This window comes from Pollicipes pollicipes, unplaced genomic scaffold (assembly GCF_011947565.3).
Source record: "Pollicipes pollicipes isolate AB1234 unplaced genomic scaffold, Ppol_2.1 Scaffold_4295;HRSCAF=5057_pilon_pilon_pilon, whole genome shotgun sequence".
Taxonomy (NCBI): domain Eukaryota; kingdom Metazoa; phylum Arthropoda; class Thecostraca; order Pollicipedomorpha; family Pollicipedidae; genus Pollicipes; species Pollicipes pollicipes.
Window position 1 is genome coordinate 30503143 of NW_023596461.1, and position 69697 is coordinate 30572839.

Genomic DNA, 69697 nt, shown 5'->3' on the forward strand with positions numbered 1-69697 from the left:
TTGGCACGGCCAGTTTATAAGTCATTTTTGAGTTGCACAAACGTCCCATGCCGCGATTGAATGATGTGTTGAGGGGTGTGTTTACTAAATAGTAAAATTGTGTTCCCCGAGGCAGTCTTTTGCATTTAAGAGGACACCAACAGTTACAAGTGAGCTCATTACATTATGTCTTCAGCAATCTATCGTTACCTCTTTTATCATGTAGATCTGCTGTCTTTTTGCTGCACACATATGTGTTTTGCAAACGTGGAACGTTTAAATGTGGAACGTTTTGTGTTTTTTCGCATTTCTTTATTCAGTTTTATTATACGTTTTCTGAAATTTTGAAATTTTCAGGTAAATGTTTTAGGAAAATCTGGCTAAATTGGCATGACTCAATTTCATCATCTGGGGTTTCTCGCACGAAAACAAACCTTTTCTAATGTTACAGGCTACGTGTCCATGGAAGAAAACTTTCTATCCATCGTGGCCATTTTTATACAGCATGTTGGTATCAATGTTTGTTTTTTTCGAAGTTCTCATCGATCGCCGTCTTGACGTCCTTCGTGACGTTTGATCTGTCCGGAGCAGGCTGCATGTGCCAGCCATGAGTGGGTCGAAGTGCTCTCTGGTGGGTGCCTTCGTCCGAGTGCCGAGCACAGATGCTGTAGAGGGGTCCCTGTGCGGGTTAGCCGCGGCGGATAGGCCCCAGGTGCATGCATTCATGTTCCACCGTTATCCCTTCTTCGTCACCCATAGCCCTGATGTAGTCATGACTGGCCGAAAGGGCTCTAACACAAACAACCAAACCGATCAGCTAGTTCGGGGAGACCGGGGATGGCGGATCGGGACCGTTCGGTCGCTCGCATTGGTGGATGGGCCGAACCACGTGTGATCCACTCATCTTCTTCACACATCGATCTAACGACGACCGAGATCCTCGCCAGTGCGGCCTGGACCAGCACCAATGCGGTATGCAAAGCGCCCCTCTGAAACCTCTGACTGGCAGCACCGGGGGTGACGGTTGCGGCCGAATTTCTATCGTTGTTCCGCATAACATGAAACACGGGGACGGCACGTTGCCAAGGCGACGCATTTTTTCAGTTCAGCGCCGACTTCTTTCGTTTTGAGGTCGTGCATGCTCACAGCGGACATAAATAGTTCATCGCTACACGGATTGACGTTGTACTACATGGTACGCCTTCACTTTTCGTAAATAATGTCCGCATACGCGTTGAAAATCGTGAGTCATTCACGTTTGGCAAATCCAAGTTACTGTTCTGTTTACTACTATTCATGACGTCTTTGAAGAAGCTGGCTTCCGTTCAGTGCCGTTACGCAACCAGGCTTCTCTCGGCGGCATGCATTTTGGCAGACACCATAAATTTCAAACCAATGTTTCGGCTATTATCATCAGTGTATCCTATTCTTGCAAAACCGTAATTTTTTCCAGGAGTGTAGATTTTTCAGATAACTTGGTGGGCTCATACCCTTAAAATTGAGCTCCCAATGCCCTATCAATCTCCCCACCACCACCACCACCACCACCACCATCACCCATGCTGACGTTGGCCTCCGACGTCTGGCTGAAATATTGCAAACACATAGGAAAACGCTGACTGCTACACAAAGGCCATACTCTTTGAATATTGTTTGCTAGCCACAAATATTATGCTGCTCAATTCAGGGGCTGCTTGATAAATGATACAAAGTTTGCCACTAGAAACTGCCGTCCGTCCAAAAAATGAGTAAAATCTACCCAGAAGCACAAATTTTTGAGGAGTTTGGCTGTCTGGCCTTCGGCTTGCCTCCCCTGTATCATTTAAACAAAACTGATACCCTTGATGTTTTCAAGTTTGACATTTTGCATCCTAATGCATTTTGCATTTTGTAACATTCTGATTTGACCTGCGTCCTTTCGTGCGTAATAATGAGTTTATCTTGTGGCACTGAAGTTATGGCGATCAGTTTTCAGCGTTATGAAATGGGAATTAGTATTTGGGCAATACGCAGCCATACATGCTTACATATATACAAGCATTTAGTTACGCATAATTTATCTCGAAAGGTGTTAGTAGGCGTAACAAAACGTTAGATCTATGAATACTAATGCACTTGTCATGTATGTGTGATTCTTATCTTATTTTGAACATAGGAAATATTCTACTCGAACACTCACTGATCGAACTGCGATAGCCCATTACGTTGGATGCATCACGCCGTCGTCAAGACTGCCGCGAGGCAGTATTATGTAAGCGATGTGCGTATGGACTCTATCGTGAACCGGAGTCAGGTGCCAACTCGACGGACGTTTATTCGGTGTGTGCTTTGAAATAGTTGCCGAACGCAAGAGCCCAGAAAGCTTGTAACAGCGTTGATAAGCTCACATAAACACACAAAAATAAGAAATGTGGCAATGGCAGTGGCCTGGGAAATAGCGGCTTGATTGGTGTGGCGAGTGGCGTGGCCAAAGGGGGCCATGCGTGGCGTTGCTCTTGAGGCCATGCCTTGCCCCTGGAGGTGGCCCGGTTGGCCGAAGGCGCCTGCACTTTTTGACAGATTGAAACGCCTGTAAGAATTCTAGAACATAACAGACGGACTCCGAGTCACCAAACTAGTCTTCCGAGCCTACAAATGTCCCGCGCATTTAAACACAGGGCTCCAGGTGACTAAGCCCTTTACTGGTAGAACGCGCCATGACACGATTTGACCTGCTCTAGGGCAAAATTCTTGCTGTGTTGCTAACCGCACCTCTTAAGTATTGTGGGCTGTAATGGAGCCAGAATCTCAAAACTTCTTCTCGGCTTGCTGGGTCACGGTTCCTGGATTTAACTAGTTTAAAAGCGAAGATGGGCCGAACAAGTCGGGATCCCATGACAGATTTTCTTCCGCGATCGCACCCGAGGTGCAATATTTCACGAAGTCGAATTTAGCGCCCACACCGCTCTAGTCAAATTTTGATTCCGCCCGCTGAAGTTGAGAATGATTTACTCTTAATTTGGCCATAGCCCACACTTAATCAGGGGCGGTAAATAAGAGCAGAGGGGGTGGGGTTAGCTATCATCGCATTGCTCACCCCCCCCCCCCTTCCCCCTTCCCCCTCAATGCCAGGCAACGTATAACACATTATTTCCATGGCTGTGCATGGAAAGACACGAGGTAATAATCATGTTTCCCACCAGCTCATCAGACCTTTGGTCACCACCGATCCAAGTGCATTAGTTGAAAACGATCAGGCCCAGGCAGACCAGTTTAACCAACAGCCCAATAAAAGCTCAAGGGATTTGCGCTGGACTACTAGCGTAAGTTGTTGAATGGAGAGTTAGATATCCAGTCATCACCCGACCACACAGCTCATGTAGACATGCCTTTAGCACCTATAGTTAAACGTCGGCCAGAAACACAGAAATATGTCTCCAGTCATCCGGAAACCCGCTGCAGCTTGCCGACGCTGTGCTTCTATAACTCTCATCATGCTCTTTTGGCAATCCATTGACCGTTACCATATGGGTAGCCGTGGGTTTACCCCGGCCACGGATTCCCATAACATAAGTGCGCATGGTGCTCTCAACCAAAGTTCCTTAAGGCACTGTGTGAGTCCAGTTTTATTGGGTACATTTTACCGGCTTCTGTGCGGTGTAGTCAGCCGGCCCACATGGCGCTCTTTTCGGAAGTTTGATCTGTAAGACGGCGCCGTTGCTGTGTCCACACACGTATCAGACAAGCGCGATAAGGATAGCGCCGCATGCCTCCGTGCCGCCCCTACCCCTACCCGCGTCGCGATGTGTCCAGCGCTGGCGGCCGTCGGGCCTGACCTGACCGTGGTCGCGGTCGGTCCAGATGACCTGTGACCTCGGCTCCGGCGTGGCGGACGGTGTGGTGGCCGTCCGCGGGGCGGCGGCGGCGGCGGCCGTTCGCGAGTCGACCGCGAGTATTATCGCTCCGCCGCAGCTAATCCGCGCTGTATCAACAGCCGCGTATCGGCCCGAAGCGATAACTGCCCGCGTGATTCGCCATTTTGCGCGCTCAGCGTGGGACGGACCGGCGCGCCTTCATTGTGGTGAGCGGGCACCCGAGGAGCTTCGGCCGGTGGGAGTGTTACCGGTGAGGCGCCTTTGACCAGCTCTGGGAACACGCCTCCTGCCGACGCCGAGAACGCCACCATGGTGCTGCGCTGGAGAGCGTCGCTGGCAGGTGGGTCCAATGCCGTCATTAGTGCAGCACGCGTCCTCTGGTGCCCAGCGACAGGCCGTGACGTGCCGTTAGAAGGCGGGCGCCTAAAGAACTCTGCCTGTGATTTGTTTTACAGTGCAACGACCTCATGACACGATTTCGTTTCAGCCTGCTATTCCAGAAGTGTTGCGACTTGCAAGGAGCAATACGTTCGGGCAAACGGTGACGCCACATGCAGGGCCATGACGTGACCGGTGGTGGCGAACGATTCCGCTCCTTGCCGGGGGAGCACGACGCCATAGGTAGCAAGCGAACCTATGTGATTGTGCGCATCAAATCAGCTGTATCTGCCGCTCGCCGAGAGATGGGACAGGCGTGCTTAAATTTGGCTTTAATTTAGTTTACTTGCCTGGATTCAGATCCAGACCGGGACAACCACTCAGAGAACAGGCTTGTTCTACACCTTGCTGTGAACAGTTATAAAGGGCTCGGAATATAGAAAGGTGTAGCTATACGAACCCAGTTAACTGCAGATTGATTATTAATTATTTGCGTTGCAAATTAGTTATTGATGTGTGGTGAGCGGTGTGACGCTGTCTTCCGTTCCGAACATTCGTACGTTAATTAAAGTTACGGGTAACATGCAGCATTGAAATCAGGCAATGCAACAGTTAAATAAATGTGCGATTTGTATCCATAAGGGGATTGGCTGATGCAGAAAGGCATGATTGTTAAAACCTGCGAGATGAGCGGGGAAGGCGCCGAATAATCATATTTCTTGTGCGTAGCCACCGGCACCGATGCTCCCTCGTAGTATATATATATATATATATATATATATATATATATATATATATATATATATAATGCATGGGCTTGCTTGCACGTAGCAGCGTACACCTTCAAGTGCTATCGGGCTGAGCAAAGTTAGACAGCAAAGTTAGATTTAACAGGAACATATACCAAATTACAGAGCCGCGAATCATCACAGCTCAGTGGAGGACATCGAACTAAACCGAAACCTAAGGTTGAGATGGTTCATGACCTAGATTATCCTGAAAGTTCTTGCATTGTTAAACCCGTGTGCCTGCAGTAGTACATTTAACCTTATTCCGTGCCGATAGGTACCATTTACTGCTGGTGGGCAGCAAAGACTGGCAATTTTCGAACAACTGTTCTGCAAGCTTTCAGAAATCACTTCATATATATGTGATCTGACTTAACCTGGATGGAATTTTTGCTGCGAAGCATGCGCAATGAATGTGCTATTATCTATGCCGAGTTGATGCCACCAGATATCGTTTTTTTCATGATCTCAGGTCGGTCGTTTGAAGGACGCCACCCGTCCCTCACCCGCGAGACCGAAGGTTCTAGTCGTGGAGGGTTTCTGCCCCAATGCACAGGGGCGCTGTCATGCTGAAGCCAGCGGCCATCGAACCTTCCCCTAATCAGTACCACTCTGGTCTCATTACTGCAAGGCCCGTCACCGGCTTGGCCGTGTTCTTCTGCTCGGGTTAGATCGCTCGTTCGGGGCGATCTCGTGCGGAGGCGCGCGCCTTTGTCCCGCGGGCGCACGGCTTAGGCGACAGCTCTGCTCTATCTGGCGCCGAGTCGGTGACTCACAGATAATATGGCTATCTAACCGGTGTTGTGTCACCTTGGCATGCGTCGAAGGGGGGGGGGGGCAGAGTCTGCCCACTCAGATGCACAAAGGCACGCCAACCCGGATGGTTCAAAAGACGATGGGCACAGTTCATTTTGCATAACTTTTTTCATGTCAAGGATGTAGGGGCGCTCCCAAAAATGGGGGACGGTAAATTCCTCTTTGTGGTCGATTGTTTTCGTACACCGCAATTGCGCCAATTTTTAGCAGTCTCGAAACAAGGTATGGAGCGTGGCCAGTCTATCATCCCCTTCCCTAGGCTTTTGTTTGTAGGTTTTGTATTTAACGGTTAGGTTCTTTGTTTAAAATACCTTGATTTTGACCGTACGTCCAAGAATTGGGAGAGTAAATGGCCAGCGGGTCGAAATCAAGAGAGAAGTTTTTCGCGTGCTCATTGGGGCGACATTTGTTCCCATTATTTTGTTGGAACATTGGTTCCTGGGCACCATCGATCCACCTGACGTTCTAAGCTTTGCATATTAGCATTCATACACATATAACTGTGCTTTAAGAAGTAATCCAACTTATTTCATAAGGCTCCTCGGTAATCTATTAATGAGCTGGCAACGTTTGACGCCCCGTAGATTAGCTATTTGTACGTGATGGGTTTTACATCCGCCCTATGTGATGTAGCTGTGGACACTAAACATGGATGACAGTATGATCAGAGTAATATTTCCGGGTGAGTTGAACCAGGTAGACAGATGAAGGTAGCCCAAGCAGCATTTTCTGTAATACTTGTCATATTCCCCGGTCGCACAGGCTTCTCAGCAGCCGACTTCGCCCGGTGACGCCAGGGCTGCCCTGCTTGTAACCCGCCTTTCACGGTCCGGCTGAGGGAGCTTGAGGATAATCGACAGACTATTGGAATGCCACTTGAATGCAGAAATGCAAAGGCAAGAGCCAGACCCCAGGAAGCTTTGAAGCTTGCATGTCTGGGGACCAGACATGACATTTCGATTCTTTACTTATCGCTTCACAAATCGACTAACGCGAAGTTAACTGTGCGCTGGGTACGTCTGCTTAACAGTTGCTTTTGAAAACGAGACAACGTGGTAACCGACACACGGGCATCTACGACCCGTTTTCGAGACTGATTTAGTTCAAAAGGCAATTATTGTAGCCAGTTTGTCCCTGCCGTTTGTGATGAATATTTCGCTCCTCCGTCTCAGAATCTAGGAGTGGTCACAGCTGCCCGAACGAAGTCCTGCTAACCAAGCCGACAAAAGTTGCCGTGGTTGAGCCATACACGTGTCCCGAGTAGTGGGAGCTTTGAAATACGTGGTTTGTGATACTAATTTTCCAGACAAGCGTGCAAAACGGATGATAACCATGAAATATTGTTTGTGCCGTCGGTTCCTTTTGTAAAGACATTGAGTTGCCTACAGCTTGGACCGGATCGTTTGTTATTCATTCGACCCTATAGGACATGAAAGAATAAATGCATACGTATTTTACCCGCAGGCTTTCGTAAAATGCCTAGTCTGTGGTGCACTTTACAGACACATGCTGTTTGGTTTATCACCTGGAACGTAGCTGCATCGTTTTAAAAGCTGTGATGTCCACACAAGCCCACGCTCTGGAGGCTAAGTTTTCAGCAACAATTCTTGTGCGACGTCAAATGGAAAATTGGGATTTCTGAAGTTGTTGACACTAGACCATTATCATGTCGATATCAGGGCTCAATGCGGGCTGTCGGGTGAAGCCCTCCTCCCTGCTGGTTGTCCTGGTCTTGAAAAGGAATCACGCGGCTAAGATACCATGCGGTCACAGCCCGGTAGGTTCGGGGATTGGTAGACTTCAAGGGAACTGTGACGAACGACATGAAGTTATGTTGGTAACAATGACCGAACATGTGAACGTATGAATGTGGGCAGGAGGCTTTGGGTCTCCGTCTTTTCTTATGACGAATTTCTACACTGTCTAAATACAAAGGCATTTGCTGATCGAAATTCAAAAGTCCCACTGCAATAAACTTTGATCTTGCTCAACCACGGTGGAAGTTCTAGATTTTGTTGAGAAGTTCGCGCGGCAGGTTGAGGACCTTTCGAATCAACGGGATGAAGGTAGCAAGTGGGACGTGAGGTGTCGTAAACGACAGTGGAAATTTGGTCTCATGGGTACCTTTTGCTATAAAGGTCTCGGATACGGGTCAGGATACTCGGTCTGCTGCTGGTCAGTTCTAACTCATTCGGAATGTTAACGGTTTCAATAGGAAGGTTATCAATATAGCCGATAAACATGACAATAATTACAGAAAACCACTAGCAATTTTTTCCAGGCAATTCCAGTCAAAAAATAGCAATTCCACAACAATTTCGGTCTCTGTTTGGTCCAACTTGCAAATACAATTACGACGACGCGGTCAAGCATGATACAAGTCGGTAACTATGAGACAGGACGTATGCAATACCTGCAGGACGCAAGCTGATCATCGAGCGGACGCCAATCGCTGTCAGCACACATAAAGATCGTGGTGCAACCCAATGATACCACTCTGAGTGGTGAGTCGCTGCACCTTTTTAGGTGTGCGATTAGTGATCTGAAACATTTTTAATCAGAATTTCAAGGCTTTTAAGCGATCTCAATGTTTATGCCTTGGCAAGAACAATGCCGTGTTTGAACTCGGTAGGAATGCCTGGATGATATGCATGTTACTGGGAAGAGGAAGTTCCTGACTGGGGAAAGCAGTCATCTTACTGCGCAGGCGGAAACAGACCATTATTACAGAGAACCAGTGGCATGATTTGCGTGTGACTACCTGGCCTGCGCCTATTGCAGATATCGTGTTGATGGCAACGCCATGTATGATAATGATCAGGAACTTTATGACGGGCGGGCGTAGAACCCGCCACCAAGCACAAACGGTTCGTATGAGGAACATTGAACGTTGTCAGGACATGAATAAAACATGAAGGAGTCTGATGAGTTTATTTACTTTAATGGGTTAGGTGATATTTTAGCTGGACCTATGACAACATGCAGGAAAATAATTTCTTAAGAAGTTAGGGTCTCGCTCTTGCACTTTCGATTTCTGGTAACAAGCAATGCGTGAGGTCAGCATGTAAAAACGCGCCAAATGTTATCCGGAAATCGATGCTTTAGGAAAAATGAGGAAAAAGGTCATCATAAATGTACGTGTCATTTTTCAGACGATTAGTTTCTTATTGTTTCCACGTTTGCTTGGCAAATCATGACAGACTGCCCAAGACGCTTGTTTTCCCATGCTAACAGGGATGCACAAAATGTCGTGGCAGCAGTCTGAAGGATGTGAACGTAATTTTGATCGGCAGAATGCCCTTAGTTGGTTCAACACTGAGCAGTTCAGTGATCCGATTGTGTAAGTCTATGAAGTGGCGGGACGAATATGTCCGCGCTGCTTGCAATGAGTGTGCAGGAACATAGATGTATAGAGATATAAACATATTTTGCAAACGGTGCAGGCAGTGAAATTACTCGCACTTCGGGCAAATACTAATCCCCAAAACGTGAACTGATGTCAGCATTGTGTGGAAAATGGGAACGAACTTCAACGGGGAATAAAATGGCAGAATCCCGATATATTAAGCTATATCTTTAATTCTGTATTTAAAGTTTTATCTGATTTACGGTTACTAGTCTCACATTAGCCTGCTAAATTGTTCATAGCCGTTAAGCGAATCATTCGTCCAAAGCAGTCGATTATTGACATGCTTGCTACATTCCACTTTTCATTACCTGAGCTTAGGGGTGCGAGGTAAGTGTTACAGGCACAACTTTCTGAGGGTGCTGAGAAAGTCGCCAGCTACTTGCAAGTCGAAAAGAGGAACGAGCCTCTAAGGCCGCTACAGGCCGCTAAGAGGACAATTAGGAGAGAAATTGCGCTATCAGTCAGCATAACATCAAGGCACATGTTAGCATAAGCTCAATTGTCGTAATCCATGTGCGCACGTCCGCGTACACGGGAGTGGAGCACACCCCACGAGTGTCATTGGCGGAAGATTCCTGTGAGTCTGCTAATGCTGCGTAATTAACACCGCGCAGGCATTTACATCATACAATGATGCGAGCATTTAGGAAAGCCTTCGAGGCGTACAAAATAACGTTATCGAAATTTTACGGGTTCAGTTGTGAAAATTTTAGGCACAACCACGTTCCACTTTTTCACACAAAAAACGCATCTGGCACACGCGCTCGACGTAATGTCCTGCCATTACACATGCGTTATGCTACGATAATGCAATTTTCAACAGAAGTGCGTAGGGAAGAAGTGGAGATTCTCTGACATTTGCAATTATTTCCTACAAAGTGGGTCTTAAGCTAGTCTCGTGAAGCGGGGTTAGTTTTGCAGGGAGCATTCGGCATGTGCTGTTAAACAACGCTGTGTGGTTTCGCCCTGCTCAGCGTGTAATCCCAGCATATTTTTATATGGATCGATACCTTCAGATAGTGCAGCAAACGACCAATACCTGTGGGCGTACATGTGATCAGCGGCGGGAGACCGGAGCGCGTAAACAAATAGCCTGAAAATGACGGCGGTGCAGGGCAGTAAGGGATCTAAAATTACACACACACACACACACACTCAACTCTCAGCTCCACCCCGAACCATCAGCCAGTGAGTGTGTGTGTGTGTGTGTGTGTGTGTGTGTGTGTGTGTGTGTGTGTGTGTGTGTGTGTGTGTGTGTGTGTGTGTGTGTGTGTGTGTGTGTGTGTGTGTGTGTGTGTGTGTGTGTGTGTGTGTGTGCGCGTGTGTGTGTGTGTGTGTGTGTGTGTGTGTGTGTGTGTTTGCCTGTCCGTGAATGTTGGCAGCGAGTTTTCTCTAATACATACCCCCCCCCCCCCTCCCACATAAGCACACAGCTGTCAGGCTCGCCGCTGCGGTGCTCAGACTTGGCAGCGGCCGGGCGAGTCACCAGGATTATCGCGGTCCCCTCCCGATAGGCCGGGGCGGCCGAACTGCGCGGCCGCGCGATAAGCCGTTCCTGATTTTGAACAAGCGTTCTGAGGCAGCGGCCATAGCGTGACGCCACCAGCCAGGCTTCTGAGAAGCATAGTAACACAACTGAGCCTTTTCAGCCTTGTAAACAACTCTGGGTATCGCAGAACCAATCAAATATGGTGCAAAAGGCTAAGTTTTAGAAGCGGTGGCTTTTCACGCAAGGCGCACTGAAGCAAAGATGAAAGAGTCTTTCATGTCATGAGTCGACTGGTGTTGCGACCGTTTGAGAGGTTGCCTCTCCACACGCCTGCGACAGCAAAGGCCGTGTGGCAGATGTGTCGACACCTGGAGGCCGTTCACTATTGAAGCGCTGCACACTCTGCCGCAGCGATCCCGGTTGTGACGACCGGTCCACCCCCGTGACGTGGTGCACTGTGCCGCAGTGATCCCGGTTGTGACGGCCGGTCCACCCCTTTGACGCTGTACGCTGTGCCGCAGTGATCCCGGTTGTGACGGCCGGTCCACCTCTGTGACGCTGCACACTGTGCCGCAGTGATCCGGGTTGTGACGACCGGTCCACCCCCGTGACGTGGTGCACTGTGCCGCAGTGATCCCGGTTGTGACGGCCGGTCCACCCCTGTGACGTGGTACACTGTGCCGCAGTGATGCTGTGCGTGATGCCCGGCGGGCCGTTCGCTCTGATTCCGGAAGAGATTTACAAGTGCTACCGGGCCGACAACTACGCCCTCTTCAACCGACACAACCGACAGGTGGGTCATCACTGGGCTCTCCATACAGTCCAAAATGGCAGTGCCGTTGTCGTCATCAACCTCAAAACTACACTGCTGATCGCACCTAACAATATGATAGCTCAAAAGCGCCCAAAATTGTGGGATATCTGATAGACACGATTCATAAGCCATGACATAAAATGCATCACGAGTTCAGAGCTCATATGCTGGGTTATCGCACCTCACTTTACCAGGAGGTGTGGGTTAAACGGCGTGTTAGGGCAAACGTTGGTTATATTGACAATACTTGACGTTTCAAGTTATGCTTATGATCCACAAATGAAAAGGTGGAGTGACAAAATATTGCGCTTCAAACCAAGACAAATGAAACCTGAAAATGCTTCGAATCTGTGCAGACACTGCCACTCAAAGATGACAAAAGTAATCAACCATCTGAGCTCCAACATAACACCCGATGAGCGGCTTATTGGAAAATTAATTTCCACGAGCGTCAAGCGCCACGAACAACAGGCGTGTGAACACAGCAAAGGTCACGAAAAAGCTGCTCTGTGATCTTCTATGAAAAAATTCCGGAAGTTTAGGCCACTTTTTACCTAGAGTCACATGGAAGTGACAGTGACGGTGACAGTGACAGGAAAGTGTCAGTGGCAGTGACAGTGGCAAGGGAATGACAGTGACGGTGAAAGTGGCAGATGTGGCAGAAACAGGCGGTGGGTTCAGGGCACGAACAGTCATTCCGTTTACACGTATGCACTCTGTATCAATGTGCGCTCCGAAAGCATTCGAGAAAACACATGAAAAACAAAAAGCAGTATTCAGTCATCGCCCATGCTCTCGCCATATTTGGCGCTGCTCAAGGGAGGCATTCCGCTGGCAAGGCTGCTAACAAAGCCGGCAACTTCCTCCTTCACACAAACTGACGAGCTTTGCTCCCAAGTTTTGTAATATGCGCGAATCGATCGATTAATTGTGGCCATCATCAAAGCACGTGCCGACACCGGAACTTCGAAGAGTTATTATCGTCTCTGAAGCAGCGATTTAGAGGCCTCGCACGGTTACCTGCTGTGCTGTTGGCAGCAGACGGCGTCTGTCTGTGTCGGCTGCCAGGCGCGAGCCGCGCACTTTAGCGTCCGGCGCGAGCCCGCTCCGCCTCCGGCGTCAGGGGCAAGCCCGCCCGCCGCCAGAGTCCAACGCGGACCAGCTTCGCCCCTGGCGTCCGGTGCGAGCCCGAACCGCTCCCGGCGTTCGACGCGAGCCCGCCCTCCCCCCCCCCCCCCCCCCCTGTCCGGCGCGAGCCCGCTCCGCCCTCGGCGTCCGGCGCGAGCCTGCGTCGCTCCTTGCGTCCGCCGCGAGCTCGCCCCCCCCCCCCCCCCGCCGCCCCGTCCGGCACGAGCTCGCACCGCTCCCGGCAATCCATGGCGGCTGACAGCCCACTGGTGGCAGGCTGTTTCCATGGACCAGCTGATCGGCCTGGTGGAGCGGCTGGAACACGCCCAGGGAGCCCAATTCATGTCGCCGCAGCGCATCACGGCCACGCTGCTCAGGCGCTTCCGCTACGACGGCATCATTGACCAGGTGAGGTGACCGGCGGCGCTGGAAGGGGGCGAGTCGTGCGCCCTCCGTGGTGGCGCCGGCCAAGCTCAGTCATTCCGGCTTCGGCAGCTTTCTGTCCCCCCACGCCTGCTGATTGCCTTCCAAAAATGTACGTGGAAATAATGTCAGAAAGGCTCAACTTCAAAGTGACTGTCAAGGTGTCGGCTAGAGGACTACCCTATAAGCATTAGGCAGAGCGGCAAGAGAAAACACCTCCAAAAGACTTGGGAGTTATAGGAGGCTGTCGACAGTAAACACCATGGAATAGGCATCAATGGCGATAGCGGTGTTCACTGCCGATCAAAATTGTTAGTCATGTAGGATAATGTCACAGATAATTTAAGCATTCGCACTGCACTGACTGATGCGATTCTGAGCACATGCCATGTTGTGCATCATTAACCAAAATAACGATAAACGGCAAATCTTCCACGGTAAAGCTTTTGGACGCAAAGACTACCGTTAGGTGGCATTATCGTTGGCCCTAACCACAATGAGAACGAATAACTCAGCTGGTTGTCAGTTATGTTGTCACAACGAATCGTTTCACTTATATTTTTCCCGTAATAGGTTGACTGTTGATAATTGCATACGGCTATGATGCCCATTGCACTAGGTCTTTACGTACACCCGATGTCTCAGTGATAACATGACTTTCTTTGCTTTTTCTTAGAACGTCAACCAGGAGATCTCAACTTACCTGGAACCTTTCACCTTCATCCAGCCTGAGAACGCCAAGTTCCAGATGCTTCAGAGACTCATCAACCTAGACAATACCAACTTCCCTGAGGACGACTTCACGTTGGAAGAGAAGGTAAATCAGCATGCTGCTTGGTTCCACCGCAGGCAGTGTACTCCGACACCGTCCGTGACCGTGCTTGAAATATCGGCTGAAATAACGGGCACATGGCTCGGCAGGTGAAGGTCAAATTCGTTGCATTCATCATCTTGAATCACATTTGCTCTGCGTTTATTTGTCTCCATCACCATTCCACGCGCGTGCATTTCGCTGCCCCACTCCTTGCACCAAGTTGTCAGTGTTCCACCTCTGTGGCCAACTTCCATTGCTCCACTCCTTCTGCATAAGTTTAAGTCCACTAGTTCCTGCACCTAGAACTTCCGTCGGCCTGCAGCTTGTGCCTCTTCCAGTGCCTCCTCCCTGAACCCTGGTTTCCGTAGCACCGGTCTATACCTAGGGCTCAATGCACCGCTGCCCACGCCAGCGTGTCGGAGCCCCACTGGTTGTGCGCGTGCACGTGTTTCGATGCACTACCACCTGCGGCTGTGTTTCAGTGCACTATGCATTGGCTGCTGTCGCACTCTGTGAACGAGACAGAGCGTGACGACGAGAACGATTTCTGCGGCCGCGCCAGTCGCCGCCGCCGGGCTCCGCGGCGCTACGGCTCCCGCTCGCGCTCCCGCTCCGGCTCCTCCAGCTCGGGCTCCGGTGGCCAGGTGTCCGGAGGCTTTGTGTGAGTATCCACTGGCACCGGCCGACAGCATAGAAGCGTTACCGGCACTGGTAAGATGCGGGCTGTAACGCCATGTGGATTTATTTCGCGTTTTGCCGAGCTCGGACGCTAGCTTTTGTGCAGTGCGCTCCGACGACGAGAAGCTCTCATCAGAATCCGCACCTCGTCGATAATTGTCTCGCAGAATCGCACCTATCCAGGTTTACTACCTGACGCTGCTGTCCTGGCCTGGAGCTGCGTCAGCGCAGTGCTGCGGTGTCAGAGGCTGCCCCTCCTCCTGACCCTGGAGTCCTGAGGCGGACTGGCGGTGACCTTTTGTCCGCCCCCCCCCCCCCCCCCACAGCGGCAACGTACCCGACGAGCAGGCCAGCAACTGCCCGCTTGAGATGGGCGTCGTCTACTCGCCGTACGGACCGGTGGCGGCCGGCACGCTCATTGCGGGTGAGTTCGGCGCGCGTCGCGGGTGAGTTCGGGTCCGCGCCGCGGGTGAGTTCGGTGGCGCGCCGCGGGTGAGTTCGGGGTCGAGCTGCGGGTGAGTTCGGGGCCGCGCTGCGAGTGAGTTCTGTGTCACGCTTCAGGTGAGCTCGGGATCACGCCGCGGGCGAGTTCGGGGTCACGCTGCGGGTGAGTTCTGAGTCACGCTGCAGGTGAGGTCGAGTTCACGCGGCGGCCGACCACCCACCTCAATCCTCGCCGTGTTTCGGCCGTTAGCTGAGACGTGACGAAATTGAAACTTGTTGAGTAAATGCATAAACAGTTGGCCGATCATGGAAAAAGAGACAGATGTACATGCAAAGGCGTACATAATGCGCGCACTAAGCCCAACAATGAACTGACACAAATACCGAGCAGCTTATTTTTAGGAAATGCACACACAAGAGGCGGTAATTTTACACAAGCGGTATGCGTAACGAAATGCGTTTGGCCATGGTGTTCAGAAGCGTATAATACCTCAGGAAGTGAGCTAGGGACAAGCCCATGCAGAGGCTGATAACGATGAAAGATTGAACTGGGGATAAACCCACGTTGAGGTTGGTAACGATGAAAGCTTGAACTAGGGATAAACCCACGTAGAGGCTGGTAACGATGAAAGCTTGAACTAGGGATAAACCCATGTAGAGGCTGGTAACGATGAAAGCTTGAGCTAGGGATAAGCCCACGTAGAGGCTGGTAACGATGAAAGCTTGAACTGGGAATAAGCCCATGTAGAGGCTGGTAACGATGAAAGCTTGAACTGGTCGAGTCTATTTCGAAACAGTATTCCCTTCACACAAGGGGTCATTTTAAATGAGAGACTTCAGAACTCCAGAAGGGAGCTTATTACAATGCCCAAAAATCTTGACCCTGAGTGATTTTTACCCTACTTTTGTCATATACCTTGTGAGATCTACGAAGTATTGGGATCGTCGCACAGATATGGGGATATTCGTTTCATGTAAATTACATTGAGCTCCTGAATCATCGACTTGTTTGCTGCTGAATACCTGTAGGCAGGTAGGTGAGCAAAAATCACAAAAGGAATTGGAGGCATGAATTTTCAGCGTTTGTAACCATTAAATGAGTCAAAATGAGAAAGGAAAAAAGGAGACAATACACCTATCCTACTCCGCCACTGCCGGCACTGCACCGGCGCTGTAATGTTTCACTCCTGTACAGCACCGGCGCTGTGATACCTCCCTCCTGAACAGCGCCGGCGCTGTGATGCCTCCCTCCTGAACAGCACCGGCGCTGTGATACCTTCCTCCTGAACAGCGCCGGCGCTGTGATGCCTCCCTCCTGAACAGCACCGGCGCTGTGATACCTCCCTCCTGAACAGCACGGGCGCCGTGATACTTTCCTCCTGAACAGCACCGGCGCTGTGATACCTTCCTCCTGAACAGCACCGGCGCTGTGATACCTCCCTCCTGAACAGCACCGGCGCTGTGATACTTCCCTCCTGCACAGCACCGGCGCTGTGACACCTTCCTCCTGAACAGCACCGGCGCTGTGATACCTTCCTCCTGAACAGCACCGGCGCTGTGATACCTCCCTCCTGAACAGCACTTGCGCTGTGATGCTTCCCTCCTGAACAGCACCGGCGCTGTGACACCTTCCTCCTGAACAGCACCGGCGCTGTGATACCTCCCTCCTGAACAGCACCGGCGCTATGATACCTTCCTCCTGAACAACACCGGCGCTGTGATGCTTCCCTCCTGAACAGCGTCGGCGCCAAATCGGTGGGAAGGTCCGATCCCCAGCTCAACACCGGCAGCGGTGGGCATGAAATTGGAGTGTTGACTTCTTTTTCCCTGTTTCTCTTTCCCTCGCCACCTACCTGATGGCGACGGTAACCGAATTTTGGTCCCCAAACTCGTGACGATTTTTGCTCATATGAAATCTTACAAGCTGTCAACAGCAAGCAAGTCAGTGCTATTAAGGACAAACGTCGTTTATCTTTGTTCCATGCTCCACTGAATTCATATTATTTTGTTTGCTATCTGAAAATTTTGCAAACGTATTAAGATTTGTTGTATCCAAGCGATGAATCACTTCGTGCACGTATGTCATGCTGCTCAAGCCGTCTATATCGACGTGGCTTGAAATGAAAGGTTCCCAAGGTCGTCTCGCAAGCCCATAATTTCTTATTTTTTTCCAGTTTCGGTGGCTTACCCTTTGACTCTTCCATAGGAATATCAAGCGGATTGTAGATTTTAGTCTTGGGAACAGCATTCTATGGGGGCATTGCAAGTGATCAAGTTGGGAGCGCCATACACTCCTTTCCTTCAAAGCGCGGAGCCTGTTTTTCACACCTTGCATGTATATTGGCTTCCGTAATAACTCATAGATTCCAGATTTTGCTTCTCAAGACTGTCACCCTCCACCCATGTCTCAGTCGGTATGGCTTCCTTGTATATTTAGATATATTTAGATTTCACATCTTGCATTTATGTTGGTTTCTGTAATAATTCATGGATCCCAGATTTCGTCTCTCAAGACTGTCAACCTCCGCCCATGTCTCGGTCGGTATGACTTCCTTGTATATCTAGATAATGTTATGATGCGTGAAATGAGTTACATGGTGAGTCACATTTGCATGTTTTATAACTTTTTGGGTCAAATTATTTCAACTCAGTCCAAATTCCTGAAACCATTCTCACTTCTTGACCATCTTCTTTAGACAAAAAATGCCGACAGTTCATGACCTTGAATGCCTCTAAACACATTCTCGCAACGTTGAAGGCGATTTAGAGCGATACCCGCACTCAAATTTCTCGAACACCTTGGGAAAATAATCATCTCCTGGCCAGACAACCTCGACATTTACCGTGTGAACTGTGCGGCAGCCCTTGGCGTCGGTGTGACGTGCGACTGACGCTGCTCGAGATGTTTAACCGTCTGTCGTCTGGTGTCTGTGGCAACAGGCATGGCCGCCGGCCTGTCGGAGCAGGACGTGTCGGTGGCGGACGTCGTGGGCTCTGACACCTTGACGCTGCAGGAGCTGACGCAGCAGCAGCGCTCGCTCCAGCTCAACAACATCTGGGCCGCCACACTGGCAGGTCAGACGGCCGCTTGGCCCTAGCCTCAGACGGCAGCTTGGCCCTAGCGACAGGCTGTCGATTGGTCCGAACCTCAGGTGGCCAGTTGGCCCTAGCCTTACCCCACGGCTGCAGGGCCGAGTGCTGTCTCGCCCCATCACGCCATGCGACGAGTCCCGGGTTGCGCATCCCCCCCCCCCCCCTGGGCGTGGGAAACGCCGCCAGAGCTCGTCAGATCTCGTCACACTGCCCGCCGTCGTCCACTGTTGGTTACGGCGGGGACAGGCGCGAGATCAGGCTCCTCCCCAAGAGATCGTGAGCTGTTTGCTGCTTCATTGCACCCAAATGTGAGCCTTCTAGGAAATGGTACCTTAAGATTTTAGACAAATTTTCCGTGCACAATGCTCATGAGCAAAGCCAGAGCCGCTAGCGGTACCTGCTCACTCAAGTGCGGGCCGGCAAGCACGACAACGACAACGGTAAGTGCGGCCGATTAGCCTTGCTGTAGCGGTGTGGTGCACTGGCTTCACCTGGCGACTTGCTGCAGCGGTGTGGTGCACTGGCTTCACCTGGCGACTTGCTGTAGCGGTGTGGCGCAGCGGCTTCACCTGGCGACTTGCTGTAGCGGTGTGGTGCACCAGCTTCACCTGGCGACTTGCTGTAGCGGTGTGGCGCAGCGGCTTCACCTGGCGACTTGCTGTAGCGGTGTGGTGCACCAGCTTCACCTGGCGATTTGCTGTAGCGGTGTGGTGCACCAGCTTCACTTGGCGACTTGCTGCAGCGGTGTGGCGCAGCGGCTTCACCTGGCGACTTGCTGCAGCGGTACGGTGCACCAGCTTCACCTGGCGACTTGCTGCAGCGGTGTGGTGCACCAGCTTCACCTGGCGACTTGCTGCAGCGGTGTGGTGCACCAGCTTCACTTGGCGACTTGCTGCAGCGGTGTGGTGCACCAGCTTCACCTGGCGACTTGCTGCAGCGGTGTGGCGCAGCGGCTTCACCTGGCGACTTGCTGCAGCGGTATGGTGCACCAGCTTCACCTGGCGACTTGCTGCAGCGGTGTGGCGCAGCGGCTTCACCTGGCGACTTGCTGCAGCGGTGTGGTGCACCAGCTTCACCTGGCGACTTGCTGCAGCGGTGTGACGCAGCGACTTCACCTGGCGTGCTGTCCGCCAGGTGACGTCGCCCAGACGGCGCTGCACTACGAGGGCCGCGGTGGCAACAACGCCCCGGCCGTGCTGGGCCCGGGCGGCTTCTGGAACAGCACCTACTGCCCGCATGAGTACAGCCTGGCCAGCCGCGCCAGCGTCACGGCCATGACCAACGCTGAGATCTACGGAGGCATCGACGGTACGTGCGACACCCTCGCGCGGTGATGCTGCTGGAGCTTGGTGGATGTGTCGAAGCTCTCTGCAGCATGCGCGGACGTGGAGACGGGAGGGTCGTGGAAATCGCCAAAGGACGCGGATAGGTTGTAGATATCTCACCTCGTGCATAGGTAAACGTTTCTGAATCTTGCCTCGGCTCCCATGCTGGCGCTTGACAATGCCGTTGCGCGATTGTTTGTCGCTTGCGTGTCGTCGTTGGAGGGGTCCTTCTTATGCTGCATGCCGCACTGGGATGGCTGCGTGATTGGGCGGGCGTCCTGCTGGGCCTCCAGGCTACCTGATCGGCTCGCAGCTGAAGGACTGGAGCCACCGTTCCGGCTTCCGGCTTTCGAGCGTGCTGCGCATGTACTACTCGGCCGATGGCGTCAGCTACGACCGCCGCTTCCGCGCCTGCGATCGGCTCACCAATCTCCTCAACGACGACCTCATCAAGCAGGACACGCTACAGACGGAGGTGAGCGATGCGCCGCACGAAGCGCCGGAGTGACGTCATTAGCCACCCGGCGTGTCGGAGGCTTGACCTGGACTGGCGCGGCGGGCAACAGGGTGGGAGCAACCCGACCTGACAGGGCAACAGGGTGTGAGCAACCCGACCTGACAGGGCAACAGGGTGTGAGCAACCCGACCTGACAGGCGTGTGCTGGTGGCCCAGCTGCGAGACTGCTGTTACACAGATAGAGGAAGAGACGGCAGTCTGTGACGGGGAGATGGGCAATAAAGGACGGGCGGAAAGCAAGATTGGAATGGCCTCCCAGCGCTGCTCTTCTTGCCAGGAGGGATGATCGGAGCGCCACGGAGCCACTTACCACTGACGGCATCACACCCCGCACAAACTCAATCACTCATCAGCGCACTTATTACAGCCAACCGTCTCTCTTCAAGATCAAACTAAACTGGATCGCAAGCCACGTTCGGTGAGTGCTGGTTTCCCAACATAACATGACATGAGGCGTTCCCTGCCCGCCGCTGCGCAACAGGCGGTGAACTTCGGGTACGCCTACTACGGCGGCCGACCTGGGACGGATGCCAATGCTGGTACAGGACAGCCTGGACGAGGCCATGACCGCTTTGGTACAGAAGGTCATCGATCAGCTCATGAGATTTGCCGGTGAGTGGTGTACGCTGCCCGCTCTGGTGATAATGTGGTGTTTTGTGTCAAGATGATGTCTCCGTAGGCCATGGCGGCATGCAATTCGTATTGTTTATGCTGTTCCGATTTTGCTGCGTAAGGTTTCCAAGGTGGGTAAGCTTGAAGCTATCTTGCGAACGTATAATTTGTGCGGCTGCTGTGACTCTGCTACTGTTGACTCTGCAGTGCCGCTGTGACTGAAGATATAACCGTCTTGTGCCAGCGATGCTTCTTTCCCTTTCAGAGCTGCGAAAATGAGTCAAGCCCTCAAATGTCATGCACAGTCACCAGCCCCATGTTCTACCCGATGGAGCTTACATATCAACAACAAGCCAATAAACGTGACTTCAAATACTCAGATCGGCGATCGTGCGCACGAATCAAATCCAACAAAATCCGAACGCAGACACAACCTTCCTGACATCAATATCACGGTCAGGGCTTTGTCATGGCTGTTAACGTCGTTCGTATTCCTGCCACTGACGCCATGTCCCTTCTCAAAACCCATCAGGGAACTCGATGACGGACGACGGACCCGGCTGCAAGGCGGTGCCACCTGCGGGCGACACCAACACTGACCCCATCTGCTCCACCAAGGCTGACCTGATGGCCGTCATGGACCCCTCGCAGGGGGACTCCAGCCTGCAGGCGCAGAAGGTCTTCCTATCGTGAGTCATCGGTCAGGCCACTGGGGCGATTCACCTGTGGTCTGCTAATGAACCATATAGCTATTAAATGGGTGCAGCTTAGATAGCCACGCATACGTGCCGGCCTTTGAACGCTGTTTCTCGCGGTTCCCTTGCCTGTTGGCCTCCGCAAGGTTTTTGTTTGTTTCTGGTAGGAAATGAGATACGCCATAAGCAATGTGTAATGGCTTGGAGACTCAGCCCACCTGGGAACTGAAAAAAGATACACTGTTATCTACACTAGCACACCATCGGTAGGTGAATATATCGCAACCGGTGCTCTATAATCCATGCTCAGCGCTTCATTTCAATGAGATGTTGTGTCGTAGACTCGCACCAAATTTGCATTCCAATTAGAACATCCTATCGACAAATTTTACCGGTTATCACAACCCCGTCCCAGGGACTGCTGCTCACCGCGTCAACCAGTTTATCACGCCCTCAATGTCCACAATATGCACGCCCGTTTACGCGCACTGGCGTTGGGCGCGGACGGCCCGTCTCGTCGATGGAGATGAAGATGGTTCGGCGAGTGCATTAGGGCATCTAGAGGGACTCCAGCCAGCTGCTGGGAGTACAGCTCAGGGTGCACACGGATGACCTGGCCTTTTTGTGGAGCGCCGTTTTGCACATCTCGGGCGACAAGGTTCGACTTGGGGAGGCCCAGTGCCGACTTGAAAACGCCCAATTCCGACCCTGCGTTTGCCCCCTCGTCAGAGAGATGGCGCTGGCCATGGACATCGGGTGGAACAAGTCGTACGTGCAGGTGGTGAGCGGGGTAGACGGCCAGGTGCTGCTGGATAAGTGGAACTATACCAACAAGGCTCGCCTGGCCTGCGACGCCCAGCACATCAGTGGTACGGCTCGGGAGTCGCGGGTGTCGAGCTCGGCAGGGATGGCGCTGGATCCGCCAGGCGTCACGTGTTGGCAGGCGTAGGCCGTGTTGGTTGCAATTCTCGCCAGTGACTGTCTAGGCTTGTGTCACTGCGTGCGACTTCGGTAATGGAGGTGGCAAGGTACTGAAGGGTGTAAAGCTCCAGTGGCGCATGAAAGTGCGCTGTTTAAAATGTGCTGTTAGGAATTAGAGTGTGGTTTCAGGCGTCAGTATCCTGCATTTGCAAGCCCGAAGTCTTCGTTGAAACATTTGAGCGCCAAATTTCGAATCTATCTGTGCCAATGTGAGTGGCGTTATCGGTTCGCTGGGTCACGTGCATGGAGAAGCAGACGAGGCTGGTGGCGCGGTGACCGCTCGCGCTCTCGCCAGTGCCGTCCGGCCAGCTGGACCTGATGCAGACGCTCGATGCGCTGATCACCTACTACGGCAACCTCCTGGACCAGGAGCGGTCAGACGTAAGAACGGCGTGAATGTTTCAGGACAGTGCAATTGTTCTCACATCAGAAGCTCAGGGAGAGGCCGGTACAAGCTCTAGGAAGATTGCGTTGGGGTGATTATGTCGTTTGTTTAAAGCTGATCATGAGAGGACGCTGATGTTGCGACCGGTTTGGAGAACGGAAGTTCATTTTTCACAATTGGCGGTTTTCACAGCCCCTCACACTCGATTTCCAGTGGCTATGAGTGTGTGAGGTCTTTCAAAGTTAGTTTCGTATGTCATCGGGAGCTGGGATTAATCCTGACCTGTTTTATCACTAATAGCCGCATTCCCTTATTCCCTACGCCATGCATTTCGCTTCAGTCCTCAAACCGGACGAAGACAGACAGAATTGAACCTTATTTTGCAAGTTAAGGGCTGCGGAGTTAAAGTAAAACTCCAGTGTTCTTTGTACGTGATCGGGGAAGGTTTTAAGTAAGCTTCGTTACATCCGATGACGAGAGTTGCAGTTTGATAGGAAATTGTGGTGTAATGAAATCTAGGCAGTTGGATGACTCATTCCACTAATACAGTACTTTCATCCTCCTGGATCACGCTTGGAAGTGCTACCGACCCTAACGGGGTGTCGCCTCCTTTTGTCGCCAGACGACGGCCCGATCCAACACGCATGCACTGCTGCTGATGCGAGCGAGTGCGCGCATCGATAACGACCCTAACGCGATGTCGCCTCCTTTTGTCGCCAGATGACGGCCCGATCCAACACACAAGTACTGCTGCTCATGCGAGCGAGTACTCGGATCGATAACGAGGATGACGTGGCGTACAAGCTGAACACGCTGTGCGACATGTTCCCAGGTGAGCGAGCGGCACCACATATTCGCGCTGGCATAATGGCTCTACAGAACAGCTTGCGGCTGGTTGTATTTGTCTGCAACGCCGGTTCGCCTGAACTTGGGCACCAGCCTGTTGACCGGACGGCGAGCGCGGCCGTCAGAGGCGCTACAGAGCAGCGCCCATCAGCTGTCGGCCGGGCCTGTCCTGCTGGCTGGGTGGTGAGTGCGGCCGTCAGAGGCGCTGCAGAGCGGCATCCATCAGTCGTTGGCCCAACCTGTCCTGCTGGCCAGGTGGAGAGCTTAGCCGACAGAGGCGTTACAGAGCGGCACCCACCGGTCGTCGGCCCGGCCTGGCATGCTGGCCGGGCGGTGGTGACGGCAAGCAATGAATTTGAGGTCGCTGGGGCCATTTCAAGGAGGTGGAAAAAAAGCATTTACTCACAACTTAGCCACGCATGATGGCTTACGCGGATCCAAATGCAAGAAATCCCATGATTATCGTTGTGGAAAATAGAAATCGTACGTATCATAATTCAGACCCTGCAACCTCCTGTTGCAACTGCGTTTATGGCTTATTTTTACAACTAACGGGCTTGTTTGCCATTACAGACCTGAACATCTTCACGCTCACGGACAACCCAAACGTATTCAGCGGGGTGCAGCAGAAGATGGACCGGCGTCAATTCCTCAGTGATAACATGTTTACCACCGAGTCCAGCCAGCAGGGCATACGCGACACGTTGGTGCCCAAAGTCAATTCGCAAATGTGCCAGAGTAAGTTTTTCTGTCCCCTCTCTCTCTCTCTCTTCTCTCCCCTCTCTCTCTCTCTCCTCTCTCTCTCTCCTCTTCTCTCTCTCTCTTCTCTCTCTCTCTCTCTCTCTCTCTCTCTCTCTCAGAGAGCAGGAGAGAGGAGCGAGAGCGAGAGAGGATGAGAGAGAGAGAGTTAAGGCGAGAGAGCGAGAGGAGAGAGAGAGATAGAGGGGAGAGGAGAGACGCTCGAGGAGGAGAGAGGAAAAGCGAAGAGTAGAGAAGAGAGAGGAGAGCTAGCTGAGAGAGAAAGAGAGGAGAGAGGAGCCGAGCGAGATAGAGGAGGTGAGAGAAATAGAGAGTATAATCTCTCTTCCTCTTGTCTCTCTCTCTCTCTTATTCTCTATCTCTTCTTTTCTCTCTAGAGCGATTCCTCTCGCTCCTCTCTAATCTCTCTCTCTCTCTATCCTCTCTCTAGTCTCTCTCTCCTCTTCTCTCTATCTCTATCTATCTCTTCTCTCTCTCTCTCTCTCTCTCTCTCTCTCTCTCTCTCTGCCGTGCGTTTGTCTTTACCCGTGTTTCGCATAGTCTTCTTGCTCCATTGTTTGCAGGGCGTCACCTCCGTCCTACTGCTTATGCCTCTGCTGTCCAGGACCGCACATGCTGAGTGATTGGCCGATGTTTTGGCCATTTCACCACGCCCATTTCTATCGCCCCAGCTCCGTCGCGATTCGTCTATCCGGCCTGCAACACGGACAACCTGGGATACACGTACAACGAGAACAATCACGAGTACACCCACTTTATCACGCCCGGACGTGTGGCCTACCTGCGCTTGGGGCCGGAGCAGTTTTTCTCCAGCAGCGACCTCAAGCTCCAGGTAAGCGGGCAGCTGTTGGTACCGCTCTGACAGACGATCAGCGCAAGATGTCTGCCGACCGCCGTCACTTTGGTAAGGAGAGGGATGGCATGGCGGTCGATTAAGGTTTGTCACTGAACGACCGACTCAAGAGCCCCCAACCTTGGCCCACGTAATTTTGAGAGGCCCCAGTGTCCTTGGTTCTTTGTTTATCCAGTCATCCTGACGGGTGAGTTCATTGAGGAGTTCGTGGACTGAGCACTAAGGAGACTTCCAACCTTTTTCAGACGGGGGCCGCGTGGGAAGACCCCTTGGTTCGGATTCACGTTCGGAGCCCTAGCTCACGGACCCCGTGGGCCAGGAGACTCGTCTTCCCACGTGCGCAGAGCGTCGAGACCTGTACTAGAACGGCTGAGGGCAGACAAAAACACAGGCCGCTCTTTTCCGTAGCCGTTGTCGTTGATTGTTTCGTCTAAACCTGGCATCTGGGGGTCAGACAAACGCGGGCATGGAGCCCTGGCCCCAAGGCCATGGAGGCTGTAGGCCGCGCCGACGCCTCTCACCGCTCACTGTGTGCCCGGGCCCGGCGTTTCAGTTCGAGTCAACGTTCGGCTCGCTGCAGTTCTGCATCAGCCGTGAGGATCCAATGCCGGCCGACGGAGGCGACGACGTCACCTGCATGTCCACCGGTTCGTGAGCGTCAGCTCAAACTGGTGCCTGACCTGCGGTGGTGCGATGAATGGACCCATTTAAACACATATGATGGTTTATTTCGACATTTCTTAAAGTGGATGCCGTGAGCGTACCGAATGTAGACTGAAATGAACCAGAAGCACCAGCTGCTGAAAGTTGGAACTGTCCGCCTGTTCTTGCAGTCCAGTGGATTGTTTCAGCTGGTCGCGCTAACTGAAGGTTGGTGATTTCAGAATCCGTTTCTACCAGCCAAGTGGAGTTTACCTTCAACGCACCCTGCAACGAAGATCAGATGAACGGTGACTGCCCACCTTTCTATATCTCCATCCAGCAGAACCCGGCCTCGACCAGTACCGACAACGTCAACCTGTGCTCAGGTCGGTTTTCAAGTGTTGATGCTGGGAGGCCAGCTCTCGTAATAGGATCCCACGCCCATCACGATATACAACTGGCATTTATCAAGATGTCTGAGCGACCAGCTGGACTTGGCAGGCACTTCCATCCACTGACAGAAACCGAGCGCTGGGGTTCCCTTTATCCCGAACATAAATCTAGGGGATTGATAGGTGGGACGCGTTCGTGAACGAAGAATGCAGTATGACAGATGGTCATGGAAGCTGTGATTGTTTCCACATGTCGTTCTTGAAAGACTCCCATCCCAGCCGCTTTACTACACCAACGTTTTGATACGCTTTCCGCGTGGATGTCCACCCAGCCAGCGCGGCGCAACACGTCACCTGTTCTGTGCAGCCCTCGCAGCGTAACACGTCACTAGTTCACCCGTTCACCTGTTCTGCACGCGTCCACAGACGACGAGTGCCCGTTCCCGAATAGCATCCGCTACACGCTGAAGCACGAGAACATGCGCTGCAACAGCGTGAGCTCGCTGGCCGTACCGGCGTTTCTGCTGGCCGCTGCGGCCCTCCTCCGTCAGGTGGCGCAGTAGGCGCGGCGCCGAACAGCGCGCCTGCGGCGGAGTGCTGCGATGCTGGCGGCGTCCCAAGCGCGCGCGGGAGGGCAAGCTGACCCAGCCAGTTAAATGTGCGTGTTGAATGGACAAGAGGACGTAGCACTAATGGCCGGCGGGAGCGAATACGGGCGTGCGTGTGTCGAAGGGCGAACATTTTTTGACGCGTCTTCTTAGGGTACTTTTGTTGTCAGTGACTGGTGACTTAGATTGTAGAACCTATCTATGATTCGCATGCCAACAGTGCACACATTGTAACCTGAGGCGCTCCGCGTTTCACATGCCTGTCATGCCTGACATGCATTACATGCTTATCCCACTGACAAAGCTCTGTCAGACGAGCAGGGGCGATCAAGGTGAGGTCCAATTTTTCTTAATCGCAACCGGTTGCGGCATGATAAAAAACTGTCATTCACCAAGTGTTTACGCACACCTACACATATCTGATGATTCCACCTACCTGTGGCTTGTGAGAGACATGTGTAGTCACCTGTTCACCCAGTTCTCGATTTTCACTGTTTAACTTGAAGCCAGTACGAGAACTCTAGATGACCACACCCGTGTTTCAGGCCATGCGATACGATCCCTTTGATGGTGAAAGATGTGTGTTAGTAGGTCCAGTTTGCCGCTGGAGATGTCAAAAGCATCCCAAAAATGGCATTCCGCTCTAGATCCAATCAGCAAACGCGCTCCATTTTTGGGCACATAGCTCCCCAAGTGATTACGTTGGCCACAATTGGCCAGAGCGGTCAATGCAACCACTACTTCAAAGGCTGCTTTGTTTCTTACTTTCCATGTTCGCGTCACAAATGATATGTGTGCTTGCCTGTTTTTAGTATGCCGTGTGGTCTTTTATACAAATGCTGCTAAGTTGAAAAGTGACTTCATTCAAGCACTGCCTTTCCTATGTCACATGGCAATTCTGAGTGCAATCGGCAGTCAGGGAAATCTATATGGCGAAGCTGCCCCGGCTGATAGTGATGGGAGGCCTTTTTGCTTTTCTTGTGCCAATGGCAGGTGTTTGACCTCATATTTCACCAAGTCCGAATGGTTCCCTTGCTTCAGTGATGATTAAATAAATAAATAGATGGTTCGCCTTTTTACGCAGGATGACCTCGTCGCAAAATACCGGCATGAAAACACTGAGCTGCCTGTGATGGCTAAAAGCGCCTTACCACCCTGCTTAATCTTACATGATAAAGGCTATCGCTTTGGATGGAGCATATTCTGCGTGTGATGTGCTAAGGGTGTTTAAGTGGTGTGCGGACTTTGGTGCTCCGTAAGTTTTTGTTCCGTTTCCGTTCCGTTTAAAATGTCGCTCCTACGATCAAGTAAAACCAACCACATAAATGAGCGCCTGCATATTTAGCTGCGTGCACAAAGCATAGTAGAAGTGTTGACAAATGCTTAAGTTGAGGTTGCGGCAAAGGACAACCGTCTGGCTTCGGCATCGGAGAATTTTTGGGCTGCGCGGCGGAGACTTGTTGGAATTGGCTGCGGAGACATGCTGGGCGAAAACAGCGCAGATGTGCTAGGTCACCGCAGGGAAGACATCCTGGGCCGAGCGGCAGGGACATCCTGGGCCGAGCGGCAGGGACATCCTGGGCTGAGCGGCAGGGACATCCTGGGCTGAGCGGCAGGGACATCCTGGGCTGAGCGGCAGGGATATCCTGGGCTGAGCGGCAGGGACATCCTGGGCTGAGCGGCAGGAACATCCTGGGCTGAGCGGCAGGGATATCCTGGGCTGAGCGGCAGGGACATCCTGGGCTGAGCGGCAGGGACATCCTGGGCTGAGCGGCAGGGACATCCTGGGCTGAGCGGTAGGGACATCCTGGGCTGAGCGGCAGGAACATCCTGGGCTGAGCGGCAGGGACATCCTGGGCTGAGCGGCAGGGATATCCTGGGCTGAGCGGCAGGGACATCCTGGGCTGAGCGGCAGGGACATCCTGGGCTGAGCGGCAGGAACATCCTGGGCTGAGCGGCAGGGACATCCTGGGCTGAGCGGCAGGAACATCCTGGGCTGATCGTCGGGGACATCATGGGTGAGCGGCAGGGACATCCTGTTTTGAGCGGCAGGGACATCCTGGGCTGAGCGGCAGGGACATCCTGGGCTGAGCGGCAAGAACATCCTGGGCTGATCGTCGGGGACATCCTGGGTTGAGCGGCAGGGACATCCTGGGCTGAGCGGCAGGGACATCCTGGGCTGAGCGGCAAGGACATCCTGGGCTGAGCGGCAGGGACATCCTGGGCTGAGCGGCATGGACCTCCTGGGCTGATCGTCAGGGACATCCTGGGCTGAGCGGCAGGGACATCCTGGGCTGAGCGGCAGGGATATCCTGGGCTGAGCGGCAGAGACGTCCTAGACTGTAGTGGCGGTGACTGGCTGGGCTGCAGGGGCAATGATGTGGGACTGCGGCGGCGGAGGTCTTCTGTGCTGTACTTCAGCGCTAACTGCTAGGCTGCGTGCCGCTGTCGGCGGGGTGACGCCAGTTAGCAGTCCGGCTGCCGGGCATTGCGACACCGTCGATTCACAGCCAGCCGAAGACAGATACGACCCCCTGCAGCTGTGCCAGGTCTAGTTGCAGTGTTTGGATTCTTGGCATATTGCCGGCCCATGTTGGAATGCCCGTGAGGCTCGCGACTTATTTAGCGATCTATTTAGCGACGAGTTCCGATTTCTCTGAAAAACCTCAGATGAGCAATTGGAGTATGATAACATCAAAAATGAAAATTATTCTGCAATATCAACTGCTGAACAAATCGCCAACTTCACAGACATCATTTCGGCTTGGTTGTGTGTCCACGCTTAGCAGGATGGTGTAGAGTAATTCCCGCGGCGAATAATGCCGCAGCCGGAGAAGGTCATTTTGATTGGACGACTGCAGTATCGGACATACGGGGCGATGGTCATAAAACGTAGCTGACGGCTGTGTCATGCTTCAGTGCTTAAGTCTTGGTCGAAGATAATTCGTTGAAGATGACATGGTCTAAGTTCGCCTAGGTAAACAGTTTTACATTAGTGCTGTTTTGGTAGGACTAGGCACTGCAATCTTAGGCCCGGATAATCCGGAGTGGACAAGAAAAGAAGCTTCGGCCGGGCGGGTCCGCAGATGGAAGTGCACTTCACGAGAGTCAGCGCCCCTCTCACGCTGCTTCCCCGTGCAGGCCGTCCCGGCGCCGGGCGAGAGCGACGTCGGTTGGACCCCATGGCTCCCTCCGGTGACATGTTCCCATCGGCTCCAGCCCTGGCGCACGGGGCCGGCTGGGACCGAGCCCTCATCATCATAACTGTTGCGAGGCTTTCCTTGCACAGTTGCAAACACGCAGGTGTTCCTTTCTCCCCAGCGGGGTTGGCGCAAAAAATTGCTGTTCTTCGTTTGACTTAGGAATCCATTCCTTCCTATTTAGGGCTCTATCGGATTCACGTAACACAACACACCGGGTCGCGCCGGGCCGCTGAGCCGGTTCCTCCGTCGCGCCGGGCCGCTGAGCCGGTTCCTCCGTCGCGCCGGGCCGCTGAGCCGGTTCCTCCGTCGCAGCTAGGGCCGCTGAGCCGGTTCCTCCGTCGCACCGGGCCGCTGAGCCGGTTCCTCCGTCGCAGTCAGGGCCACAGAGCCAGGAGGACTTTTGTTGTGGCAATGATGCCGGCCTGATCCACCAGCTGAACCAAAAGGAGACTGGTTGTGGTAATGACGTGATCCTAGCACCGAACTTCACTGTATGGTGCGTGTATGTGCCCGTCTGTGCTGAAAAAACGCATATATAAAATCGACGTGTTTTATTTTTCTTAGGTTCCCACCGAAAAAAATTGTCCCTCTCCCTTGCTTTGCGCTGGATGACCTAAGCCGTTGACGTAGGTTTTTGCCCGGCATTCCGCCAGTGATAAATTCCTTCCGCCTTGGATATGGCTTTAGGGCTGTCGGGTGATAAACAAATAAACAATTATCGCTGAATGCGGAGAAATATTGATTAAAGGAAGAATCTTGTCAACGCACTAATGGACCTGCTCATCACACCTGCAACATAGGAGGCGGTAATGCAGATTGGCAGACGACAAGAAATTCTGCAGGTCTAGTCGTATCCAGGACGTTTCCATCTGGCCCAATACTTAAATATCGTTGATGGACAAGTTATTTCAAGAACACGCAAAGAGACCAAGCATGAAACATCATGGCTCTGTTGTTATCGAAAAAAATACACTGTGTAAAAATAGTCTGTAAATTACCACACCAAGACGTAAACAAAGCGTCGCTCAGTCCCATATGGGGCAGTGTTTTCAACCGACCGGGCCAACCCCCATCGCACTCATTGTACTCGTAATGCGTTGTGTGGTTATCTCGTAAATCACTGCCGTGATGATAACGCACGAATTGTTAACGGGCGGTACATTCACCATGATGCCAGCTCGGATTGACAACGAAGTTGGCTGGATACACTGTTGCTTTATCAGTCGACCTAGACCAACAACTAACCAGTGTCACCCGTGTCCGGACCACTGGATGACGGCTCCGCAGCGTACCGTGTATCGACCAGCAAGCCTCGAATCGAACCCGTGGAGCTGGACACAAAGCCGGAGTCCCAAACAGAGAGACAGACAAGCCTGGGTGCCCACACAGGAGCGCATGCGCGGTGGCGTCTAGTGCTTGCCTGCCGGAGGAGAAATCGACAGACGGAGTCTCAGGGCACGGAACCATCGCGGAGCCACACAAAAGACGATCTCGAGACGAGACGGCCGTGACTGACACGGCTGTGAGAGGCATGGAGACTCCCGGCGTCAGTCCCAACACACATTTGAAACGTGGTTTGTGCCGAGTCGATGTCACGTCCACCAGACGCACCCACATGACATGGCCGAGTCTCTTCATGTGTCAGGCAGTACACAGGGAGGCTCAGCAGCTGAGGCGGTACTTAGCAGCTGAGGAGTGCTCAGCAGCTGAGGACTGCTCAACAGTTGAAGAATGCTCAGCAGCTGATCAGTGTTCAGCAGTGCTCAGCTGTTCAGCAGTGTTCACTGTGCGAAAGTGCTCGGCCGCTGATAACTCGTATATTTCACGCACGTGCGCTGATACTTAGCAGTGAAAACAGAGCATCGCTAAGGCTTGGCCCAATAACGCATGCCTTGCGTATGGCAACAGGCACGTGTGTGAGAAAAATTGAAAATTCAGCGTGGGATGCACTGATCCAAGCCATCGGTGCGTAATAATTATACTCGACGACGACGCACAAATCATGCGTCGTTTTTCAACTTATACGTCTTCACAAGTCATACGACACACAAGTCATGGACGCGTCCGCGTGCTTACGAAGTCCCATGAGAGATAGACTGCTGCAGACTCAGCGTGTTGCGACCTAATGCATCGCTCTTGAGGCATGTTTACTAATTCTTCGAACGACGTGGTAAGCCGCCCGTTGCACGAACGCTCTGTCCCACCCTCGGGAGAAAGCCCGGGACATCAAATCGGGCACTGACGGTCGGCGACAGACACATCCAAGTTATGTCGGCGACCGGCCGTCTGCACACGCAGATACTCAGATAGATATAGTGTTACGTGTTATAAATGTTATAAGTGCTATGGTGGAGTTCGATCTCAGAGGTACCCGCTCTCCTCTATGTTCCTGTTGCTGCCAGTCAGTGTTCTGTAGAAGCCGGTCGGACCGTGTTTTGTAGCCCAATTCGGTCAGTATTTTCTCGCGCACCCTCTTCGGACGTTTAATTTGTCTCGGAGCACAATAAGTAATCGTTTTGGTCGAGACAGTCACTTTCACGTAAATGGTGTTACCATAATCATACTCGACACCTGATCATGATCTAGCCTAACAGCCGATGGCTGGCAGTGGCAATTACAAGATACTCACCCGCCAGCTGGTAAACGACCGGGCTATCAAAACATGCCCTATTTACGGTCAAATCCTGCATAACGCCGGGCCTGGCCGACGGCTCGACCCCCGTGCGTGGCTCATCAGCCACCATGCGGTGAACCCCATCACCCCATCCCCAAACACTGTCCAAAGACGATCCATCACACGAAAAATGTGCCCTTGGCGAACAGCTGTGAAACGAAAACAACTTTCCCGGTGCGTGCTCCTCCAGTTGGCAGGTGAGCCGAGAGCGGACAGGCGGTGCAGCGGCGATGCTTACCTCGAAGCGTTGGTCGGCGAAGCTGCTGCTGCTGCTGCTGCGTCTGGCCGCCAGCTCGCCGTCCGCGCCCGCCCAGCCGTGCTGCGAGAACCACGCGCCGCGCTCATCTCAAGAGCGCCAGATGCGCCTGCCGGACGGCTTCACCATGGCCATCGAGCCGAAACTGTTCTTCAACATGTTTGACTCGGAGACGGAGGGCAAGCTGCGCGTGCAGACGCGGTTGGAGTTCCGATACCGGCCGCCAGCCGGCTTTAGTGGGCGTCAGGCTCGCCAGGCAATGGATCGCGTCGCTGTGTTCTCCTCCCTACGGGCGGCGCTTTCCAGGTTCGGCCTGGACGGGCAGAGCTGCCTTCAGCGGGCTGTGTGCGAGGTGAGAGGGCGACGGTGAGTCTGGGACCGTATGGGTGGGCAGAGCTGCCTTCAGCGGGCTGTGTGCGAGGTGGGGAAGTGACAGTGACACTGTGTCGGTGTGACTGGCAGAGCTGCCTTCAGCGGGCTGTGTGCGAGGTGAGAGGGCGACGGTGAGACTGGGACCGTATGGGTGGGCAGAGCTGCCTTCAGCGGGCTGTGTGCGAGGTGCGGAAGTGACGGTGGCACTGTGTCGGTGTGACTGGCAGAGCTGCCTTCAGCGGGCTGCGTGCGAGGTGAGGAGGTGACTGTAAGACTGTGCAGTGAGATTAACGAACTGCGTTATCCTTGAAGGTTTGTGAGTGAATTTTGTGTGCGACAGACTTTTCTTCACTCTGGCTTCAACTAGATTTAATCTCGACCCCCTTCCTCCCACATGCCCTGTATGTTGAGTGTGTTCCGAGCATTTCTTCATCCTGTTCTGTCAGCCTGTCATTACGGCACTCAGTGGCCCCCGATTCCGTGTCCGCAGCCTTTAGTAACGGTCTGGTCCCACATTGTCAGTCTGTGGTGACCACTCTCCCGTGTCCCCAGACGTCCGGCACTCCGGACCACTCCGACGGCCTGCTGGGCGAGCTCGTGACGCTGGTGCTCTCGCCGTCACGCGGCCTGGCCGGGCAGGCGCCGGACCAGCTGGCCCCGCTGCTGGAGGCAGAGCGGCGCGGCCGCACGCTCGGTCCCGATGGCTGCAGCGCCCTCTTCCCCAGCTGTCCGGTGTCGCTGTTCAACTTCGCCGACCGCGCTGCCGACTACACCGGCGCCCTGCTCGACCTCATGAACGTGCCAGCTTGATCACCGACGCTTCACCAGCCGGCGCGCCGGCCTGAGCACCGACGCCTCACCAGCCGGCGCGCGGGCCTGAGCACCGACGCCTCACCGGGCGGGACGCCAGCCTAGGCTACGACGTCTCACCAGGCGGGATGGCGAGCAGGCCGGTAACAGTGCTGTTTCCATGGTGCAGCGGCTACGGGCTTCCTTTTCAAAGCCCGAGTTCCTTTGATATCTCGGCTTTGTTTCAGCCGAGCCGACAAATTATGGAAACACCGTTCCTAGCTACTTTCCGTTTCTGGACCGCATTGTTAATCTGATTAAGGCGACTAGTTTATGCCACTGGAACCAAATGCTACGATGACCTTCGAAATCGCGTTCAGGAAGGAAGAATGGAATCATTGGCATCATGAAAGCAGGCTGCCGCCGTGCTCACGGGACGTGGAAGACGCGAGTTCGAACATTGGGTTTGCGGCGCATGTGAGGACAGTGTGTAAAGCCCGTGGCTTGTAGAAACTCGGTGGCGATTATGTAAGAGTCTATCGCTGGCAGAATGCGGCAGCAAGCCCGCCAGCTCCATGATTCCGGCAGTAATGGGTCATGGACAGGGAATGCATCCCAACAGCTTGTTGAGTCAGCCGCCAGAGCCGCTTTCATGTGTCTGGGGCCGGGCCGCTGAATGATTTTCTTTGTCGGGTCTTCATGGTGGGAAGCTGCTTGAGCCCGAGCATGCTACGGTGCAGCAAATAGAGGAGAGCACTAACTTAAAGGCTGGAATTGTCTCGTTGGGGAATGTCCGGTATTTTTTATGTTGGTGGTGTTGCGGTGCTGCCAGTTCCATCCTACATTTGTGAGCATGATCACCCCGTTGAATAAATATGAGGGCACCAATGCACGTCTTGCAAGTGACAGCCTGCCTTTGTCTCGCGCACAATGGCAGCGGTAGGATGCATTCCAGCTTGTCACAAACCACGAAGGGAACCAACCAAAACACCTATTTTGCGCCCTATAAGCAAGAACAGGTGAGGTGACCCGCTCACACGCCGCTGTGCTACCGAGCAGCAGCCGCTGAAGTTCCATCGCTCCACCCTCTGCTGCTGCTGCTGCTGCTGCTGCTGAAAGCACGGCTGTGCAGACGTGCGGCCGCGCGCGGCTCAGCTGTGCGGCTGCTGCTGCTGCTGCTGCTGCTGCTGCTGCTGCTGTTGCTGCTGTTGTTTTTGTTGCTGCTGCTGTTGTTTTTGTTGCTGCTGCTGCTGCTGCCGCTGCTGCTGCTGCTGAAAGCACAGCTGTGCAGACGTGTGGCCGTGCGCGGTTCGGCTGTGCGGCTGTTGCTGCTGCTGCTGCTGCTGCTGCTGCTGCTGCTGCTGCTGCTGCTGCTGCTGCTGCTGCTGCTGCTGCTGCTGCTGCTGCTGCTGCTGCTGCTGCTGCTGTTGTTGTTGTTGTTGTTGTTGTTGTTGTTGTTGTTGTTGTTGTTGCTGCTGCTGCTGCTGCTGCTGCTGAGGCCGGCCGATCCGCTGCAAGTAGAACAGCCGGATCAGAGCGCGTCGCAGGTGGGGTCGCGCTCGCGGAACCGCGGGAACCGGAGCACCTTTGATGGCTGGACAGCGCCGCCCGACGTCAGGTGCGTGCTGCGGAACCCGCCGGCCGGCCGGGCGCCGCACCGTCAGCGCAGGGGACGGTCACGACAACGACAGAACAGAACCTCACAGGCGGCATGGACCCGCTACAGACGTCACGGACACTCCACCGATGGTAAAAATAGAACATCGCTGGCGTGACTTGAACTCTTGATAAATCAGGAGCGAGTGGAATTTTGGAGACGAACATGTTAGTGGTCAGTGATCATTTTACAGAAGCATGGATACATTGAGATGGAAAATCGTAAGGATTAGCATCTCAGTACATCTAACACCGCGACACGACATTAATGGTAAAGATGAAGGTCAACCCGCCACCGACAGTGGCGATCAAAAGTCACAAAAAATACAACAACAAAAACGGAAAGATAGGGCCACAGCAGCCCATACTCCGAGCCTACCGCACTCATCGGCACAAAACCTTCCCCCAATCGACATGTCATAGTCGATATCCTATCCTTTCCAGAAAATGGTTATCTTGGATCAGGTCAAAAGGCACCATAAGCACCCAAAGCCACCAGCATTGGCTGCAGACAGCCCCATGTTTTGGGAATGACCGGAGCAAAGCCTCCGCCGATCGCCGCAACATGGACGATAGCTATTCTTTTTGGAACATGGTAGCCTTGGGGCGGGTAGCAGGTCAACAAAAGCGGCCGAATCAATCTGTAATAAGATTACAGAGTTCATTACATTGGTGAACTTTGCCATGACCACGGTTTACCATATTATTGTAAAGAAAGAATATCGACTATGACACAAATTGGTTAGGGTTATGTGCCCATCATTCCCATAGGCTCGGAGCACGGGGTTGTCTGGAACCCTACCTTACGTTGCTATTTTTTTGTACTTTCGGCCGCCTTTGACCTAACTCAGGGCTACCATGTTCTGGGAAGGACTGTTGTCGCAAACGACACATCGATTGGTAAAGGTTTTTTGGCAATTGTTCCATAGGTGTGGAGTTTGGGATTTTCAGCAACCAATTTGGTGGCTTTTAGCATTTTTAGTAACCTTTGACTTGACTCAAGGTCACCTCTTCCTGCAATGCTAGGATATCGACTAAGTCATGCCGATTTGCGTTGGCGAACGTTGCTGAACGTTAAATTTGCTGAGTGAAACGACGGAGACTGTAGTCGGAAGGCGCTTCCGATTTGTCAGCTGGGCTCATAAAATATTCCTTGGCTGCTTTTTGTCTCTCACCAGGTTTATTCAGAAACGTGCTATTGCTGTACGTATCGGTCCGTTCGCATGAACAAAGCTGTACATATGTACAGTGCGTCCGACGCGACGTGGCCGGGCGAATGGGCGAACGGGCGAGGCGGCGGACTTCGGACTGAAAATGAACGAGATTGGCCGTCACGCGCTCTCGGCGTCCTCGGACTGCGAGGCCGTGTACACGACTGCAGTCAGTGGGTTCGGCCGCATCTGGAGAGAGCTGCATGGAAATCCATCGCTCGTGCACCTCAGTGACCCGGCGCATCAGCTTGAGTCTCTTTTGGACGAAATCAAGCACCATCCGACAAGTGAAAGGGTGGGAGATTTGTAAGAGCGACTAAACTCGCCATAGCCGTGTTAATGGCCTCGCCAAAGCTGAGACGACAGGCTGGACGGACAGTGCAGGTATTGGCCCTGCTACGCGTGGCCTTTCAGCGACTCATTGAAACGCGATTCGTGGTTCACTCGGCGGAAGCCACTGAACGTGTATTGGCGAACTGCGATATCACCTGGTGAGGCCGCCGCATACGCCGTGTTTGACGACAGCGTGGCCGTGCACCGATTACAAGTCATGACAAAATTGACTGACGCCGACTCCCAGGCTCGTCTGGCGGAGGATTGGCCTGCCGCCGCCAGTGGTGCTTTTCGTGGCAGCCCGATACACCTGTGCCGCAAGTGCCGCTATGACAGATGGACGCGTTCACCGACATCCTACGGGAAGGGACTGACCAACGGCGGAGATTGAACAGACACCCCTTTGAACTTCCAGACCTTGAGAAGCACCTAAGACAAACTGACGTCGAGAAACTCATGACAGAGATATTCAATTTCGCGCGCTATCCGACCAACAAAACTGACCTAGAGACTCACGTTAGCCACCAGCTAGCTGACCTAGTGACTCGACTGTGCGAAGGACCCATGACTCTTCCCACACGGTTTGATGCCACGTGCCTCTGACTGACGTTTGCGTGCCCCCTGTGGCTGTTCTGAACGTTTAAATGTAGAGTGGCGGTCAAGTGAGCGCGGTGTGGAGCAAGTGGTTGCCCACAGGCGGCGACGCCGTCCGCTGGCTGCTGGAGGCGCTGCTCCGACCTGTTGTGTGGCCTGAGGCGGACCTGCACGCGAATATTCCGTGCATCGCGGAACTCACTGAAATATGTCCGGTGCTGAGCCGGTCTCAGACTGACAGTGAAAAAGTCAGTAAAACGCCTCAATTTATTGTAGAAGGCCGTTTTGGAAAAAAGAACACAATGGCTCTAGGAGCAAGGACGAAGAACGTGCTATGAAGAAAACTTTCACAAGGGAGAATCAGATTCCGCTCCGCTTCTTCTCCTGCAAAGAAGTATAAGGATCGCTGGGGTCGGCACCAGCACGACCCAAACCAGAGAGCTGCTGACCAGTCGCGGACGGCCCAGCGGCTCGACTTGGAAAGCAAATGCCTGATTTTGATATTGAGCTCAAACTAGAGGTCCAAAACTTCTCATGTATCCAGTCAATGGTCACTGACGGGTCAAAAACGAAGAAACGCTGCGGCGTTTAAGGCCAAATTTGGCAAGTTTTACAAACTACACGATTTCATCGCTTTTTTTTCTTCCACTTGACGTTATCATTTCAAAAAGCTGTCAGCTGTTGGAGCTGATTAGGTGGTGCTGCAGTGAGCAACCGACCTCAACAGCCGATCTGTCACCGCTGTAATCGGTTATTGTGTCCAATTGTTATTCGTGTGAGCGCGTATTTTTTGTTCGTGCTTGATGAGAAGACAGTGTTAGCACGTCTAGTCCGTGGCACGATTTAGTAGCATATGCAATGACAAAGCGCAGGTTAGAAGGTGTGATGCCACGGTCATGCTGTGAGTGGGGGAGGGAGGGCGGGGAGAAAGACAGCTGGAGCGTGAGTTGTTTAAGAAATGGAGGGATTTGGTGCTTTGCCCGGTAGAATGCATTGAATCGCAGAGAACTGGACGTGAGTGAGCAGACCATCTCGTCCGCATTCAGCAAAGTCATCATTCGATGTATTCTCCGACGTGTTGACGCTTAATCAGCCAGCAGCCGTAGGATTGAATAATAACGAACTTTGCACGCAAATACATGAAAAGATACCGTGGCTGCTTTTTGTCCCGCCATGTTCATTCAGAACCATGTTATTTCTGCACTAATTGGTCCAATGCCACGTACATGCAAGAATGTACATACGTGTAAGTCGGCTGCCGTGACGTTGCCCGATCGAGACGGCGGCACCTAACTGGCACCACCCGTCTCTCGACCTCCCTCTCCGCTCCTCTCCCCTGGTCATGCGCTGGGGTCACGCCGTGAGAGGCCCGCCCCCAAAGTGGCCGATAACAGGGGTGTCAGCCTGGGTTTTGGCACCTCTTTTGGCGAGGCTAATTGTCAGGACACCCGACTGGTAACGATTGTTATTCATTGGTTGACCTCGTAAAACCCGGCGACGGTCATTTCACGAACTGCAAACAAGCATACTGGCGGCAGGGCCAATTAGCATTTTGGGCCACTCCCACTATGGATGAGCCTATGACTGGCTATGCTTACGTGGCTGCTCTGTTGCAGTTCTGATGCGCCATTTGTGTATGTCTGACTGCTTCCACGCGGCGTGATTAATCGTCGCTTCGGATCCGTCAGGCCCTGACCTCAACAGGAGGGACCACTCTGTGCCTCATGTCCGTGAAGTGAGCGATTTATTCATCGATTTACTTAGCGACAGCTTCCGATTTTAAGAGAGACGTTTCAGAAAGTCAATTACGGTTCGAAGACACTAAATCTGGTGTCAATTTTTCAATGCCATGTGACCTTCAAGGCCAGGGTAAAGGTCAAATGACGGGAAGCTTCATGTCACTAATTTTCTAGGTGTGACAAAGGCGTTCATTACGAGCACCACTATGATACCCATTTCGTTATATTTCTCAACAAAATAAATCAAATTCACGGTACTGCGTTTTGTGTGACCATGATCTTTGACATTGAGTCAGATTTTGCATGTGTGAGAGAAGCAAATATCACGAGCATCAATATGACACCCATTTTATTGTTTCTTGGTTACACGAGAAAAAGCCACGTTACCGATTTTTGTGTGGCCATGACCACAGACCTTATCTGTTCTTGATACAGGGAAAGAAGACAACACAAGCATTACTATGATATGCTTTTTTATTCATTTGATCAGTGAATTAATGTAAGAGCACTACATATTGTGTAAACTTTATCTTTGATCTTGAGGATTGGTTTTGCAAGTGTAACGAAAGTAGACATCACGATCGTCACTTAGATACCTCTCTTGTCTTGGTGGACATCATTTGGTGCTTAGTGATCCGAACTCACCCCGCAGGTTTAACAAGCGCCCAGGTGGCCGGTAGATGTCCTTTGCTCGGGTGGGGGTCAATTTGACACCCCTGAGATCTCGTAAACTAAGAAAGCTAGACACACCAAATTTGCAGGGTGTGTTTATCTGAATGTGAGCCCACTTAGGTCAAAGTTTGAGGTTCCTAGATTGTGACCTTCAGGTCAAATAAGGTCAAACAAGGTCAAATTCCAGGTTGGTCTCCAAAGTGCCCCAGAACCTAGATAACCGTTTCTAAGCAAAAGTTCCATGCTCATCTAGGGTCAGTGACCTTTTTTGACCTTTTGGAGGTCATGGTGACCAAAATCATACAAGACTGCTCTGAGCTTTGCGTTTGAATAAGCGACAAAGATTACGCTAGGCAGTACGTTCAGTACGTTTCCGAAAACAAAGTTTTGATCTGTTCATTTTAGGTCAATGACTTATTTTGACCTCTAAGACGTCCATGGACGATGTATGATGCGGTCCCTGCTATCAATAAATTCGAGAGAGCCGGAAACTATCCCAAACAGCAAGCCCTACATTAATAAGGCAGGTTGGTTTGACCTTGATCTGACCTTCGTACATGACCTTTGGGCAACCTAATTTGCTCATTCAACATTTGTGCCGTCTAGGAAAGCATCTCAGGGATGAATGGCTTTGTCTAACACTTCGTTGTTGCATCAGATTGAACGATTCCCTAGAAATTGACTTCGCTAAAGCCATGGCCTGACTTTGACCTGCCATGGGTCAGTGACCTTACAAGGCACATCACAATTTTTGACACCAAATGATCTGCCATTTAATTTTCTACATCTATGCTAAATTTGGTGCAGCTACGCCACGCCGTTCGGAAACTTTTCTGGAAAACCATCGGGGGGGGGGGGGGTTCAATTTGACTCTCGCGCACAAGCTCGTGTTAGGGCGATGTTGAGTTTCTCGTCATTTGAACTTAAAGATGGCTGAGTGGTCAGGATTTCTATAAGGACACTAGTTTGCGCACTGATGAATATTTTGATGCTCAAAAATGAAATATTGACAGTGGCTTTCGAGCGATATTGAGCTCTCAGTCATTTGAACTTGAAAGTCAGGAATTTTTTGACGAACCCTGGGTAATTGCTGATAACTTTTACGACGCAGTATGATAAAAACCCGAAATCGGCCAGTAACTTTTGGGTGTGAAGTTCGGCGGCATTTGACCATAAATTCTACCTTAAAAGGAGACCGTGAGAAGTAAAAACTTCCTGATATATGCTGGATTGTGCGCTGGGAGCGATTCCCGCGTTTTTAAATCCGAAAAGTGGCGTCAAGTTTTGGGTGACATGGAGCTGTGAGTCATTTTGATTTTGAGCTGTTACTTGAAGGTCGAGTGGAGCTGAAAAATGTACGTCATATTTGGTGTTCTCGTGGCGTAATTGACCATCCGTCGTATAGAAATCCTCGCGAAACAAATCGTTGACCTGCAGTCAAGTGCAGTCATGCCAGCTTGCAGGGCTTGAGCCTGAATGTGTTGTATTCTGCATGACTGTGCGCTTCTGAGCTGATCCCGCTTATCATCGTGACGATACATGCGAGTTTGGGGGCTGCTCGCGAACGCTCAGCGTATCGGATACGAGCCGTTTTAATCAGGTATGAATACCCCTGGGGCATGCTCGATTCTGAGACCCCTCGTTCGTGCTTGCTTGCTCTTGATCAGGTCTCGCTCCTGAGGTCGGTATTTGTCCGTGTATGCTCAAATACAGTTCACTGAAAGCATTTTCTGCTTTGTCTGAAAGCTGGAAACGTAGTTTTGAATGTACCGTTTTCTACTACACGAGTGGCTAATAATTAACAACTAAGCCCTTCAAAAGCTGTTTCAAAGTATATACGTTGAAATTCTTGCAAATAGTGAATATGGCAAACATTCAATGTGCTTGGGGATGTGGGAATCGCATACCAAGCTTTGGGCATCCAATTACCTCACTATCAAAAGTTACTAAACTGCAGACAGCATCCAAATAGCTAAAACCCTTCACAGAATACATGGATTTAAAATGTATCATCATCACGCTGGATAAATGATGCACGTAAGGTGTACCCCACTGCACATGCGACTGATGTTGGTCGCATCAACTCTCGAGATAACAAGTCCACGAGGTTCGGTGGCCGGGGGCCACCTCCACTCGAAACTTCCCCCAGGTGACCACCTTTTCTGCAAGTCAGCGTCACCCGGCGGGCTGTGTCGTCAGCTGCCGCGCCGCCGCCGCCGCCGCCGCCGCCGCAGCCGACGGATTACGTCAGCTGCCATGCGCCAGTTAAATGCCGGGGGCGCGGCGCCACTCCAGCCATTCACGGACCGGCAGCGGCGGCGGGGCAGCCAGAAACCACTGCGTGCCAGGTAACGGCGATCAGGTGTGAGCGCGCAGCGTTCGGCAGGGAGAGCGGCCGGAGTCAGCAGTGAGCGGTCAGCCCTTGTCAGTGGATAGCTGGGCGTCACCGGCGGGCAGCGATGACCTCTGACCGGGACCAGTGGCAGGGTGGGCCGTGGATCCCGCGAGACGCCGGGCCGCCGTCGGAGCGGCCTCAGCACGGCTGGAGGCGGCAGGACGCTGAGCCGCGCTGGGCTCCGGCCTATGACGAGGCGCTGCGCCGCGGCCCCTGGTCCCCCTGGGGAGCCGAACAGGAGGAGCGCGCCGGACCAAGGCCGGAGGAGGCGGCGCCGCGGCGCCGCCCCTGGTCCCGCTGCGGCGCCGATCAGAAGCGCGGCGGACGGCGGCTTGGGGAAGCGGCACCGCACCACGCGCCAGGCCCGTGGCGGCGGGACGACGAGCAGTGGAGCAGGCGGCCGCAGGAGGGCGGCGAGCGCGGCTGGGACCGCTGCGGCGGCGGCTGGCGGCACCGGCAGCACGAGTCCAGCGGCCCGTCCCTCGCCGGCGTCGCCCTCACCGGCGCCGGCGTCTACGGACTGTACAAACTGTTCCAGGGGCGCCGCCAATAGACTGCTATGCTTTTGGCAGAACCGGGGAATCTGGCGGCCTCCGTTACCTCCCCGCGGGGCAGACGGCACGGTGGTATAACGGAAGCAGCCACTGGAATCGTTCGTGACTGGGGAGCACCGCTGATCGGTTGCGGTAGCACTCAGACTGTCTGCCTATCCCCGCGTGAACACTCACGCGCTCAGCGGTGTCGGGATGTGCTGGCGTCAAGTGTTGGAAGCATCGTGCTGATCTGAACGCAGCTGTGTTCGGCGAGGATGTCACTTGGCTGTTTGCGGCGTTTATGCATGTGAATTATTTAGGCCGCGTTTGCAGTCCTGGAACACGTTCAGGAGCAGTAATGTAATGTAATGAGTACATCTCCAGCCCCGTAACCGTCGACGGACGATTTCATAGCTGATGTCAACATTATTGGTATCGGTATTGTTTTTATGGCCTTGATATCCTTTGCAATAAGAACGTCACTGTCAATGAAAGAGAGCAAAATAAAAAAGCGATGCGCGGATGAGCTTATTTTGTCAAAGCCAGTGTGCTTCCGCTGGCGCTAGCAATGCTTTGTGTATTTTATGGGATGTCACGAACGCGTGGCGGAGAACTTTCAGAGATCCTGTCAGATTTTCCAGCACTGCAAACGTGGCGATGTTCTCACGCCATTGACGGCCTGCTATCAGTTGGATGGCTCATCTGATTCGACAAATAATCTACGCTGTTTTCCGAGCGTTGAAACGTGATGACACGGCGTCTGGTTCCGCTTTCAGCAACAGTTAGCATCGCTCAGCACTGGCGTACGTAAAATCGTCTCAAAACAAACACTTTTAAAATTGATTTGTTCGTAAGCTTCCCTCGACTGAAGTTAGATGAAATTTTTAGGTCAACCTTTGGCAGACAAAAGTAAAACCCTCACCTTCAGCAAAATCAAAGACAGAGAAGTCTGAGGCCTTCGAATGATTGATGCTAAGCCAAAATGGGAGCGTAGGATATCTGGCAATGTGAAACGTTATAGCCCTTTAGGTCTTGCCACCTTGAGCCATCAGCTGCCAGTGAAACTAAAAAGATGGATTGAAGGGCTCATTTATCCCCACATTACATACTGCCTCAAGGCGTGCGGTGACGTAGGATCCAAAAGCGTTAAATTTTGGCGACATTTATTAGCGCAACCAAGAAGTCCGAACATGTACTTACCGCCCTGAAAGCGGCATTTTTAGAGGCCGAAATTAGGCATTTTTGGCCCAACGCAATCTCTAAGTTCTTCACCACTCATTTTGGGTCGCCAGCGGCGCCACAGTTTACGCGCCCTTGTGGTCCTGCTCTGCGATGTGTCTACCCAGTCTACGCGAGGCTGCGAAAGTCTAGTGACAAACCCCGCGTGTTCGAACTGAACTCGCCCGCTGACCATCCGTGTGCTGCGTCACTTACACATGGAATCGCCTGCCACCAGATGTTAGAGTCCCAGCATCGGGAGGCATTTGCGAGCAGATCTGTCGACTCTGCTACAGGCTGTGCAAATCGTGCAGCCTAGCTGATTTTCTTTGTTAAAAATGGTATATTCGTACGCGATTTACGATTGAACTAACTGATTAGTTCGTCGCAATGTTGAGTAAATGTACCGACTCAGAAATCGGAAGAACTACGTCGTGGGATTTTTACGAATCTATACACGCATACATACACACATACACACATTTTCACTCATGGCCCGCTACGTTTCAGAATGCGGGGTCACTTCTCAACTAACGGTCTCAACTATTCGTCGGGATTTAGGAGTTTGCTGGATGACTGGCGACAAATTGTTTGCTGTTGCAATGTGTATTTCTTGGGTCGCAATGACAGAAAATACGTTTTGTGCACAGATCGCTCCGACTTTGCGGTCAAATTGCACGAATCGACAAAATAAGCAAACGCTTCAAGCTCATGGGTAAATCAAGCAGTCAAAAGCGCTGACAGAAACCGGAGCCACATAACTGAATGATTTGCACGATTCGACTGGCACAATGGTCGCAAACAACCCGCGACGGCGCCAGCAGGCGACCGAGGTGAAAACACACACCACGCGGTTAGTCACAGCAGCCGACCCAGCACAAGCGACAGCTCTGGGCCGCCAGCCCAACCAGCACCTCATCAGCAGGATCCGCACCGGCCTCCACGACAGCCCGCGCGGCACGTCACAGTTTAAACCACCTGGAGTCGATCACACGCTCCAGAGCCCACCGGGAAATCATCAAAGCAGCAGGGGGATGGAGGGCCGATCATACGGTCCTGGAGCGCTCTGAAGGAGTAACGTCCTGTAACGAGGTGTCGCCATTTGAGAGACAAGGCCGTCTTTGCTATGGGAGCCGTAGAAACATCCAGCGCCCGGGTGTTTGGCGGGGGCGGGAAGGAATGTCTGCGTAAGAAGGGACACCGCAGTCAACCTGACAGCGATGTTGCACCACCGCCCACATGCCAGCTGTTGGACAAGGGCCGGCGCTACAGCCCGGGGCGGCACCGTCCGCATAGCACAAGACGCGACAACGCCGCTCACACGCACCAGACGCAACAGAAAGGTTCGACCATGCAGCTAACAGCTAACATCTAGAATCACCTAGCCTAACATCTCGCCGCGCGGATCCCGTCGAGCGTCGGCTCTCAGCTTAGGAGCCGGCAGCGTTAACATCACTTCCACGCGGCAGAGCTCCGTGCCCACATGCGGACTACAGCCTGGATGTGGGATGGGGGCAGTCACAACGGCGGAGCCCGCCTCAAGATACCGGCGTTCGCTGCGGGTCAGGCCAGCACGAACATCCTCCTTAGTGTGGAACGCATGCCGGGCGCGCGTGCGAGTGGGCGGGCGCCTGGTGACGCAGCGGCGGGGAGGTGGGTGGGGGGACACCTTAACGACCAACACGGCCATCCGGGAAATGACTCGGAATGCGTCGTTGTGTGCATCGATGCAACGCAGCGACACTTAAAAACCTGATGTACCGCCCTCCAAAACACTACCCGAAGCGAATAACTACATCCAATGTGCCAGCCCCACTAGCAATGAAATCTTACACATGGATGTTCACCGACGATCTGTCCTCCCAACTATTCACCTATAAACGCTACAGATTAGGCGATCGATGTTGCAGTCTCCCAAGCTATTATTGGAAAGCGGGAAGCGCTGTATGTGAAAGGTTCCAACCGATAACCTCGGAATAGCAAACTACATACTGTGCTAAGCAGTTCTCTTCAAGGAAACGCGGCCAACTACTGTCGGGGGCACACCAGGTAGAATACACTACCAGGGGCAGCCACCGGTCTCCAGATGCCGTGATGACAGCCGAGTGGCGTCGCCGTGACCAGCTCTGTTCGGCCCGGTTTACAGCGTTGTACCATAAATGTTTGGCAGTGACACGTACAGCCGTCTCGACAAGCAACAGCAGCATCGGGAGGCAATCCTCACACAAACAGCCGTGCCGATTATGAAGAGTTCAGCTATCTGATCATTCGAAGCTCGCGTCTGTCTGACAACTCCGAGTGGACTTCCCCATGGCAGAGGGAGGGGCTTGGCTTAGGGGGGGGGGGGGGCGAGACTGAGGGGAGGGGTGGTCACGTCACGGCTTCGCGCCACCCAGCCTCTCTCCACTGAGCATCTCTGGTCCGAGCTTCGGCCACATTTCGCCGTGTGTCGCTGGGGTCGCCGCGTTGCGGCCCTGCTCGCCAGGCCGACCGCGCCGTCCCCCCCCCCCCCCCCCCCCTCCTCCTGCCGCAGACCGTCGGCAGTCCGGTGCGGCGCCTCTCACTGGCGTCCCGCCGAAACCAGCCGCGCGCTAACAAGACGCCCCAACAGCGCATGCCGCAGCGGTTGCCCCTCCCTCATGACCCACACAGAGCGTGAACATTGAACACGGACGCAACGCTTCGCCATCAGCCTGGCTGACAATCACGCAGTCACGCAGTCACAGTGACACTGTCGGTGACAGTCACACGCCCCTGCAGGGCCGAATCAGCCTGACACATATTACGGCCCGTTGTTCCGCACTGCAAGCCAAGGCCGCCGGCTTCCGGGACACATCTCCAATGATCAGACACTTAAATCGATGTTGTTTCCATTCGTGCCGACGGCACGGACTTCCAGGATGCACCTAAATTGCTCCAGCACACGCATCTATGTTTTTTCCTAATTCCACACCTGCATCACGGCAACATAACTGATACAAAGTATAACCAATCAAAAGATAAGCAAAATATCGTCCTTAATAAAACCAATAGATGGCAGTGTGTGACAGCTCACGCGCAGTACAGTACCGTCAGAAAAAATAGTGCACATCAAAGGGGACCCAGATCCCCTCGCATGTCACTTTGGCCTCCTAAAACCCTCTACACCTCACCAGATCCTTCGTCAGTAGCGGACGGGCGGGCGCGCGCCGCCGTCTCCCCAGCGGCAGGTGGACGTGTCTCATCAGGTCGCCGCCGGGGGCGCTGTCTTGCCGTGCTGAGCCATGTAGCTGACCACCTGGCCCGGCAGCTCGGTCAGCACGAGGTCGGCGAGCGCCGCCTGCGCCGCCGGGCCCGGCGCGTGCTGTCCGGTCGCCCGCTGCAGCTCTGAAGGACGGTGGGTGCCCGGTCGGACGGCCGCGCCGGACAGCTCGCGGTGCGCGGACGGCCTCGGCCCGCGCACCACCCCACCACGCCACACCACGAGCAGCCCGCTGCCTCATGGGCCGTATGGTGCCACATGTACTCAGCAGGCCGCAGAAACCGCTGCGGGGTCAGATACAGTACACGGGTGCGCGGCATTAACGACGAGCAACTCGGTCACCATTTCTATGTGCGCGCTGCGCAGTAGGAAGTAAAACAATCTTCAACCTGTCCTTAAAACTCCACAGGAGAAACGTACCATCAAGCCATTTAAACAGAACCACTAAAGCAGAACAACCTTCCATAGCTGACAGAGAACAAACTCTGTACAACCGTCCCCATCCTCCTTGAATCTCCACAGAGATGCGAGGTGTGCGAGGATACTAGCATTGATCGCCGCACACCAACCAAACGTCGCAAGGCGAATAAGCGGTCTAGCGCCGGGGTCAGGAGCAAGGCAGCGGCGAGGTGGGGGCGGGAACCGGGACGCACCTTCCTCAGTACGTCAGCACGGTGGGGCTGCCTGGGTCAGGAGCAAGGCAGCGGCGGGGGTGGAGGTGGGAATTGGAACGCACCTCCCTCAGTATGTCTGCAGCGTGGGGCCGCCGGGGGCAGGAGGGAGATAGGAAACAGTAGGGGGGGGGGGGGGGGGGGGGAGCGGCGGGGATCGGAACACATCTGTCTCAGTGCGTCGGCACGGTGGGGCTGCCGGGGTCACGAGGGAGGCGGCGGAGGGCGGGGATCAGGACACACCTGCTTTAGTACGTCAGCACAGTGGGGCCGCTGGGGTCGGGCGGCGGCGGCGGCGCCGTGCCTGACGCCGTGCCGGGCCGAAGGCCGCGCGAGCGCATGTACTCGGTGAGCTGGCTGGGCAGCTCGGCCAGCACGTCGCGAGCCAGCCGGTCCCGGGCAGAGCCGGGCGCGCCGCCGCCGCCAGTCGCACCCAGGTGCCGCCGCAGCTCTGGCAATACAGGGAGCCTTGGTGACCCGGGGGAAGGACAGACCAAACCCTGGTGACCAGACGACAGGCACATGAAGCCTCTATGACCGGGGCAAAGGTACAGAGAGCCCTGATGAACAGGGAACGAACCCAGGGAGCAATGGTGACCCGGAGAAACGGATACAGAGAAGTTTAATGTGACCAGGTGGCGGATACGGGGAGCCCTGGTGACCGGGGGGGGGGGGGGGGGGGAAGGATACAAGAATCACAAGCAGCGTCGTGCACAGCGACATTTCATGGCGGCTGGTGCCGGTGGACCCACGCGGCGTGGGTGCACATGTTATAACAGAGCGCTGAGGACCAAACGAGACCAGCCGCAGCGACACACTCGGAAGCAGTGGTACCCAGCTTCTGCACGTCGGCCCAGCCACATCGGTCCTACCTAGGCTCTTAGCTGTACAGCGGCGCTTCAGTCATGGCAAGCCCCAAGCGTGGCAGTCGTACAGGCTGAAGACGAGCAGCCGCCTCAGGTGTCGCTCATCGTCCCCACAGAGCGTGTGCGGCGGCCCAAGGCGCCGGCACGGCCGCGCCACGTACCGACGAACTGGACGATGTCACGTGCGGCGGCGCGGCCGCGGCTGTCGCGCAGCCGCTGGTTGTCGGCGTCCAGGTACTCCATGGCCGAGAAGTCCTCGCTGCCGACGCCCACGATGATGACGGACATGGGCAGGGCCGAGGCGTCCACTAGCGCCGCCACCGTGTCTGGCTGGTCTGCGGGCGGGGCGCACAGCCGTCGGCGGGCGGCGGGCGGCGGGCGGCGGCGTGCCAAACGGTCGGGGGGGGCGGCGGGGGCGGCGGGGGGCGGCGGGGGGCGGCGGGGGCGGCGGGCGGCGGTGGCGCTGCAGGCGGCTGGCAGACGCCGCCGGCTCGGAGCGCGGTCCACTTAACAAGCCATACCGGAACAGCTCGACACAGACGAGAGCCAGTCTCGGCCTCGTGGAGAAGCCGACACTGGCTGAGACGGCCGGAACAGACCGCAGATCAGACCGACCTGGCATACCAGCTCACAGTACACTTCCGCCTGACACGGACACAGCACAGCGTCAGGTGATCACACCGCCGTGCAGAGCACCGCCGGAGTGACCTGGCTTCCCGCCACCGACGGACAACTGTGGACCGGCGCTGCCGTCCGCCACGACTACCGACCTGTGATGATGCCGTCCGTGATTATCAGCAGCACGAAGTAGTGTTTTCCCGGCTCGCAGGTGCTGGCGAACCGTGCCACGTGCCGGATGGCCGGCGCAAAACACGTGGGTCCGTACAGCTGAACTGTAACACACGGTCAGGTCAGGTCAACGACACGATCAGGTCATGAAACGCACGACACGCGTGGCACAAGCAAGTCAGTTGAAAGACAAACCGACGAGATCTTACAAAATCACGTGAATGGGCTACATAGCCAAACAAGTGAGCGGTAAAACAAATAAGGTTCCTGTCGCCAACATCGTTCCCGCTCGTCTGGTTAGCTAGCCACAGGCGACAGCCCAAGGTTTCCGGGACACTTAACAGCGCATTCCACATCCGTGGTCGCAGGGCGCCGCAGCCCCCGCGCCGACCGTGGCCGGCGAAGACGGAACACCAGACCGTCAGTCCGGCCGGCAGCCACAAGCTCGCGCACATCGTGGAAAAACGCTCTGCCAGCTGTGCTTCGCGGGCCCACGTCATCTCTTCATGTGTGGCGCCCCGATTTTCGTTACTGAACATCAGTGCGCGCCGTAAGGCAGACATTTTAGGCTTACGGCTATTCATGCATTGCTCGTGATAGCTTTTTCGCCCGTAACATGCCGTCTGCGCTCACAGTGAGACGCAATGACGTACGAGGTCTGAAAATACGGTTTTTCGCTTTCGTGTTTCCATTGGACGAATTTCTGGAATCAGCGCCGACGCTGGGCAGTGCTTGCTGCATGACTCCGCCATGCGATCGTGACATTCCCGGTCAACGACGTAATTTTACGGCGAAATCTTGATGTGCCGCAATGCTCGGCACGGCCCGTCCGTCCTCTGACGTCATCTGACCTTTAGCACGGCCGCAATCACCGAACGCAAGCCGTCTCAGTAGGGGCGGATTGCGAGCACGCGAGGCCACTCGAATCCACCCCACAACGGGTGGGCGAATTGAAAAGCAGACCATCTAACCAATTGAGCTATCAGGACGGACAGTGTTTCTAAACCAAGGATACATTGGCCACCGTCTGGACACCGCACATTCACAAATGGAATGGCGACGAAATATCCCGTCTTTGCAAGACGACTTCACACGCATACGCGCTAGGACACGTCCTATTCTATACAGCACTTATTTCGGACACAACCTACAGCTGCCAGCTGCACATTACACGCGAAGGTACAGTCGGTCGTTGTCATACATGACCATCGGTTCTTCGGAGCCCGCTCAGTCCGGGTGCTGAGATCGGCATGTGCCTCCCTGTCGCAGGCAAACTGCTCTAATACGAGACCCCATATGTAGACAGCCGGCCTCGAGACGACAGCCCCATCCCACCCACTTGTCTCGTGTGAAACGCACCCTGAGCCGTGCGTGCTGGCGCGGCGCCTCCCACTCACCTGTGTTCAGGGCATTGTAGTAGGCCTGTAGCACGCCGTCCACGCCCCGGCAGTACGGATCCGTCGGGTGGCCGTTGAGGAAGAACTCGTGCGACACCTGGCCGGTCGGCGGCACGCGCGCCCCGAAACCCAGACAGGGAAACATTTTGTCTGCCGGGGGCGCAGGCCCGTCACGGTCAGCTGAGGCGACGCCGCCGGCCGCAGCAGAGGCGGGCGGCCCTCGCTACGACTGGCCATGCCAAGTGGGTGTGTTCCAGCCAGGCTGCTCCAGCTCAGTGCACTACAGAACGCAGCTAAGACCTCTGAGCGCAGACGTCAATAACAGGATGCCAGAGATGTCACCACACATTCATGTGCACACATTGCCCCCTGGACGCCCTTCACAGACAGCAATAACCAAGGCACACTTATGGGTTCTACACTACAAAGGCAGCGCTACAACACTCCACCTGACTAGGAAAGAAAGCAGTTGACCTTAAGCACAGTCCGCGCCCAGCGCCGGTTCCCCTGCCCGCACCTAGCCCAACAGCTCTCAATGCTGTCGGCGTCAAGGGCGCTCCGCCCACTCTGTGAGACCGAAAGGTGTCCCACGCAGTGGCCCTTGTACCGACAACGCACCACAACACATTCTTCTTATCTACGCCACCACCTTCTCTACCTTCTGTGCAGCGGGTTCGTTTCCACAGCAGATCTCGTCCTCCACCAACAGCCGTAGCAGGACGCGCACACCGCCTCACGCCGCCGCACGGCATCCCTCCGCCCCCGGTGCGGCACTCGCCCTGCGCCAGCATCCTCCGTCCGGCGTCCTCCACCCAGCCCGCCCGCCCGCAGCGTCACCCTCCCCTCCCCGCCACACCCGCCGCGCTCCCTGCACCGGCACCCACCGCTGTCATAGTCCTGGATGATGTCTCCGACGGCGCGGATGGCCGTGACGTACTGGTTGTCGGCGCCGCGCGGGTCCCGGTAGTGCAGCGACCGCGGGTCGGCCGGGTTGCCGTTGGAAGCGGTGAAGTCGACGGCGACGGTGAAGTGCAGCTGCAGTCCGCCCTGGATGTAGTCCAGGAACGTCGCCTGGCAACGACGACAGATTGGCGTCACAGCCCGGTCACGGGCACGCCACTCCGCGACATGACCCAGCCTCAGGGGCGGGCGCGTACCCGCAGCGGACGCGGCGCCCCACGGCGCAGCGCACGAGGCGCCGGTGCCGCGCGCAGTGACTGGCTGCGCCCTCGCACCCGCTCCCCAGAGTGCGGCCGTTCAGGCTCACCTGCACCGTCAGGCGGGCCGAGTTGACCACGAGCGTGCCCGAGTCCTTGTAGCGTCGCTTCTTGGCCTTCTTGCGCTCGTTGATCAGCGCGTAGGTGTTGGGCGCGGCGGCAGAGGCGGGTTGCACCAGGCGCGCCACGTTCGCGTGGCAGGCGCCGATCGAGTCGTGGCTGCCGTCGTTGTCCCAGTCGAGGCACTCCAGCCGCAGTGAGCGCTGCTTGTCGCCGTTGCAGAGCTTCACCAGGGGCACGGTGAACGAGCGCCAGTCAGGGTTGAGGCTCCGCTTCACCACTTCGGTGCGGTGCACCACCGTATACGAGTTGTCCTCGTTGACGCGGCTGATGGCCAGGAAGGGGTCGCTCTTGCTGAAGAAGTCTTTCTTGTCGACCTTGCGCGCTGAGAGAGAGAGAGTGAGCACCTCGCGACAGGCAGCCAGCTCCTCGGCCGTGACGGACAGCACGCCAGAGCTTTCCGACAGTTTCCTCTGGAACTGAGACCGAACGCGCTGGGTTACCCCATGCGGTGGCCGCGGAACGTGCATGCCGACCACTGACGCTCACAGTCATCGCTTTCCAAGAAAACGAACCACGAAGTGAGCTGACGCACAGACTCTGAAGGACAGACGTCTGCCTTTCGACTGACGAGCCGGTCAGAAGGCAGAACACAGATTATCGAAAATTGGCAGGAAAATGCAGGCGAAAGGTTACGTCCGTAGCCTTTCAAGGGAACACAGCCAAAGGGCTGACAACTGCTCGCTCACTGATTCCACTAGTTGGATGCCCTCCCCCGCCTCCCCTAACCCCAGATCCAGCTGGTGGCTGGGCAGCACTAGTCACCTTCCTGTTGGGAGCCGAGACCAGCTCTCCGACGGTGCACTCCACCCGGCCCAGAAAGTCCTGCTCCTGCACCGACGCCACCTTCACGTCCCAGTCGTAGATATCAAACTTGAGCCGCTGTTTGGGCGAAACGAGCATGTCACATCACTGGGACAGTGCACATCAGCACACAGTGCACATCTCTTTACTATCAGTCCGCACGAGTTTCTGGAGATGGTGAGATAACCAGCATGTCCCAGTTATTGGCACCTGATGAAACCTTCTGTTTTGCTTAAGCACATAGCTCTTTAACAGTGTTATACATTCTGTAGTCTGTGCATTACCAGTTGTTTACAATGTTTCTGTGATAAGGCCTTCAGAAGGCACCTAGCCCCCAGCTACTTCCTGGTTCACAAAAACCAAGGAGCACCCGGCACAACACTACAGGGCACAACCGGCAGACAGTCATCTGGCTGACCTGCCGGGGCAAAAAGCAGCATTCCCAGCTGCACAAGCATCTTAAAAAAACCTGTAACATCCAGGGACCGCATTCACGCCACAGCCGCTAAGGCAGACACTTCTAGCCTGGGTCAACACACTGCTCCTGTTGCAAGGGCCTCTGTTGAGGTGACCCGTCCTGTGCATGTGCACTGCTTGGAAGGCTGGTGGCCACAAACCTGTTTCTCTTCAAACTTGTAGCTGATCTGGAACTTGGTGGCAAACTCTGGGTTCAGGTTGTTCTTGATGACCTCGGTTCGCCCCACCTCAAAAAATTGTGTGGCCATGCCCTCAGCCAGGTAGAGAATGCAGCACGGATCCGATTTTGACATGATGTCCAGGTCTCGGAGACCACTGGTGGCACAAACATGGCTGATGAGCCATTCTTCAGCACTTTATGAGCAAACATAGCTATATTTGGAAGCATCAAGATGTGAAGCCCTTGGATAAAAGAAACCCTACAGAGCACAACAATTGTGTCATACAAACCATATATGTCTTATTGGGAAGGCATGTGATAAAGTTTTGACATTGCACCACACATGAGCACAGCAGTGTGCTTGCTGAATAATGGGTAAATATGGAGGGTGTACCTGCAGCAGATGGAGACCTCTACCAGCGATGACGGCAGCGCCACAGCCCCAGGGCGAAATGCACCAGGGTGGAGCACACCTGGTGCTGGTGGTGCTGTCATGGCAGAGCAGAGGAGTCCCAGCTATCTTAGCAGCCTGTTGAGGGAGGGCCTGTTAGGAGCTCTTTTTAATAACAAGAGAGGTCATGGTAAAAGCATACAGCAATTATAGATGATGTTCATATCACACAAATTTGTGGTGTGATGTGCAACATACATCTCAAGGGTGTCTGGATTTTTGGAAATTAGGGTAAAGGGGCACACCTCAATACCATATCCTCTTTATTGCAGCCATCATCTGGGCCCTGCTTCCATATTCCATTTTGATGCTCCAGGTGCCTGTCATTGAATTTTAGATGCCCTATGAGAATCAAAAGCCCAAAAGGACTGTGCCTTTAGACACTATGTAACCCCCACCACATCCAGGGGCATGATCCCAAGGACTCTTCTTGGCTATGCCATTGCTCACTATGTGAACTTGAAGACACCACTGGCAGTCAGCAACTTTTTCAAAGCAATCCCATTTATGGTCAACATGCTATCAAATTTATGACACATCCTTACTATGCTGGGCATGTGGCATGAAAGGTATTTTCAGCAATTCTAGATTTGGTCATCTGAGGTAAATAAAAATGTTTTTCTGGTTCTTCTGGCATCCAGTGTTTATCAATTCTACCCTTGGAAATAATCCCATGAACCACAAAACCAGACTGCAAAAATGCACTCAATACCACGTATCTATGCCTTGGCAGCCACATTGGAGAAAACAGTTCTGCACAGATATACCACACGTCTGAACATTCAAGAATATAGTGCAGTCACCATCAATTTCAGCACATGGAGGGGCAATGCTTGAGAGCATTAAGATCAAACTCCTAGAAACATTTTTCACAAGAATTATTTGAAATTGAATTATTTGAAACTCCTCCTAGTGTTCTTTACCTTCCGGCCGACAATGTTTGCGGAGGGAAGAGCATCGGCTTAGGTCTGTAATGAGGACCGGCTAATCAGCTGACAAAACGTCGCTGCCAGGCCGGGCAAATCATCCCAATGACAAGTTTTGTGCTGCCCATGACGTCACTGGTAGAAATGTGAAAAAATGGATCTTTTTTTACATTTCGCAATATTACAAGGATTCACCAGCCACTTATGATGACAACATTGAAAACCAAGGAGGTGTTCGTAATAACACATGTCCTGCATCCCACTGATGACGTCACCGGGACGAATGAATTGGTCATCAGTTGAAAACTTTCAGTGGGACACGTTTTTCGGGCTGTTTTCTCGCTGCTCACCACGTTCCGGGACACCGTTACGGTGTGCGTGCATCTACCTATGTATTCGTGGTTTACATTCTTATGCTATTTGAAAAAACAAACGAATAAAAAAGCTGCGTTTTACCTACTGCTCATGACGTCACGTGATACGAGTTATGGTCTTCGCTTCGTATCACTGGCGAACCTGATAATGGCGAAAAACCACCTTTCCCAGTAGGCTTTCTCAAGAAACTACTGCAAGGAGGTCCAAGTAATCCATGAACAAACCGCATTCAGGCATGTCCACACTGAGTTGCCAATGGGGCCGGAAAAAGGCATGAACTGACTCAACGTTTTCGGCTCCCAGCGTTATCGGTCTTTAACAAACATTTCAAAATCATGTTCGTCGGTGCAACCACTGGCGGACACCATTTTGATACGATTTAGACGGCAATGGTTTTTCCTAGACTTGAAACGCGGGTTCCGTGAGTGTTATGGCACGCTCACCATTAGACACTCTGAGATTGTAAGTTAGGCATTAACGTTATGGCAATGGATGGGAATAATCGACTACAATATTACTATAAGCACCTTTGCTTTCTCAGGCGTTCCTCCGTCAATGTTTCGGGTGCCAACGCCGGACCTTGTATACCTTTGCAGCCCAACTCTTCAATTCACCTTCCGGCTGTCTGCTCTGAACTCTCCAATTTCAATGCGTGACGTTGCTTTGATGCGTTTGGAAACGACTGCCGGGTGTTTGAAATTATTTCTGAACAAAATGCCTTGTAGGTTAGTCCACTTCGAGTCAATAGTATGGCCGTTGATGCGCATAATCGCAATTTTTGCCTTTCGGCCGTCATCCCTGTACACCCATTTCAAACGTGCCAATTAACTTCCAATCGATGCGACTATCAGCAACACCATTTTAAGAAAGCGTTTGATTTGGACAGACCATGCTGGCGGCCGATGCGTAAAGAGCTGTGTTTTAAGCCTATCTCCGTCCCTATTGGTAACTCTTGTTCTATTATGCGCTTGTTGGGGTAAGTACCGTTTTTCCACGTGCTATATGCAATCGTTAGACTCGATTTTTCAGGTAAACATGCCTTTCATGGTATATACATTTAGCCGCATCCACACCATGTTTCACGCTCGAAGGCCCGCGTGGGTATTGCGTAGGCCTTAACGCACGCTCTGGTTATGTGCCCTGGAGACCGTAGTACTGCCTGTGAAAAGCCAACCGGGGCTAGAATATTTCAGATGCTGTTTGAACAGCTTTGTAATGATTTCCACTTATCGTTGCACCGATGGAAACTATACTGACACGTTTCAAATGGGCAAATAATACTGGCGGCCGAAACGTAAAGAGTACGCCCATGCCTATCACCGGCCCTATTGTTAACTCTGCTTCTCTGGTGCGCTCGTTGGGATGCATGCTGCTTTTCCGCGTGTCGTATGTGAACGTTGGACTTGATTGTTCAGGTAAACGTTCCTTTCCTGGTATATACATGTAGCCGCATGCACGCCGTGTTTCACGCTCGCAGGAGTGTGGGTATTGTTTAGGCCTTGACGCACGCCCTGGCTATGTGCCCAATTCGCCGTGGTGCTGCCCGTGAAAAGCAAACCGGGGCTAAAATATTTCAGATGCCGTTTTTAAGCAGCTTTAGAATGATGTCCACTAGTCGTTGCACCGATAGAAGTTATATTGTTACGTTTGAAATGGACAAATGATACCGGCGGCCGAAATGTAGAGTTCACTTTACGCCTAGCATCGGCCCTATTGCTAACTCCGAGTGGGTACACCCGAATGGCATTTTGTTCAGGAGGGATAGTTCCACTGTCTCCATGATGATAGCGAAATTGTATACATGGTGCTCTTGTGAAACTTATCGAAAGTGCCTCTTCTTGCTGTGTCGTGCACTTTATGTTATTGCTGCATTGGCTATCAGCAGTGATGCTTCGTGACAAGCCAATTGTAATGTTGTTATAATTGCAGCCATGGCAGGCGATATGTTCGGTTCCCTCCATATTTGCCTGCTCCTTGCTTGACCTCACCTAGATCCCGCCTCCAAAGACCAGCCCATGCGCCAAGTCGTGATCTATCCGCAGTCCGGTCCGGTGATTGGCTTCGACGCTTTTGAAACTTCTCCCGCCCGACCAATAAGAACATCTTCATACACGCGCCAAAGTGCACGCGCTTGACGACAGGCGATTTGGCGCGAGCGATCAGCTGATCGGCCAAGGCCATCGATCTCCGTAACAGCATAGGCCAGATTGCGGTGAACCCGGCATTGAATGAGACCGAGGGATGTATGACAATGATACAGGAATGCATAATGTGGACGAGATAGCAAAAGTTTTGCATAAGTACAGTTCGCTCCACTGTTTTACGAAGTCTTTGGTAATGGAGGTGTGCTCAGGGCGAAGGCAGCAGAGAGCAGTTTTGTGGTACTTATTGCAAATTCTCTTGAAATAGGGTGCGCGATAGAGTAGGCGTTAGGCGTCTAGCAGCGGACCGTATGTAGCAACACCCCGTCAAATGCCAGAGTATTATGATACTGTAGGTACTAAGGATGATGCGTCGCGAGAGAAGGAGCGAATGGTGCGTGTCCGTTAATTTTGAGGAGGCGTGCACTTGGAGACTGGGTGGGGAGAGGGCAGACACCATAGGCCAGTGCGCGCATGTCTCGCGCCAAAGAGGCACCAGTTGTATAGACGTATAAATAATATTGCGGAAGATGTAAAGGGGGTTCCAGCCATATACCGAAATGGTACGCAATCAGATCCGCACGGAAAAACTACCATACAGGGGCTCATGCATGGAGGCAAATGACGAATGACGAAAAATGACTAGTTATGCATAGAGACGGTGAAGCGTGCATTGTTTACCGGCCTTGAATACAGTTATTAACCTTGATTTGATCTGTGGTAGGTAATTGCGAGTTCGGATGACCCACCATATGTCTAATAGCCTATGCACAACAGAGTATCGGAATGACGAGAATGGCTGTACGGCTGGGGTCTGACGAACCGCCAAGTATATGGTATTGCTCGTTCTGTACTGTTAATGCGGTTTTATGGTGCTGATAGCTCATGTTGATGGTTGAACTGCCATTATGGAGCATTTTACTTTTCAGCACTCCTTGACTTCCCATGCAACGGCAGCAGGGATGAGGTCAGCCAATTGACAACAACATTGCGAAGATCATTAGCGTGATGTGTGATGGGGCACACGGAGGCGTAAAGTCCGTGTTAGGCCCAGAGCAACATGAGAACACCATTTCCACTGATCACGTATTACACTCCAACCCGTATCGCACCAACGCACAACGAAGCAGGCGTGCAAGTTTTGCGAGATTCGTCTGTCTGTCGTCAAAAATAACGATACCCAGATATATACATAGATATGTATATATATACATGTATATATGCATATATATATATATATATATATATATATATATATATATATACTACATGCTTCTAATATACTAATGGGTGCATTAACATCCATGTGCATTTATCATGTAATGGGTGGTCGTAAGCATATATCAATGTCAGAAATCATTAGTTCACAGTGTTGAATGATGCTGAAGTATTGAATAATGTTAAAACCATTTTAAAAATGCTCAGAGAATAAATGCAATATGCATCGCTGGGCAGATTACTACCGCGGACAAACACTGGCTATTAGGCACAAACAACCAGCGTACGTTCAGGCCGACGCAATACCTACCCGCCTGTGAGCATGACACGAGGTTCGCATGCAGCTATATGTGAATGTCATGAAACGTGTGTTTGTTTGAAAAATCTGGTGTAATAGTCACGCATGACATGAGAGAGAAGCCATCACATTTGGGACGGGGAAATCAATCACGTTGTGCCTTTTGGGCTGCAAGCGTAGAAACGTGGGATCTCTACGTTTCATGGCACTTCGCCCCCCCCCTTCCAAAATTGTTGAGATTTATCCTATGGCAACCAAGTAAAAAACGAAATGCAAAATGAGTATGGGCGACATGTCTTTTTGATGCGTTCCTCTGCCTAGTTCTCGGCAGGCAGCGCCAGTTTACATATTGCCTTTCCAGCCAAGCATTCACTTCCATTTACCTTCCGGCCGTCAGCTGTGAAATCTTGAATTTCGCTGCATGGCATAGCTTTTCTGCATTTATAAACTACTGGAAGGTGCTCCAAATGATTCATGGACACAACGTGATTGAGCTAAGTCCGCTCCGAGTTACCAATAGGGCCGACGATGGCCATGAGCGGACTCTTTACGTCTCTGCCGCCAGCACTATCTACCGATTTCAAACGTGTCAGTATAGTTTCGATCGGTGCAACGACTAGTGGACATTATTATAAAGCCGTTTAAATGGCATCTGAAATATTCTAGCCCCGGTTGGCTTTTCACAGACAGTACCACGGCCTCCAGGGCAAATAAGCAGGGCGCGCGTTAAGGTCTACGCAATACCCACACGAGCCTTCGAACGTGAAACACGGTGTGTCTGCGGCTAAATGTATTTACCATGAAAGGTATGTTTACCCGAAAAATCAAATCCAACGGTCACACATGACACGTTGAAACGAACCACACATCCCAACGAGCACACAAGACAAGCAGCGTCGACAATAGGGCCGGCGATAGGTATGAGCAGACTCTGCCATTCGGCCGTGAGCATTATCTGCCAATTTCAAGCGTGTCAGTTCAATGTCCATCAGTGAAATCACCAGCCGACAGTTTCCCAAAACTGCCTAAATGACAATTCATATATTCTTGTTGGTAGGCTATTCCCGAGGACCAGCACTGCTAAATGGGCAAATAAGAGCGGCGTGCCATGTGCCCAGTTATCCGACGTAATACCTAACAGCCTGGGTATTACGTCGGATATCGTGGTCAGGACCCTGAAAGCATTGTAGCCTCGTGAAATTATTCCTCGACGCCCGCCTTGACCTATTGGGCACAAAGCCACAGCGTGCGTTACGGTCAACGCAATACCTAGTCGCCTGCAAGCCCGAAACAAGGCTTGTATGGGGTTATGTGTATATACAATAAAACGTGTTGGTCACACATTATAAAACAAAGAAAGCGCTACGTCAGTACAGGAAAATGAATAAAAATTCTACTCCCGGCTGGTAGCGCCCGTTGCCAAATCACCATTTTGAACCAATACTCATTTCCATTACGACCGCCTGCCATGAAATGCCTAACTTGACTCCATCACATAACCTTGCTACATTTAGAAAGTGCTGGAGGTTCAAATGATTCATGAATATACTTGTATGGAAATCAGTCCAATCGATGTTACCAATTGGTGTATACCGCGGATAGACATAAGCGGACTCTTTACGTGTCGGCCGCTACAATTGTCTCTCCGCTTCAAACATGCCAGTATAGTTTAAATCGATGATATTACTAGCAATATCATTTTAAACCATGTATACAATTTCGCTATCATCATGGAGACAGTGGAACTATCCCTCCTGAACAAAATGCCATTCGGGTGTACCCACTCGGAGTTAGCAATAGGGCCGATGCTAGGCGTAAAGTGAACTCTTTACATTTCGGCCGCCGGTATCATTTGTCCATTTCAAACGTAACAATATAACTTCCATCGGTGCAACGACTAGTGGACATCATTCTAAAGCTGCTTAAAAACGGCATCTGAAATATTTTAGCTCCGGTTTGCTTTTCACGGGCAGCACCACGGCGAATTGGGCACATAGCCAGGGCGTGCGTCAAGGCCTAAACAATACCCACACTCCTGCGAGCGTGAAACACGGTGTGCATGCGGCTAAATGTGTATACCATGAAAAGTACGTTTACCTGAAGAATCAAGTCCAATGTTCACATACGACACGCGGAAAAGCAGCATGCATCCCAACGTGCGCACCAGAGAAGCAGAGTTAACAATAGGGCCGGTGATAGGCATGGGCGTACTCTTTACGTTTCGGCCGCCAGTATCATTTGTCCATTTCAAATGTGTCAGTGTAGTTTCCATCGGTGCAACGACAAGTGGACATCATTATAAAGCTGTTCAAACGACATCTGAACTATTCTAGCACCGCCTAGCTTTTCACGGGCAGTACCACGGCCTCCAGGGCACTACATACATTCTCAGACAGTGTTTAGTGGTGAGGTTGCCATAGCACTCACGGAACCCGCGTTTCAAGTCTAGGAGAAACCATTGCCATCTAAATCGTGTCAAAATGGTGTCCGCCAGTGGTTGTACCGCTGGACACTGTTTTGGAATGTTTGTTAGAGACAGATAATGCCGGTAGCCAAAAACGTTGAGCCAGTTCATGCCTTTTTCCGGCCCCATTGGCAACTCAGTGTGGACACGTCTGAATGCGGTTTGTTCATGGATTACTTGGACCTTCTTGTAGAAGTTTCTTGAGGAAGCCTGCTGGGAAAGGTGGTCTTCCGCCATTATCAGGTTCCCCAGTGATACGAAACGAAGACCATAACTGGTGTCACGTAACGTCATGAGCAGTAGGTAAAACACAGCTTATTTGTTCTTCATTTCTTTTTCAAATGGCATAAGAATGTAAGCCACGAGCACGTAGGAAGATGCACGCACGCCGTAACAGTCTCCCGGAACGTCGTGAGCAGGGGGAAAACACAGCCCGAAAAACGTGTCCCACTAAGAGTTTTGAACTGGTGACCAATTCATTCGTCCCAGTGACGTCATCAGTGGGATGCAGGACGTGTTATTACGAATGCCTGCTTGGTTTTCAATGTTGTCATCATAAGTGGCTTGTGAATCCTTTTGATATTGTGAGAAGTAAAAGTTCATTTTTCACATTTCTACCAGTGCCGTCATGAGTAGCACAAAACTTGTCATTGGGATGATTTACCCATCCAGGCAGAGACGTTTCGTCAGCTGTTTAGCCGGTCCTCATTACAGACTTAAGCCGACGCTCTTCGCAAACATTGTCGGCCGGAAGGTTAACAACACCTATGTGGACTATTAACAACACCTATTTTGGTATACATTGCTACCTGATGTTAAAAAAGAGCATTGTGCATCAATCGTTGTTTTTAAGGCAGAACAAATCGTAAATAATCGTAAAACAGGTCATCTAAATTCGTACCTTGGAACTTAAGTAACTACGATAGCGAACATCCGAGCGCTGCAAACACGCAGCAACCGTGACCACGGCGCCATTGCTGCGCGTGCTCGCATTATTGCTAACCAAGAACTATAAAAATGTATGGGCCAAGGAAGCAAGAATCCAATGAAATATCTTTCTTGCGTATCCAACATCTTTGTACTCTTTGTAGATTGGTCGACATGGTGGGCAAATATGCCGTCTTTGAGTGCGGAATGAAAAGCAAAATGAAAATAAGACGGCTTAACAAAGCTTCTTAGCGCGGTACATATATATGGCATGGAACATGGATGCCACTGGGACACTGGGTTCAAGGTGATAGGGTGGGGAGGTAGGGTTAGATTAGGTTAGGTTAGGTTAGGTTTAGCTAGGTTAGGTTAGGCAAGGCTAGGGTAGGCCGGGCTAGCTTAAGTTAGGTTACATTGTGTTAGGTTAGGCGAAGTTAGGCTAGCTTAGGCTATGTTGTGGACTACTCTGGCCTGCCTGTTTCCTAACGCACCTACACGCGATGAGAAACGTGTTTCATTGCATTATTATTGTTACCGTGGCCCCATACATTTTTTATGGTTCTTGATACGCAAAAATATTGTAACCGCACAAGCATAACGCAGAAAGAGTGCTGGGGAGTCGAGGCGGCGGAGTGCGTGCGGCGCTCGGGAACTTGCTATCGTAGTTATTAAAATTCGAAGGTAGGAGCATGAATCAAATGAGCATGAATGAAATCAGCACGTTTTATGAATATTTACGAGATGTTCGGCCTTAAACACGACGAATGACGCACAATGATTTTTCTAACATTAGGTACTAATGTATACCTACACTTGTTTTTACTCAGTTCACAATGAACTGACATCCATCAATGGGAAGTATGGCGTACTAATGGAAAGTGTCACCTGCACGGAAAGAGGAAACACTAGTAAAAAGTTGGGAAGCCAATGACATTTCGGGGGTCGGCTGGCTGTTGTAATGCGATCAGATGTCAGTTTTCTGAGACATTAGAGGTGCAGCTCGGGGTGCATCTCCGATTAGGGAGCAAAGTTGCTATACTGTTACGTTACTGTTGTTGTTAAAGTTGTTACACTGTTACATTGCACTCTGGCGCTCCGCTGCCGTCGTCGCCCTGGTGACGCTGGTGAGTGCGTGTGGACGGGCAGCGAAAACGAAGGAGAGGTATGAGGCGGACAGGTGCGCCTGCGACGCCAAGCGGGCCCGCTTGGCCGAGTTGGAGAGGGCTAAGGCGGCCAGTCGTTTGTCCGTTGCAAGCAAGGAGCCCACCCCTCGCAGTGGTACACCATCGCTGAGAAGGCCAGTGGAGGCCCCGCTGACCCCCCCCCCCCCCGCAGGGGCACCGGCTTCGGCCGGTGTAGGGGACTAGCGCCCCCTCGGGTCCCAGCTCCGGTAACAGGTGGACAGCGCAAGCTGTTCCTCTCAGGGCGTAGCGACCCTGCCGGTACGTGAGCTCCTGCTCTTTGTCCCGCCCGCTCCCTCCACATTACCCGCACTACCGCATCCGGCCCTATCACTACTCCTCATCCTCGTTTTATTGGGGTCGCCGTGCCCCCTCGCCCACGTCCCCGGGTTGATCGGATCCTGGTGGCTGAGGGGCGCGTCGCGCGGGTCAGTCACGGCGCGTCCCAACACTCCACTTTGGCCAGGATATCCGGCGGCGTGGGGGGCCCGTGGGGCTCCACACGGGTCTAGCGGGCTGTCGCTCGCATTGCGGTTGCGGTTGGGTGCTCCTTGCGGGTTTTCGCTCGGGGCGCCTGGTCGCGCGCAGCGGCTTAAGTGGTCAAGAGGCGGCGGCGCCGAACCACGGTCAGGACGGGGAGGGGTCTCCCCGGTTACACCCGGCCGTGCGGGAGACGTCGTTCGCCCCGCATGGCACCGGGGTAACCCTGGCGGTGACCACCTCCCGAGGGAGTGTTGGGCCGTCCCCCAGTTGGGCTCCGTGGTGGGTGGGGAGCCCCGGTGCCGAGATTAACAATTTAAGTGCATGGCAACTACAAACCCCAAAAACACTCGCCGCCACCCCCGAAAGGGGGACGTACTGCGATGAATTTAGGGCGCAGCGAGGAGTCGGTTCCACCTGCCCCACGCATTCCTGTCTTCCGGAGCGATGTGAATCACCTGATATCGTTTTCACCGTTTCAGCGCCGAAACGGACGCGACAGGTTCGGAAAAGTCACCCCTGTGATCAGCTCATAGATGGCGCGTTCGAAGTGGCGTTTGCAAACGGCACCGATGCGACTAGAGCTATGACAGCCACTGAATTTGTTTACGCCGCGAGAACCGAGAATGGGCAACGAGACGTGAGCGTGCCAGTCACGGTCACACCGTACTACGCCACAATTTTTTTCTTCAAAAGCCATCATAAACTGCTATGACCTTCGTGACGTCAGCGAGGAGGAAATTATCGAAGAGTTGGGAATCTTTGGGGTCACCGCAGCGCGCAGGATCACGACCAGGAGGGGTTATGACCAAATCCCTACAACCAACATTATATTGACATTTAACCGGCCTGATTTACCGTCTGATATCCGCATTAGCTACGCCGTTGTCAAAGTCAGAGTCTTGGTTCCGAATCCGATGCGATGTTTTCAATGCCAGCGCTGTGGTCACACAAAACCACATTGCCGCAATCGAGCTATCTGTGGGAAGTGTGCATCTTTTGAGCATTCGGGAGACCAGTCTACGTTTGTGCAGCCCTGGTGCATGAACTGTGGCACGGGGCAGGTACCGCACACAACTTTCGATCGAAGTTGTCCAGCCTTCATGAAGGAAAAAGAAATTATATCACTCAAAACCTCAAAGAACATTTCTTTCCGCGAGGCGCGTGAACGGTATGAGGCTAACCACCGCAAAGTGTCCTATGCCGAAAAATCCAAAACATCTGTAATACAGTCCACCAGCATCAATCACATGTCAGCGGTCCAATTCATCGCGCTCCTGCGATCCTTTGGTTTGTCTGTGGTGCCGGCGGGACGGACGACTCCCGCCCAGTTGGATCCTCCAGGTCCTTCAGCTGCGTCCTGCTCCACCAACGCTGTGTCGCCGGCCCCTCAGGTGTCGTCGGGGTCGCGGGCGGGGGAGGAGGAGGGATGGACGCTGGTCAAGCGCGGCCATGGTCCGCGGGATCGGCCGTCCTCGCCGTCTGGCGCTCCGCTGCCCTCGTCGCCTCCGGCGACGCTGGCATGTGCGTGTGGTCGGGCAGCGGAAACGATGGAGCGGCATGAGGTGGACAGGCGCGCCCGCGACGTCAAGCGGGCCCGCTTGGCCGCGTTTGAGGGGGCTTAGGCGGCCAATCATTTGTTCGGTGCAAGCAAGGAGCCCGCCCCTCGCAGTGGTACACCATCGCCGAGAAGGCCAGTGGAGGCCCCCGCTGACCCCCAGACGCCCGGTAGAGGCCCACCGATGGGCCCTCCCCCGCCGCCACCCCGGACAGGGTACGCTGGCGTGAAGCGTGCGCCGGCCGGTCCCCCGTCTCTATCTGACGGAGGAAGCCCCAGAATTCGCCCCAGAGTGGGGCACGTTCCCGAAGAATCAAACCGTGGCTCTCAGTCCGAAACGTCTGCTCCTGCAACTGGCGCAGCTTAGTTCTGTTAGGACGTGTCCGGTTTTAGTATGTGACCTCCAACCACCTTTTTAACACGCCCCTTTACAGGCCTTTTTACAGTGGAACTGTAGAGGAATAAGGGGGAATGCCCTCGACCTCCAGGCCGTCGTCAGCAAGCACTGTCCTGCAGCCGTAGCGCTGCAAGAAACCAAGCTGGCTTCTAGTCACCAATGCACGCTAAAGGGATACGCCCTGTTTCGCAATGATGTGTCCACCGACGGCATCGCACATGGCGGTGCCCTTCTTGCAGTCCACCACAGCGTACCAGCCAGGAGGCTTAACCTGCGGTGTACGCTACAGGCTGCAGCCGCACGCCTATATTTTAATCGCCGCTACGTCACGGTGTGCTCTTTATATCTTCCACCTGGCGTTGCTTTTCCATTGGAAGAGATGAGACGTTTAGCGCATGAGTTACCTTCACCATGTATTCTTTAAGGCGACTTTAACACTCATCATACTGCATGGGGCTGTGATAGCACTAACACCCGTGGAAGGATTTGCGAACATTTTATCCATGACCCGTCACTATGTTTTCTAAACACAGGGACTCGTACTCATTTTACCCCCGTCTGGCCAGACTTCCGCGCTTGACTTGAGTCTTTCTAGTCCCGAGCTGGTGGAGAGCCTCGAGTGGTCTGTGGCAGATGATCCAATGGGCAGCGATCACTTCCCAGTGTGGCTTCGATTGCAGATAAGAGGAACGTTGGGTGTAAGACCACGACGTTGGAATTTTTTTTTAAAAAGCTGACTGGAGTGAGTTTAAGGCTCGACTGGAGACATTGTGTCAGGCCGGATGTGAGAGGGCGGCACCCTCTATTGAGGATTTTACTCACCGACTTCTAGATTGCGCTAGCGATTACATCCCGCGCACTTCTGGATTTCCACGTCGTACTCCTGTGCCGTGGTGGACAGAGGAATGTCGGGACGCAATTCGCGCTCGCAAACGTGCTTTCCGAGCTATTGACGCCAGAAGTGGCTTGGAGAATTTAGTAGCTTTTAAGGAGGCGAGAGCTTTCGCCCGTTGCACGATAAAAGAAGCGAAACGTGAATCCTGGCGTGTGTACGTGAGCACGCTCAACCGATTCACGCCAACCTCGCAGGTTTGGGCTCGGATCAAGCGCATCTCTGGGCAGTTTTTATCCGTTCCACTTCCTGTGCTGCATGTTAACGGCCAGGTGGTGACTCATCCGTTGGATGTGGCTAACGAGATCGCCCGAGCACTCTCCCACCGTAGCGAAGGTGTAAACACGAGCCCACGGTTTTTACAGTAAAGAGCACAATGCGAAAAAATCGTGGCGGACTTTTTTGTGAGGCAACCACAGGCGTACAATGAACTCTTCACTCTGGTGGAGTTGGAGTCGGCAATCGCAAAACTTCAAAGTGCGTCGGAAGGTCCTGATGACATCCACAATGAGATGCTCCGACATCTGCCACCGTGTGCACGTCGTGTATTATTGGCGGCCTTTAACAGGGTGTGGTCAGGTGGTGAATTCCCTCCGGCCTGGCGGGAAACTGTTGTGGTGCCTATTCGAAAACCGGGAAAGAGTTGGACGGACCCTCTTCATTACCGACCCATTTTACTGACGTCATCAGCTATCAAAGTTCATGGAAAAGATGGCAAACGTGCGACTCACTTGGTTTTTAGAGAACAACGATATTTTTAGCAACTCGCAGTGCGGGTTTAGGAAAAACCGTAGTACGGTGGACCACCTTTTAACTAACTTAAAGGTACACTACGGTTCGTAAGGTTTTTCAAGAAAAAGCGCATATGGGGACAGTGTCCTTTGACATTGAAGCCGCCTATGACAACACATGGCGCCATGGTATTCTTCAAAAGCTTTTTAAATATGGTGCACGTGGCCATATGGGTGCCTTTCTCCAAAGGTTTTTAGCCAAACGATATTTCTGTGTTCGGGTCGGCAACGTCCTCTACGAGAGGTACGAACAAATAAACGGCGTGCCCCAGGGTGACGTGTTAAGTGTAGCGCTGTTCGCAATTATGATAAATGATATTTGTGATGTGCTCTCGCAGTCGGTCGGACGTGCCCTTTTTGTTGACGATTTTACTATTTGGACCAGTGCAGCGAGGGGACCAGCGATGGAGCGGCGTCTCAAGCTGGCTGTGGACCGCGTTGAAAGATGGGGTGACATGAATTGGTTTCGTTTTTCAGGGCGACAAGACCGTTGCGATGCATTTTTGTCGTCACCAGCGATGTGATGACCTGAGCATTCGTCTATATGGTCGCTTTATTCCAAATAGGGCCGTGGCCAGGTACCTTGGGAAACACTGACCGTCGCCTTACATATAACGCACATCTTAAAATGTTACGCGATCGCTGCTTTAAATCTCTCAACATACCAAAGTGTATGTCTCGCACATCATATGGGGCAGACAGAAGCACCCTTATGCTTTTATATCGTTCACTCGTCCGCAGACAATACTCGCCTTCTGGCAGTCAAGGTAAATCGGACCCTTGGCAATGCTTTCATCCCGGAGGACTGAACCAACCTCACACCACGCGATGGACCCGACGAGGATGCGAATCTCCCATTCATCAGGCCCGTCCTGTGCCCCGTGACCCGCGCGCTGCACCCTTTGAAGCCCGGGTATCTCCATTCGAAAATGCTGTGTCAACTCGCCCCCCCCCCCCCCCCTCGACTCGACAGCTCGGCTCGACTCGCTGTGAACACGTCAATGCCGGACACGCCCGCCGCCGCCAAGCAGCCGAGGCGATGACGTTGGACGGGCGCCGGCGACAGGCGAGCGTCATCCAGCGCAGACGATCAGACTGAGATGCATTAGACCAGCGGTGAAAAACCGTACACACTGACTCCCACCGGACTGCGGTGCCAGATTTTGTCTCCTTGACTTTTTGATGAAGCCGGTGAACGCAACATCGTATTGGTCAACTTCTCAAGGGAGCTTCGGTCGGATCCCGACAGCATCGTAGTTTTACCTACCATATCTTTGGCCAGATATATGTTTTTCTAAAACGCTTTCAACACCACGTAGTTGGCGACGATTTTTTGTATTTACACTGAATTCACCTTGGATATGTACAAAATCGCGCCGACATGGTATCAGTACAAAATGTCAAATGGGCCGCGTACAGTTTAGCACACAACGAAAGCCTAAGAACCCCGCCTACAGTACTTCAGCACTCGCCGTGAGCTCCAGAACGT

At 53.0% G+C, this 69697-nt stretch overlaps 4 protein-coding genes across 7 annotated transcripts; 3 read left to right on the top strand and 1 right to left on the bottom strand.

Moving 5' to 3' along the window:
- The first annotated feature begins 4142 nt into the window (after positions 1-4142).
- LOC119097419 (uncharacterized) lies at positions 4143-19940 on the top strand. Its single transcript, XM_037220460.1, has 9 exons — positions 4143-4173; positions 11400-11506; positions 12932-13063; positions 13755-13895; positions 14375-14553; positions 14897-14994; positions 17955-18089; positions 19242-19415; positions 19726-19940. The coding sequence occupies exons 1-9, from the start codon at positions 4143-4145 to the stop codon at positions 19938-19940; spliced, it is 1212 nt and encodes a 403-aa protein (XP_037076355.1).
- A 525-nt stretch (positions 19941-20465) lies between these two features.
- LOC119097123 (uncharacterized) lies at positions 20466-26946 on the top strand. Its single transcript, XM_037220174.1, has 10 exons — positions 20466-20561; positions 21094-21250; positions 21986-22125; positions 22533-22618; positions 23343-23454; positions 24042-24206; positions 24899-25059; positions 25634-25727; positions 25965-26108; positions 26541-26946. Exons 1-10 carry the CDS (start codon positions 20477-20479, stop codon positions 26675-26677), a joined length of 1281 nt encoding a protein of 426 aa, XP_037076069.1. The 5' UTR covers positions 20466-20476; the 3' UTR covers positions 26678-26946.
- A 5858-nt stretch (positions 26947-32804) lies between these two features.
- LOC119096938 (uncharacterized) lies at positions 32805-34905 on the top strand. Its single transcript, XM_037219944.1, has 2 exons — positions 32805-33207; positions 33780-34905. The coding sequence occupies exons 1-2, from the start codon at positions 32830-32832 to the stop codon at positions 34035-34037; spliced, it is 636 nt and encodes a 211-aa protein (XP_037075839.1). The 5' UTR covers positions 32805-32829; the 3' UTR covers positions 34038-34905.
- An 11967-nt stretch (positions 34906-46872) lies between these two features.
- Positions 46873-55521, bottom strand: LOC119096466 (copine-8). 4 transcript variants are annotated; one of them, XM_037219376.1, is made up of 10 exons: positions 55484-55521; positions 54504-54638; positions 54090-54264; positions 53434-53550; positions 52599-53087; positions 52216-52402; positions 51332-51481; positions 49916-50038; positions 49307-49480; positions 46873-47733 (listed from the first exon to the last, which is right to left on the bottom strand). In XM_037219376.1, the coding sequence occupies exons 2-10, from the start codon at positions 54602-54604 to the stop codon at positions 47591-47593; spliced, it is 1659 nt and encodes a 552-aa protein (XP_037075271.1). In that variant the 5' UTR covers positions 54605-54638; positions 55484-55521; the 3' UTR covers positions 46873-47590. The 4 variants fall into 4 exon arrangements, with proteins under 4 accessions (XP_037075271.1, XP_037075272.1, XP_037075273.1 ...); XM_037219377.1 differs by lacking the exon at positions 55484-55521 and adding an exon at positions 55364-55461; XM_037219378.1 differs by lacking the exon at positions 55484-55521 and adding an exon at positions 55106-55264.
- Between the last annotated feature and the right edge of the window lie 14176 nt (positions 55522-69697).

What these genes read in the sequence shown, in the direction of transcription:
- LOC119097419 (XM_037220460.1), top strand. Translation starts at nt 4,143, where the DNA reads ATGGTGCTGCGCTGGAGAGCGTCGCTGGCAG. An exon ending in ACTTCACGTTGGAAGAGAAG is followed by an intron (nt 13,896 to 14,374) that starts GTAAATCAGCAT and finishes GCTGTGTTTCAG; the next exon opens with TGCACTATGCATTGGCTGCT. An exon ending in GGCCGGCACGCTCATTGCGG is followed by an intron (nt 14,995 to 17,954) that starts GTGAGTTCGGCG and finishes CTGTGGCAACAG; the next exon opens with GCATGGCCGCCGGCCTGTCG.
- LOC119097123 (XM_037220174.1), top strand. Translation starts at nt 20,477, where the DNA reads ATGCCAATGCTGGTACAGGACAGCCTGGACGAGGCCATGACCGCTTTG. An exon ending in TCAGCTCATGAGATTTGCCG is followed by an intron (nt 20,562 to 21,093) that starts GTGAGTGGTGTA and finishes AAAACCCATCAG; the next exon opens with GGAACTCGATGACGGACGAC. An exon ending in CAACGTCAACCTGTGCTCAG is followed by an intron (nt 26,109 to 26,540) that starts GTCGGTTTTCAA and finishes ACGCGTCCACAG; the next exon opens with ACGACGAGTGCCCGTTCCCG.
- LOC119096938 (XM_037219944.1), top strand. Translation starts at nt 32,830, where the DNA reads ATGCTTACCTCGAAGCGTTGGTCGGCGAAGCTGCTGCTGCTGCTGCTG. An exon ending in TTCAGCGGGCTGTGTGCGAG is followed by an intron (nt 33,208 to 33,779) that starts GTGAGAGGGCGA and finishes CCGTGTCCCCAG; the next exon opens with ACGTCCGGCACTCCGGACCA.
- LOC119096466 (XM_037219376.1), bottom strand. Translation starts at nt 54,604, where the DNA reads ATGACAGCACCACCAGCACCAGGTGTGCTCCACCCTGGTGCATTTCGC. An exon ending in CGGCCCGCCTGACGGTGCAG is followed by an intron (nt 52,403 to 52,598) that starts GTGAGCCTGAAC and finishes CGTCGTTGCCAG; the next exon opens with GCGACGTTCCTGGACTACAT. An exon ending in CACGGACGGCATCATCACAG is followed by an intron (nt 49,481 to 49,915) that starts GTCGGTAGTCGT and finishes CCCCGCCCGCAG; the next exon opens with ACCAGCCAGACACGGTGGCG.